Source organism: Anas platyrhynchos, chromosome 3, assembly GCF_047663525.1.
Source record: "Anas platyrhynchos isolate ZD024472 breed Pekin duck chromosome 3, IASCAAS_PekinDuck_T2T, whole genome shotgun sequence".
NCBI lineage: Eukaryota > Metazoa > Chordata > Aves > Anseriformes > Anatidae > Anas > Anas platyrhynchos.
Window position 1 is genome coordinate 33,783,462 of NC_092589.1, and position 72,089 is coordinate 33,855,550.

Sequence of the window (72,089 nt, forward strand, 5' to 3'; positions counted from 1 at the left end):
GCAATGCCATCTGTTTTCCTATGTTCCCAAATACCCCCATGGTAATGGTAGAGGCATGGCATTTCTTTAGGCAAACTTTGTAGGCAGGATTAAAGAGAGAAAAAGATGAGTGTCTGCAAATACAATGTTCTATAAATCCCTGATCTGACCATTACATTTTACCACATATTTATTTACCATAAACTGAAAATTAAATTTTATATGTAAAACACACATTACAATTTATGTCTATCCAAATCTTGACAGGAGAAATTCAGAGCACAGAAAAACAATTGAAAAATAACTAGAGATCAGAACTCTGCCTTTTGGTTGCCAGTATTTTTTTTTTCTTTGCTCTCCCCTCCTTGAAACCTGAACTCTCAAGTCATTTTGAATTCGTTCTTACAAAAGCAGTCAAGCACAACTAAATAGCAAATTAAAGAGAATCACCACATCCCCAAGATGGTGCAAAAAACACACCACCCTCTTTCAATTCTGCACTTGCTGTTGTCAAGTTTAGCCATCCAGCCCCAGGAGCCACTATCAGAGTTTCTCTGCCAGTACTTTGCAAGGCACGATGAGGCCACTAATTTTATCCAGGAACAAATGAAAGCATGGGGGTGAAGTTCACACTTAACCAAAGCTCTACTCAAAGCCCAAAGCCCTTGATGAACATCAGCATGGTTCAAGGACTGTCAGGTTACCTTCCTCTCCCAGACAAGTAAAAGGCTGTCCAAGAGACACACAAGGAGCTTGATCCCTGCCTCCATGACCCCTAGATTTATTACTACTTCTCTTGCTTTTAATGAAACACACTGAAGGTTCACATTGCTGTCAGCTGTTTGCAGCTTTTTTTTTCTTCTTCTTCTTGTTTTCTTGTTTAGCTGCTAATACAGTTAATACAAAACAGGTACAGCCCCCATCCTGCTCCAGAAGCACATCTTGGAAATTAGACAGCTCTGCTAAAGTCATCCCAGATCAAGATTATGAGATGCATATAAAGAGTCACAAGACAAACCGTTCTTAATATGCCACAAAAGCATTGTTTATCCATGTGCACGCACTGAGGCATCTGATGTTGCACTTCCCCATTTACAGGGAAAGCCAGCTCCACACAGGGAGACCACACACTGTGTCACATTTAGCACCTGTTAGGAAAGCTTCAGCATGACTTTAATTATCTCCAAGCTTGGTAAATCCCTTTCTGCCTCCTTGCTGCAGGGGTTTACACCAATTACCGTGATACATCATATAAACCATACAAACCCCTAGAAAGCTGCAGTTTGCATCCCAGTTCGCAAATTCCTTTCTTTTTCACTTTCTGGTTGCAGCACTGGCCATGACAGAACAAAAGACACAATTTCATCCCTGTACTGCAGTCCACAGTCGTTATCAGTTGCTTGCACTGTCTATAGAGCTATCCTGCATCGACAGAGAAACCACGTGACAGCAGCGATGCCAGGCTTCACACCCTTACGTTAACTTGTTGTCTGTGTCTTCGACCACATTACCTACATCTAAATCTGCTGAGAAACATCAGGTTTCACACCCAAAACCAAACAACTTCACTCATCTCAGGGTACCATCTGCTTAAGCTAGAAACAAGAGCCAAGTGTAGCACCAGCACAATAACACTGCCAAGCCCCTGGCCAAAGCTCTGGCTGGGGATGGCTGTAACCACAAAACCTACGTGCATATTTTGAGCTGTGGACCTCACAGCCAGCTTGCCCTTTCCCTAGAGAAACAGCCATGTGTTAAGGAGATGCTCCTAGGAAAGTTTTTTGGCAACCCAACGTTCAGCCCCAGGGAAACACTCACGTCCCTGGACAAGCTTTTCATCTCTGGGCCTGAGTGCCAAAAATGAAGGAGCTAAGAAATAAGTAAACAGAAAATTAAAATCCCAAGGCATTTCGTTGTGGGAGCAACAAAATGTGGGACTCCTGGAACAACAGCTGTGCCCCAGGCACCTCCGCCACTGCTGCCCAACACCACTGAGACTCACCGGCTCCCGGCCATCCGGGTGGGAGGGCAGCTGGGGACCGACAGGGGACAAGGAAGAAATCCTGGCACGCATCCGGGTTTCTCCTTTCTTTCCTTCTTTGATGTCTGTGCTGCTGTCTGTAAGGCAACTAACGACAGCTCCAACAACTGAAACAACACACGGGGCTTCCTCAAAGCAGCCCCTTGTCCGAGGGAGCAGTACGGCTGGCAGCTCTGCAGCTGCTCGGCCCCAGTTTCTGCCCCACATCCCTGTGTGGTTATCGGTGTATCGAGACTGACAGCTGGCCTCTGGTTACAGGAAGAGCTGCCAAAATTTCTGTTTTTATTTAATTGACAGACATGCCTCTTTGCATATCAACAGCAGGAAGGTGTTAAAGCCACTTTCATGAGGAAAAATTTGGATTAATACAAAAAATATGTTTCAAAGGTAACAATATTTAATCCTTTAGTATGATTTTCCTAAGTTCTTTGCTGAATTGTCACTGATAACATTGCAGTGGAAACATACCCTTTTCTTTCCTATGCCACATAATCTGCTGCATTCCCCCAGCCCTGAAGTTTGGGGTCAGTTTAGAAGCTAGGGCTTTTGTAACGTGCAAAACCCACATTTTCACTGGCCAGCTTTATTGCAGGGCATCAATATGCTGTCACTTGGCATCCTTTCAGGACAGCGACAGAAACCCAGAAGACGATTCTGGTTCAGTTTATGACACCCTACTCACTACCACATCTGAGAACAGTCCGCTTAAAAATCAGCTGGCAAGTGCCTGCTGAACCTCAGGGCACCTGGATCCCTCTCCTCCTTCCATCAGGATCAGATTTAGAGACTGGTTTGATGGCTTTGCTGTTTTAATTTTTAAACCTAGAGGGAGAAGGGAAGAACACAAAGGATAAGGAATAGAGAGCAATTTGCATGTGGTGAGCGTCAACTAGGGAAGAAACATCTTAAAAGGCTTATGCAATATTTCTCAAAGTAAAAGAGCAAAGGTAAACAATGTGTCTAAAAAGATTGTTTTGAAGGCTCATAGCACATAAAAGTTGTCACGAAGCACTTTGGATAAAGCAATATTCAGAAGGCTAGCATTTCACATCGGAAGTTTTCCAAAACATTCTGCAAAGTTTAGCAAAGATTTCTGTCTGTGTGTGTCTCTCTAAGGCTCTGTGATGCCAGCAATACCAAGAACTGCTCACCCTGTCTCCGAATATAACAGGCACATCTTTCTGAAATCTGACTGCGAGAACTGGAAAAAAATAAACTTGGTAAACCGGGCTGCTTTGTACCCAAGCTTCCACAGCAGCTGTATTTCACCATAATTATATTGATTGAAATACCACCTGACTGGAAAGTTTCACAGGTCTCCAGTGAAATAATTATTTATTGGTTTATTTTTAGCATTTAGGAAATAAGAGACGTTCAGTGGAGCCTTCAACAAAACCTAAGTCAAAGGAAGGCAACCTCAGCAGGCTTTGGATCAGATTTCTAATGAAGCACACAACCTCCCACTACACAGGAGGTGTTCAGGCAGACTGAAGACAGAAGAAAAAAGACTGTAGGATACAGGGGTGGCTTTTGCTTCTCCCTAGTACTTTCTGCCTGCAGACAGTGATGGAGACCCTGTCCTTCCAACTAGGAATCAAGCTACAAGACCCGGAGGTAAAAGCTTGTGTAAGATATTAAGTCTTGCTATTTACAAATACCTTCATATATTGCCTCTAACTTCTATATCCCAAAGGATGAAAACTTTCTGAAGAGCAACAATTAAAATCTTTTCCTGTCCTACAATTTCTCCTTTATTTTCCTGCTAAGACTGCCAGTTAAAGCACTCTAGCTTAAAAAGTGACAAATCCTAATTAATCAGCACTGCTACACAAGCCAGCTAAATTACACTAATCGAGAAGTTGGATTAAGCAGAAACACAATGTAATTGTGTTCCAACAAACACTATTAAAGGCAAGCCCAGAAAGAAAGTCATCCATGTTCAGCATTGAAAATTAGTTGCCAAAACCCTTGTGAACCGAAGTCAGTCTTTGAGAGGTACATGTCTCTTCCAAGGACTTCATTTTCATGGTCACCTTCCCTTCTGGCCACAGGTTCCCAACTCATAGGTCAAACTGTGGACAGACCTGCAGCTACTGCTGAATGCCCCACCTGGTTGCTGGGCCAAAACAGCACTGGCTCTAAAGCTCACTGGTTTAAGATTTGTTTTTGACTTCCCTTTACCTAGAGTACCACTGAAAACACCACCTGTTTTGGCAAGAAAACTAGAAGAGATTCAGTGTCATAGTGGTGAGCAGACCAACAATTTGAGTCTCAGCAGGAGCCATTCATTTCTATTCAACTCCTGCTGGGCAGGAGGTGCAGACTGCCTTCTGATCAAGGAAACCGTGGCAGTAAATCCCAAAAAAGAACACTGTCAAGCTCAGAGGAAACCTATGTTAGCTCCTGCCTCATGTCTCCCCTCAGCCTCTTGCATGCCTGGGGAGGGAGATGAGGAGGGAGACAGAAAGGCGATGGCTTCACGTGCTAGCTGCACCCGGTGCTGAGAGGCAGGGGGAGGAGGCAGTCCCTGCCACTAGGAAGCATCTGGCCCCAGGTTCTGCACTCCAGGGATTATTTAACTTCTTATTATTTTCTCTTCCCCTCCCACAGGTGATACTTTACTTTTCAGAAACTCTTATTCTAGCAGTTGACTACCAAAGAAGAAAATTCTAGAAGAGCAGCTTCAAGTCCATAGGTTAGTCCTTTTTGCTCTGTGTCTGTCACACTCACTCTTGGTTTATTGATCAGTGAGTATTGACTTGAAGAAACCAAAAAAAATCAAACCAAAGGTGGGTGGCAAGCCTCCTTCAGCATCTCCCTGCACCCCATAATCCTTGCTTCCAAAATGCACCCTCAAGTACAGACAAAACCCCACCTCTGGCTGCATAAGGCTACCTGTCCCTCCCTCCCCTTCAGGCACAGTTTCACTAGAAGCAGGCGTGATATTTTGGAGATGCTGATTACGTGCATCCCTCTAAGAGGCAATATTCATTTCTAGAAGTAGTTTGGTTTCTACTGACTCAGTAAACCCTTCAGAGTTCACAAGATCCTTGTTTCAAAGCAGGGACAACTAGTACATCAGTTTACAGCTTCTTTCACCTTTTTTCTTTTTAATCTGCTGGCCCCAAGTCAGGGGATTCCAACAGCAATGGGTGGCTCTGGTCACGATGAGCCTGCAGGTTCAAGCAGGGCTATCACCCAGCATTTCCTCTGCAGTTTACAAGCAACACACTGCTGAGCTGTGGCAGCTCCCTTTCACAAGGTAGTTTTAACTCAGGTCTTGGAAGTAGGTTTCTGCCTGCACAACCTTTCTTAAATTTTCAATTCACATCTTACGATTTTCAAAATGTTCACAAAGTAACCATGTTGCTTATGATAGCTACAAAATGAAACAATTCATATTTATTATAATTCCCCTATTAAACTTACAGGTACATACATCTACACAAAGATTTTATATGTGTATTTACACAAAAACAGAAACTGTGGTTTCCATTTAATTTCTACATGTGTAATTATGACTCAACATTCAACATAAGAGAGGATGAAGTGCCAAAGCCACAGCATTTGTGCCAAAGTAAATCCAGTGCAACCCCCAGAAACCAGCGTGTTGCAGTGCAGATGAATGCAATCATCTGGTTTGCCTTTATCTGGTATCATTGCAGACACATGAAACATTCACTTCTGCTTCATATAAATAACAAAACCTCCTTCATTCAAATTCTTTCTCTAGTATAAATTTAAAATTCACTTTTAAGAAACCCCTGAACTGTTTAAGAAAAACACAACAAAGCTTATCTTGCATGTAAGGCTGCAAATTACTGAAGGAGATGCCAGCTGCTGGCTGTCAGCATTAACTCCTCCTGCAGACACTCAGGCCACGGAGCTGGGCTCGCTCTGGCCACAGTACTTCATGCAGGCCAGTCAGCAAGGGTCTTAACTAGGCGTTGTGAAGAGTTAGAGAAGAAACCGAACAAAACATTGCGCATGCACAAGCCCTGAGGGGACAGGAGAGGCTGGGGCAGGCCCTCAGAGGAAGGCTCTGGGGCATCCTCACAGGCCTGGCCGCAAGCCCCAGGGGTAGCAAAGCCCTGCATGGAGAGTCTCGTATTTAGCTAATTACAGGCTCAAAACTGAATATGCCTCCTTGTTAGGACTTGCCAAATCCTTTCTACGCTTGGTTAACTTTCCTACAGGCAGCTTCCAGATTTTCTCCTTTAACTGAACCCTGGCAGGTGCCAGGAACAAACACGCTACCTTGTGAAAGACCAACCATTACAAAACCCATCAGGTGCACCAGAGGCTCTCAAACAAAAGCAGCAGAATAAAATTGGACACTCAGCAAGGCGTTTACTCACCCCCTTCTTCACCTCCAGCAGCCAGAGGCTCAGCCTGTCTTCCAGCAGACTCCTGCAGTGGCACAGCTCCAGAGCGACCAACATGCATCCCCCAAAGATAAGAAGCAGCCAGGCCCTCCAGCCTAACGCATTTCTAGAGCTCCCAGAGAAGCTTCAGCCCAACCACATGCACCCAGCTGCTGATCCTCCCCCAGAAGGGCCCACCTGAGCCCCAGCTGCAGGCACTCAGGGCCTGTCCCCCCCAGCCCTCAGCCAGGTGGGCCCATCCCTGCCCCAGGTGTGGGGGCTGATGGCCCAGAGCTGTGGGGAGACCTGGCTCAACCCCACCTGATCCATGGGTCAATCTGTTTTGCTGATTTGCCACTTTCTCCTGAACAACAGACAAGAACATTTCTATCATGCGGGGGCTAAAATTTCATCAGTCATATTGATTTCCTTTATTCAGGAACTAGAAACCTTAGCACAGTTTGTTAGGTTAAAAAGTACCTCCATATTCACACCCATATCCCTACAACATGTTCAGTGTACAATATTCCCAGCCAATACTGTATAACTGTTTTGTTATTGTTATTTTTAATTTTGTCATGTAGGCAATTCAAATCAGCTCAAAATTAATCACAGTAAACAAGATAAATGAAAAGTGGATAGATGGTGTTTGCATGCATGTAACTTGAGCAAGTAACTTGCCCTCATCATGGGTCAGCAGCGCAAGCAAGCACAGGGCTCAGCTTGTTCATATTCAAGTTCACATCGGACATTGCCTCTACAGATGCTTCTAGAATGACCAGCTGTTTATTTTAATGAAATGAAGTAAAATATTTCCTAAAAAAATACTGATGTTTCACATTTGTAGTTCTAGTGCTTCATTTACCAGTGTCACACATGCATGGGCTACACAAACACAGACCAGGACAGAAAAGCTTATTTCCTTTTGTACTGTCAAGACAGTTCAATTTATTTCTTCTCCAAGGAACGTGGGAGAATCTGTAAAAAAGGAAAAGTGCTGGAAAATGAGAATATAACCTTACATACATTGTTGGTCCTGAGTTTGCACTGGATGAATGCTGCAATACAATTTTAACTGTCACATTACTGCAGGATTCTCTCTTTTGGAATAGTTTTAATACATCCATCACCACTACTGTGCCCACTGAAAGAAAACACCACAGAACCATGTTCCCAAGCCTCCAGTAAAAATCTAGAAAATCCATGGACCTTGCTGGACTCCCTAGAGCCCGGCACTTCACAGGGAAGGTGTTCAGGTAGTGATGACTGAAGAAGGATATGCAGGCTCCACATAAACAGGTACGTTCAGGTTGACATGGCTGGATCTCTGGGTAGCCACTTCTTCACTGTTTTATTATTATTATTATTTTTAATTCAGGCTGTCCCTACTATAACAACAGGGTTCTGTTTTGTTTATTTAACTGGACAAAGGAATTGACATTTTCCTTTCTAAATTGTCAGCTACTCACCATTGGACAGTTGGATGGTTTCCTAATTCATTCCAGAAGTCAGTGTATTGATATCGCTACATAAAACTATGTAAATCACCCTGAGACTCCGAAAAAGGAAAGAGCAATTTAAACAAAGTTGTGAGAGTGTATCCTTGTAACTGTTTCCTCAATGAACCAGTGGCCAATTGCTAAAAATAATAATAATAATAAATTAACTTAATCTGTGTTTACCTCTTGTTGCACAGGGCCAATCCCAAAGGGATCAGAATCCACTGACAGAGTCCTTAGCTTCACCACAAGAAAAGAAACACCTCAATTATTCAGGAAGGCAGAACGAGTAATTTTAACTGTAGGAAGCACATGAATGCTACTACTGGATCCAAGCTCCCTGAACTCACCTTCTGCAAACACGCACAAAGACCAACTTCCCCAGGGAATGTCCACTATACATACAGGAGCAGAGACCAAATGAGAGATGCCATAGCAGAAGAACTAAAGGAGGTAGCGGGCATAGCTGCCAGGACATGGAGGCTTCAGACAGCTGGTGGCACCATCCATAGGGCGTAAAGGCCTGCAGGGGTTCATATGGTTAACTTGTAGCTCCTCCAAGGAGACAAAACTACGGAAGTGAACGTCTGCTTGTGGATATTTTAAACAAAAAATAAAACATATGGCCCTCTGGAGCTATGGTTGCTGTTTCTCTAACTGATATGTCACAGAGAACAGATAGCCTAGGCCTAGAATGACGTGGAAAAGTTTTATTCCAAGGAGCAATTAGAGAACAATTCAGGGAACTTTAAAACCTTTTTTTTTTAAAAAAAAAAAAAATAAAAAATCTTCAACTTTAAAAGATCTCAGTTTAGCACAGCAGAAAACACAGAAGATGAGAATACTTGGAATACTTGTGTACAGTACCCAGAAACTATAAAAAAACACAAAATGCCTGATCTGTATAAAGCAGCAGTTTCTTACCTCTGTGAGGAACATATCTGCAAATGATGGAAGACACCTTAGGACAAATAATTAAAACCAGCCTTTTGATTCACAGATGATATTTTGTGATTCTACGCGTAGACCAGTAATGAGTGAAAAATTAGAACAGCAGAATGTGCTTTGTTCAGGAAGCTGCCTAGAAAGATCAGCGATCTATTTTATAAAATCAGAACTTTCATTAAAAAATGTAAGCGCGTGGAATAAAACCACAGGTGCCATAAAGAAATCATTGAGGGCAGTTACCACATAAATCTTCAATTTCACGTCTTGAAACTTGATGGTGAATGTTTCACAGTGTAAGTTCATTAGGTAGTCTGGGGCCAAATTCAGAGCCAGTGTGTGCAGCCGCGATCCCCTTGAGTGCAGAACTGGTGTAGGAGCACCCATGGCTCGCAGGGGGCAAGGCCAGGAGAGATCATAAACAGTCATCCAGACTATGCCCTGCCAGAGGATAAGCTGTGCCTTAAACATCGCCAACGTTTAAAGACTTTTTCAACTTTTTCTTAAAAACTTGTGTAAATGATTTTATAATGTTCTCAGGAAATGCACTGCATGGCTTTGCAAAAGTTGCCGATTACTTCTTGTCTTGTGAACAGGGGATTTGGAGAACAAGTTTTTTTGTTTTTTTTCTTCTTTCCTGTCTTCAATAGCTTTCTTTTTTTCTTTACAAATGTGAGTATTCCTTTGCTCGTTGCTTCTACAGACTAAACAAACCGAATACTTTCATTTTTTAACACACAAAATGATGTTGTCTAGCCCTCTCATCTTACTTGTCTCTCTCCACTGGATTCTTTCCATTTAGCCCCCAGCCTGCTTGAAGTGTGATGCCTGAAATTGGATATAGTTATTCCAGCTCAGAGCTTATTAGGCCTAATTAGAGGAAAAGGTTATTTCATGTGCATTTAATGGGGAACTCTCATTTATTCACTCTATTATGTGAATGTGCTTTCTCACCAAAACATGACATTATCGACCCATGACTAGCCTGCCACTCACTGGAATCTACACATCTTCTTCCTCAGAATGACCTCCAATTCCAGATCTCCCCCATCCTGTTACTTAAGATGGATAATCCAAACTATTTTATTCATCAAATAACAACAAATTATTTAAATAGAAGCCCTACTTACTGCATCCTCCTAGGTGACAGTGAATTGCCAACAACCCTAAGCACCAATCACTCTCATAGATCCATTTAGGATATTCTTCCTGCATTGGGTATAAAAATGTGAAAAACAGCCTTTCCCAAAAGCTCCTTACCAAAATCAAGACATGTCACCTTTGCAGCTTCTCTGTCCACACACCAGTTGTTCTGTCACAGAAGGAGCTATCTAATAGGATTTCACTTACATGTTTCCCTTTTTTTCTGAAATTGTGTGAGAAAAAAGGAGAACTCTGGGACTGAAAAACAGGTATAGGAACTATTTTCCCTCAGAATGAGCAGTAAAAAATAAATAAAATTATTATTTTGATTTGTGAAGATCTTCAGGATAATAAACTATGAAAACGACAGCAACAACTTCAAACCAGTTCTGAACTTTCAGAGTTTGTTCAGTTATGTCACAGTAAGGCTTGCATTTCTGAAAATACATTTTTAACAAAATTGTTTTAAGAAGGACAGTCTTTTTTTTTTATGATAAGCTTGAGAGATCTCTGTACTTTATAAGGCATCATAGATTCAGGTTAAATTTAATACAACTCCACATATGTCTTCCTCTGATCTACTGCAGCTATTGCCTTCTGTTGTTAATAGTTAAAAGCTCACTCTTACTAAGAGATGCTTCAGTCATACATCCGTATGACTTCTTCACATACTCCTTCACACCAGCCCAATTTTTAGATCTTTGCTGAGACCACAATAGCTCCTAGGTGCCTATAAGCTAATATAACTATCCTAAATTAAAGGCCCAATTATTAGTTCAATATATTGGTGCCATATGAGTCCTCCTTACCTTAGCCATAAACTGGTCCATGTTACCTTACACATCAAACAAGCCAAAGGACTGTGCAGTTGTTCTTATCCAATTATACTTCCTCTGTCTCCTTTAAAAGAAATACTTTCTTCTTCCAGATAAACTCCCCACATCTAAGATTAAGACCCTGAATTCAAAAACAATGAAAACAGACCTTTGTTTTTCATTACACTTGGGTGAATTCTGGATCAGTTCAATGGTGAACAAAATCATCTCCCTGCCCACCACATTTTATTGAACACTCCCGTCCCGCATGCTCAGACAGAGCATGTATTTTTATGCGTAGATTACATTATACAAATGATACAAAAGATTAGGGATAGTCACCTGCTGAACTAAGTTCTCATAAAACATATTAACACCATCCCATTAGACAACTGCTTAAACAGAAAGACCCAGGATTCACAAACTTGATGGAGATCTTGTAACAAAACCACTAAACATCACAGCTGTAATATACTCATCCAGATCACTGAATTTCATCAGTCAGATTTTTAATATTGTACTTGTTGATGTTACAAATAAAATACAACTTAAATATTTTATTTATAAATTTTTCATGTTTCCATGTAAAACCAGCAGTAGGTTTAAAGTAAAAAGAGCTTTGTGGAAGCAACAGCTTTTTCTTTAATAAGATTCTAATTTTATAAGAATAATGTGTAAACATACACATACATGATTTCCTTTTGTACACAACTGTGTAGATTAGTTGATACAAATATAATTTATTATAGAAACATTTTTGTTTTTGCTACATGCAGTTCTATGCTGGCATCATGTATTTATTGATTAATCTTTCAAAGAGTAAGATGTGTGCATTTTGCATTCTATCCCCAGTATGTCCATTGCCAGCAGTGGACCTCCTGTTTAGAGAATCGAATTCACAGTGTCAGCAATCTCAAATTAAACTTCAATACAAGATTATAAATAATCAAAAATGAACATGTCATTTTCATGTCATAATTGCCAGATGCTCAAAGGCCAAGATCCAAGCCAACAAAAATCAGTGACAGTTTTCCCATTGACTTAGCTGGAATTCACCTGCAGCCCCCAATCACTACAGACTCTCGTTTTAATTCTTCAGTTTTATCACAACGTGAAGAGTTAAAAAGTGCATCGTATCAGAGCTTCAGTGTGAGAAGTAAAGCCTCTAAGTCTTTCTGGGCCTCTCTGTCCTGAAAGAAACAGACAATCATGCATCAACTTAAATAGGATAAATCCCTTGATTTGCTAATACGTGCCTATCCACATTTCTTTACTAACAACAGACATAACACACAACTGGAATAGCCACAGAGTGTACAAGACGGCATAGAAAGTTAATTTGTCAGTGATTGCAAAAATAAAGCATGAAGTAAAAACAAGAGCCAGATGGCAGCCCTCCTTTTACAGCTCTGTTAAAGCACTTAAAATGTTAGCCCCACATATCCTTCTCAGCAGACAAGTAAGCCTTTCAGCCCGGGCCACAACTTTTATTGGTGTAACTAGTGTAAAGTACCTCCTTGCCTTATACTTTAAGCAAGCTGGTAACCTGACAGTGCAGTTTTTCTACAGGTACTTCTGTGATGTTTGCTAATGATTTAATATCCAATTAACAAGGAAACACCGGAAAAGGCAATTAACAACAAAGGTTAGATAGTGGCTTCAGTGTATAAAGCCATAGCTACCCGTACTCACCACCATGGAGTGACTGCAGCCTCAGTACCATCCAGACTGGTGTTGGTGGGCTCTACCTGATCTACTGGGCTCTCAGAAGAGTGGAGCCAGTCAGTGAGCAAGAGGCAAATAACCTGCTGTGGTCAAAGCCAATACTATAATATATCTCCTATGACAGGAGGGAAAGGCTCCCTTTAGCCTGACAAGTAAATGCACAGTGTGCACGGGGCTGTAAACCAAGCCCAGCTCACAGAACTCTTTCAGAGGTAACCAGTAACATACATTTTGCCTATTCCATATACAACCAGTTAGGAAAGGAGCATGTGCAGTACATAAAACTCCATTATTCTGCTCATTTTTTAAGTGTCCCCTGGGTATAATCTACTTGCTCTACTTGTTGCTGCAAAACTTGCAAAATGCACCTTGGTTTAAGTCCACGTTTCTAAAAACAGCACCTCATACCTCCAGGCTGGTAAGGGTCCAACCACCCAGTATATGCGCCCGTGTGCATTCAGAAGCGCAAAGCCAAAAGCACACGGACATCACAAATTTTGTGCAAGTATTTCTAATGACAGAAACCAGTATTCCTTTCCCAGATAATGCCACAGGCAATTCTGAAAGAAAATACTTCTGACAGACAGTGAAGTAATCACTGAATTTCAGGATCACTTCATTATCCAATCAACCAAAGAGCTGGAACAAAATACTGGACATTTTAAAATACATTTCACGGGTGAAGAAATCCCTGCTTCTCTTTATTTTGGTTAGTTGTCCATAATGTCATGGAGGAACAGAGAAGAATATTGAGATGATAAAAACCATATGCCAGACACGTCAAAATACATTATATTATTGGTCTGGATTAAGGCATTAATACATTAGCTGGATGCTTCTCTTGGAGTCATTGCCTTGCTCCCACTGGCAACAATAGGCTAAACTATCTGCCTAATCATTTATCAGAGGCCTTGGAAGGCACACGCTGCAAAGCCAGTAAGCTCTTGCCAAAATACTCTAACAGAAGGAAACATCACACTGAATTCAGCACCCCTTAAATTCCACATCACTACAGGCTGCCTGGAGCACCAGCCCATGGCTTGCAATAAAACCCAGGAAACTCAAGATCTGTACCAATACATTCATTAATTTAAGGAAAATACATTCTCTTCTGTACTTACCACAGTCAACTTGTGAAAATTATGCCAAACTCCATTAAACAAAAAAGTAAAATGCCAGATACTGTCCCACGTTATTAAGAAAATGGTTTCATTGTATTTGGTCCTATCCTTTTTTGCACTTTTCTAAGCCAAAAATAACGATGATGCAGGTTTTCTCATATCTGAACAGTGTCCAGCATTTCATGGGTTGACAGATTTTACTCATTTTTCATGATACAGCTTTTTAAAATACAGCTCCAAGCAATCACGTGTAATTGCCCAATATAGTCCTTTGCTTCTAAGGAGAGAAACAAGGAGCTCTAGTGAGTTGCAAGGTCCCAAAACCATTGAGCAATCCTTCCTGAATCTTCCTCTGAGCTTAGGACAAAGAATGAAGCAAAACCGTGACTGTTCTAAGAACTAATTGGAGAAGAAACTGCAAACGTGCAAAACTCTCTGCTCTGGGTTGCCAGTTCTAAACAAGACTGGATCAGGAACAAGAAGTATAATCGTTACAAACTATTTAATGGACTGTGTTAATCGAGCCAGTGGCTTCCAGTCAATAATAATAACCCAGATGGTAAAAGCATTTTAAAAGTCTGTAATGGCGTTAAAAGCAAAGCTGAGAATGGCCAGGGAAGGGAACAATATTGTCACACTTGGAGAGGGTCCTTGCAGACCCAGAGTTATGTCACAGCAGAAGGAGAGAGAAGCCCAGACCGCTGTTCATTGAGCCTGTCTCCAGTCTTAAGGATAAAACTTCATTAATGTCAAAGCTTTATTTCAATTAACTGTAAAGGCTTGAAGTCCTATATTTGAACAACATGCTTTCTCTTTGATTTCTGGGTCTGTGGCTTTCTAAAAATGAAAAATTTTTGTTTTAAATTTGTTTATTTTAAATTTGTTGTTGTTTTTTTTGTTTTTCCACGGACAGGGAGGCTTTGATCTCCGTCTAGAGTGCAGCAGGAAGAGGAAGAGGTGCAAGGCACAAGGAATGCAATGTATTTTGCGTCAGTCCCATTTGTTCCCCCTGAGGCTTAGTTCAGCGTTCACTAAATACCCAGCCATTTTCAACCTTGACTTTTTACTGTCAAGGCTTACATTTATTAAACACTTCTCATATAATTTTCAGAGTTGAACACGAGTTCAAATGTTCTGCTAACTGCTACACGAAGGGTATTCGGAGTTACAGGGTCAGTGACTGCATTTTCCCCTTCTCTTCTTTAGTTGCCATTCTTTTCTGTTTCATCATTCACAGGGGATATGCACAGGAAAAAAAAAAAAAAAAAAGTCCTGGGAGGCCAGGGGCTGAAGAAGGGAAGAGAGGGAGTTGAAAACAAGAGCAAGAGAGAAGAGATAGCTGGCAGGAAGAAGGGAATGTTGGCTTAACTGGATGTAGCCCACATTTTTACAGCTAATTTCTGCTAAAAAAATAAAGAATATATCAATAAGCATACACACAGACATAAATGTGCATATAAAACTTAAAAATATAGTGTATAAATGTGCATATAAAACTTAAAAAGCAATTAGAATTGAGACAGAAAGATAACGATTTTACCTTCCATCTCAGCTAATTATTTCCGTATGCACTAAGCACACTCAGCCCAGGCACTACACATGTGTGCACTTGTCGACAAAGTCCCAACTGTCAGCGGAGAACAGATAGACCCCCATGACCACCGACAGAATGGTAACTCCAGCCAACTACAACATAACTGCGCAGCCAGAGCCAAATCCCGAGCTGACATGCATCCTGTAGGGTTTCACTGAAGTCAGTGTGGCTGCTTGGTATGTTAAATGTGAGGGCTGCGAGGGTGGTCCAAAGCTGTGCTCTGATATGTGGTAACAGAAAGGAGGTGCTGAGAGCCACCCCTGCTTTTGGGTACAGCTGTATCATTCCTTCACAGCTCCACGAAAAACCCTGGGCTGTAACAAAAAGGGCTCCGAAACAGGCACAAGGGTTGTTAATTAGAGAGCAATAGCTCTTGTGGACTATATAAATCATATAAAGCTATATGCTATCCATTCCCAATGTCATGGTAGATTTTCACACACGGTGTGACTGTAGTAGGTGTTTGTTAGGTGTTTGTTTGCACACCAAGGCTTTTTTTTTTTTTTCCTTCCCTTAGATACTTCAATAAACCAATGCAATCTTTCACTTGCAACTTTCTGTATGACTGCCGTACATCCCATGTCAGGGCGCTTTATGTTCTTTCATATTTTTAGTATCTTCCTCTGGGGATGAACTATAACTTCTCAAGGCTCCTAGGATCAAGGTAAGCACAGCTTTAAAATATGTAGTTGACAATAATTCAACATGTTCTGATTACACTTTGAGCAGACAGGAAAACACCCTTTCACACCCAGATGTCAAGGACTAAATAGTTCAGCTAGTTCTAGGACTGCTGTTGAACAATTACAAAATGGCAGATTTCCGTTCAGAATAATTGCTAACGGAGCAAAATTTTAATCCACCAGCAGATTCTTTTCTAATTTACAAGACCAGGTTGCACCCATACTCTGGTTTCCTTTAATTATTGTATGGAGCTGTTGGTGTCCAAAAGCAGATGTTCAGAGAGATGCCTGTTGAGGCTCTCCCTCCACCCTGTCTATTGGCCCCAGGACAACATACTTTAAACTCCTGGAAGCCTGACGTCCCTCGACCACTCTTCAAAACCAGGAAAGTAACTGCACACCTCTTCATCCTGCAATGCCTCCGAGAATCCTCCTCTGGAAGTACTCCTCCTGCACCGCCAGCAGGAGACCCGCTCCGTGCTCCAAGGAGCTGCCTGCCGAGCACTCCTGCTGCACAAACAGCTGTGCTAAAACTGTGCTGCCTTCCTCAGGATTTTGCTTCCAGTACTGTGTGATAAACTAGTCAATTAAACCACAAACTATAATTCACTCGGCATTTATCAATGCAGGCTTTCTCCCTATGTATGAAAATACCACACCACAAAAAAATAGCTTTTTTTCCCAGCATTTTGGGAAATGGTTTTTGGAGGGGGATAAAGTATAAGCAGACAATGCAAACAAACCTTTCAGCAAGAAATTCAAGATGACGCAGATTGCAAATCAGCCTGATCACTAAGAGAAAAATAGACTGATAAAATAATTTACAATAAAGGAGGTCTCAACTTCTTTAAGCTGATCTTTTACAAATGTCTCATTTTTAGCAGCATTTTATAGTTTGAAATGTGATCTCTTTGCAATGAGTTTTTAAAAGGACTATTCCCTGAGCTCGAAGCACTCTTATTCAGTGTAAACTGAACCACAATTTAAGGAATAGCTTTTAATAGTTTTTTTTGTTGTTGTTGTTGTTTTAGCAGTTAGTGTAATTTTTGACAAACAGTACATCCACAAGAACTTTTAATTTGGGGTTGGTGGTAGCTGTTAGGAAGTTCTTGTTCAACTTCACAAACAGCATTAGCAGGAAAAGCAATAGTCCAAAATTCAACACGAACACAAATACGAATGCTTCCTTTATTGTGTAAATGAAGCATTATGGACTTCTGCTTTTGGATAGCAACGCACATAAAATCTAAAGGAATTAACATCCTCTGAAGACAATAACATTTTGCACTGAGCAACATGTGTAGTTTGATATATCTTAACAGGGGAAAATCAGGAAGATGAAAAGAAAATTCATAATTTTTACCCTTCTTTTAAAAGCAAATTAAATTTTTCCTCCTTAATTTCTCACTCAGAAGAACTGCAGCAACTTCAAACGAGATCTATTGGAAATATCACAGCAAGGTCTGCTACACAGAACCAGCCAGTGGCGGCTGGAGGAGGCATTTCTTGGTGAACTTGTATTGGAAAACTCAGGATATTCAAAAAGTCTGTTGTGATGGGAACAACTGATAGAAGCTGAAGTTTATAATAATCCACTCTCACTTCAGTCCCGTTTAAACTGCCATTCTTTTATTTACAAACAAAATTCAAAATGTAAAGTAATAACCTGGGAAATTAATTACGAATTGTAAAAAAAAAAAAAAAAAAAAAAAAAAAAGTAAGAAAATCTTACAGGCATTATTTCTTCTCAGCAGCTACACTCTTATTTAAACATTCAGCCACCGTTCTTTCCCATTATTACTTTTACTTCCTTCTCTTCCACACTGATTTCCCCAGATTTCAAATGTCACTGCGGCTGGAGGCAGATTCGTTACCAACCCTTAACGCTCCTGCCATGCTCCAGCTGTAAGAAGTGAATGTCAGAATGATAAAGTTCTCTAATATCTAAATCTCTCTTTCTTGTTACTTTTAACTCTGAATTGCCTTTATTTTTGTTGGGAAGGAGGGAGTGTTTTTTAAATTAATATTTTTAAAGTCACCAATAACTTTAAAATATATTCTTAGCTCCAGGAAACTTTTTATCTGCATTTTAAGTAAGATTTTTCAGTAACTCTCAGTGCAAACATTTATTTTGTAGTTTTAGAAGAGCTGAAAAGAGAAAACCAGGAAGAAGAAATTTATTGTAACGTAACTACTGCTTTTTGGATTTGTTTTTAAAACATGTCGGAGAGACCTGAACTTTGAGCTTTTAATGAATTAATCCACTACATCTTTTTCTCTATTAGGCTGCTAATACCTCTGTGGTGAGCTCACTGGCCCTAAAAGCACATAGGGTCCATTCCCAATCCCCAAGCTCACCTCCAGACAAGAAAAAACAGTAATTTCTTCACATTTATACTTCATAATTCTACATTTACATGTACATTTTGTACAAGTTCCTCCCCTGAAAATGCCAAACGATCTTTTATAAACAAGAAATTGGTGTCATCTACCTAGCTCTGTCAAATCACCTTATTCCACTCACGTGAAAAGCACTGTGTGTTTAATCAAGCACAGACACCCACACACTGATTTTGTCTTTCCGAATATAAGAACATTCATGTTTTCGAATATATATTTTTTTCCAAATTCAAGGAAAGGTATTTTCCCATCACAGTAGTCCACCACATCTGGTTTTGACAGCCCTTTATGTAGCCACACTCAACGAGGCTCTGAGCACATAACAAAATAATGAGTCTCAGTAAGGGTAGTGCAAGTTCGATGAGATAAACAGAGCAGCTGTTACACACTTTGCAATAACTCACAGCAGTGCTAAGCGTTAGGATGTCTATTTTTGAAGGGGTAAATGTTTCCCAGGACCCAGGGGTTATCCACCTGGACAGCAACCAGAGAAAAGCAGGACAATTTCATGTCCCATGCACCTCCAGCTATGTAATACCACCCCACAGTGTGACGGTATTTATGGCCAAGGAAGGACCATATGATTCATCGGGGGTTTCTGTTTAGAGTAGAGATTATGGAGAAAGATCTCTAATATAGTGCTGTAACAGGAGTTTTGTTTCACAGATCTAATTTCTACCAAAAATACCATTTCTCTTGTATTCCTTTTCAAAAGAAAAAAAAAAAGGTTGGCTGAAAATGTGCCAAACTATGAAAAAAAATCACACTAATATTAGGATTTACAGGAGTCGGCCATTCAATCAGAAGTTGTCTCTACCTTGATTACTTCTTTAGTATCCTTTTTCAAGTTTTTTGTTTGGTTGGTTGTTGTTTTTTCTTTTGGTTTGTTTTGCCTTTTTTTTTTTTGTAAGAATTAATTCTGTTTGGAAGCCACTTGAATGAAAAAGATATTCTGTAAGTGGTAGAAAATACACAGGGACAGGCTATTTGGATGTGATACAACATTCAAGACCAAAACCATCTCACTTAGCCTGCAACGTTACATGAAATGAATCCTAGACAAAGTGTCAAAGAAGTACCCTGAGTTAGACCAGCTGAGAATTTGACCTGAGGATTAAAATGAGCTATGGGCTATTTTACTGATGCCGAGTAACTCTAGTTCCCACTGAAGTCAACGGAAACTGTGGATGCTCAGAAGCAAAAAAAAAAAAAATTAAATAAATGAAACCATTATCTACTATTATTTTTCATAGCTATGCTGCAGGGTGATTTGTATCATGAAATAGTACATATTTCCTCACTGTGGCACCATTCCAGCAAGCATGTCTCTCAGTCTACAACTGATTTTATGCCTTTATACATATATATATAAGTTTCTCAGAAAAAAATAACATTTAGAAACAATAAAGGAATTCCCCTGCCTGAAGAAAGAGATGTTTTAAAACAACTCACATGAGAAACTATGATTATACTTAGGAATGATGGGTTTCACATGACTGTGACAGCATCCTATGCTGCTGACAACCTTGAGATCCTGTGCTGTGGCAAACGGAAAGGAATCATCAAACTGCTGCTGAACTCTGTTTTCTATTTCAGACCACAAACCCTGCATTTCACAGGGCTGTAGGCAATTCAGTCTCCAGCCATTACAGTCTCTTCCCTCCCTTAAACTAGCCCGACTAAATGTTATTCCTACATACAGCTCCAAGCTCTGAGTCGTTTCAGTTCCAACACGTTTCCCCCAGAATTAACAGTTTTTCTCTAAACAAGTGAGACATGATATTCTAATTCAACTGGGATTCATGGTAACAGTTAGCATTCAAAGAGTTTGTGTTCCAGATCTTCATTTTATAGTAATTCCCATATGTGAGCTTGGTGTTACCTTGTGCTGACTACTTTAAGAAAAAACAAAACAAAACAAAACACAACACATGGTTGCTCCGATACTGTGTTTTCTTAGACCCTTTTTTTCTAAACTTAAAACAAAACAAGTGAACGAACCAAAGCAGACAAATCTGTGATATCTATAGAATTAGTCAAAACAGAAGAGGACTTTGTCTTGCTGTCATCTTCAGGTGGACAGAAGATTTTGGGTGCTGCTTGCTGCTGCTTCTTTGGTTCACAAACCAATATGATTCTTATTTTATCACCACTCTGCTTGCCAGAATACACACGCACCTCAAATTGCTCCCAAATTCCTGCTCTCACCTCTGGCCTGCTGGCACTTCAGAAATGCGACAGGGTGTTCCTTTTGGCAGGGACTAACCCCTGGCCCCAGGGTGGCCCAGGAAACACTGAACTGAGCTCACATTTAGATTGATGCCTTTGGCCTTCAGAGGTAGGATTCACCTCCCATTAACTATGGAGCCTGGAAGTCAGGTGTCTCAGTCTTCTACTGTCTCATGCATCTTACATGAGTCTTCACGCCTAGTCTCTCTCAGCCACCAGGGAACAGAGTTGGGATGAGGCACCTGGAAGCCTCTTCTCTCTCTCTCCACTGAGCGTATGGGGAGCCTCAGCAACTACCTGTGACTAGACACCAAAATTTTGTCCAGCTGCTGTTACCAAAGATGAATACAACTCTGTGTTATCTCTGTGCTTTTCCAAGGAGTCTGATGAACATGCTGCATGACTTCCAGTTCACTAAACACACACAGCCTTCTGCCCACCAGAAGTTTCTGCGATACATATGTTTGAAATTGTGCTGGATAGCTACAGAGTTCATTTCAATAAGACCTGGCGTGTAGTAGGTTAAATACAGAAAAAAAATAAAATAAGATGCATGAACACAGTCAAAGCAGATATATACAAAACAGGCTGAGTTCAAGCAATTGCAGTTGCATGCACTCTTTCTCAAACTATTTCTCCTATGTTTTATGCAACAAAGGTAGAAAATAACTGATAATTCTGTAAAAACATTCTGTAAAAATGCACAAGCTGAAGGTACGTTTCAACAAAAGGCAAAGAATAAAGAGTTAAGATGTTATTATATCGTATCTACATCAGTACGTATTTAAAGAAACAATGAACTTAAGCAATGATTGCTTAATTTATGATTGGTACATGCTCTCATTTGGACCAAAAATAAATGCCACCCAGGAGCAGCTGCTGGTGAGGCACGCAGTGGTCTTTCTTCTGAGTGGGAACATTTGACATAAACATGTTAGTGCTCCACACACAGCGCTTATTGTCAATCAAAACACAGAGCTATTTAATGGTCTTTTTCCTTAACTTCAAAGAACTCAATGGGATAGGGCCAATTCGTCTCCGGAATCACCTCTCTCTCTCCCTACCACATCTGCTGTGCTCAAAGGGGGTCCCTTAGGCTGACAAAGCTCAGGTTTGAACTTGTCACGCTCTAGGATGGTAACACTTTTTCAGTCATAGGTCGATAATTATGGAACTTGCTTCTACATGAGATGAGACAGCAAGAGGGAACCTTCTTGCCATGACTTGGTTTACATTTGAGAAATTCAATCACTAAAAAACTCACAAATATCTCTAGAAACTTTGCTCCCATATACTAAAATACTCTAAAGGGTCTAAAAGGGAATCTAATAATCTCTTAGAATGAATTATGTTGCAGCAGATATAACAAAGAACTATGCCACTTTAATCACATTGTGGTTGAAGACAAAGCCAAATTTGAACAATTCATCCACTTCTGCTGCAACTACAATCACACACTGCCCACAGGCCTCGACACAGATCACAAAACAGAGGCTTTCAGGAACAGAAGTAGATCTTGTGGGACAAAAATCCCAAGTAATTTCAACTGAGAAAAAGTAGGTCTGAGGCAAAATTTCAGAACAGTAACATGCTCAGCGGCTATGGGTTGAATTACAAAGACTGCAATTCAATTTCTGACAGCCTCTGACACTGACTAGTCCCTGACACAGTCCCTCTCTCAAACAAAGATGATTTTTTTCTTTACAGCTGTAGATACAAACAACTGCAATAATCCAACCTAGAATGGAGGAAAAAGGAAGGTTCTGTGTTCAGAGGAAAAAGTGAAACATTATTACTGACAGTGTAATAATGGGTACCAAAGCAGGACAGTGGTCACAAGAGAACAACTTACCACTCTCAATACCCACCTCATTAGTAACTGAGAGAACTGACAGTGCAGAATCACAGTACTTCAGTGCATTGTTTTTCTGGCCAAGGTCTTTATAGCACTGAGAAGAAAAAACATTTTGTTTCCAATCAGACCACTGTAAGAATACCAGAGTCTACAAGCCATTAGTTTTAAAAGAGCTTGGTTACCTTTGCCAAATACACATAATTGTATTTGGAATATCCTGGATGCATTTCTTCTGCCTAAAGAATAAAAAACAGGAAACAAAACAGACATAAAAATTGCATGAGGAGATTTACGTGGTCCATGTAACATTTTCTGTAATGCAGTAAATTTCCTCAAACATCAGAGTGAATCATCCTTACTGTGCACCACAATGTTTAGCACTTCCAAAAAAAAAAAAATCCCAAGAAAATTAAAAAAACAAACACTAATCCAGGCACACAAGTTGTTGATATTGCACACAAAAGCATTCTGTATTCTTTGGTCTCCTCTCTCTAAATGCTTACATGTAGTAAAGATACTGGAACATTCTATAGAACATTATTGGATTCATCCATTTACACAATGGGCTAAAAGACACTGCTGTCACTAGATTATTAATAATTATTTCCTCATCAAAGAAATTAACAGGCAACCAACTATTCACATGTTGAATAACTGATGCTGAACTGCATTCATCAATGTTTTAATTATTTTTCTGCACAGACCCGTATCGTCTAGCTCTAGCTCTTCACCCTTCTTTTTACATTAATATCTTCTGAAAAATTCAGGTAGTTTGAAAAGCTCAGGATCATCTTCCTTTTAAAACAAATCAAGGATGTAAAACCTTGATTGGTGAGTACAAATATTATCAATTATCTAACTAACCAAGAAGCAGCTTTAAATCAGCAAATAGCTTTGGGGAGAGAAAAATTACATCAGTGAAACTTACTGTAGCTGCAATTCTTGAACCAAAAAAAAAGCTGCTTTCACTCACTGTGTAATACCACACAATTGTCTTTTTGAAGGTAATTCAATTTCTGTTGCAAAGTTGACTTAAAACCACAGCCATTCTGCAGCCCTCCATGAAATACCCTGAAGCTAAAGTATATATTTCAAATTATTTCTACCATCTTTGGATTTTGACCTTACAGATAAAATCTCTACACTGGGAAGATGGCAACGTATTGTATTCTCCAAAATTCGGAAAATCGTGCTATCTTTAAATAGACACAGAAAGAACATTGAAAAATAAACAGTTTTCATAGTGAGGAAAAAAATGTTTGTCCTTGGAGAAACTGACTGAAGGTAATTGTAATGATGGAAGTTTATGCTTTCAATTCAGCAAAGTGAAAAACTTGTATGTAGCAGGCCCAGAGTTTGAAATGACTCATATGAAAGACACTGAAAGGCAGATTCATTTTAGGCACATAGTGTTGTCTTATAACTGTGCACTCAAACAGAACAAGGATTTTTGTGACATTCTTTTCTACTTCACTGTAAAGGTCTTTCCTCTGTGTCATTTCAACCCCACAAACAAGAAAGGCTTCTACTGAAATTCAAAGAAGAGCTCTAGATCAGAAAAGCCTAAGTGTCACAATGTCAAAGTTTTCCTTGCTTATGTTAACACTGTTGCAAAAGTGGACAAATAAGTACACTAACTCGTTTCAATGGCTTATGTAACTAAACCATATATATTTTGCATTAAATTTAGTAACTATTAACATAGCAAGTCATTGAAGATTTCTGTAAAACTAAAGGAAGAGAAGTGCTAGCCACTCATCTCCAAACTATTTTTAAAATAGAGAAGAATAAAATATTTTATTATAGAGCTCTGTGGTGTTTAGGAGAACCCTTGATTTATAGCCACAGAACATAATCTGTTGAGCAGACATCTTGACAACAGTCACACAAAGCAGCTGGTAAACAGTCACACAGGAAAACCCTTGGCTAGGACCTACCTTCAGAAAATTCTGCAGTGCTTCTTCTACTGTTGAAGTTGGTGGAGTCCCAAAGAGAGCAGCAGCTACTTTCTTTTCAAGCCAAGACAACTGAGCTACCTATAATAAAAATACAGAAGCATAAATCAAAAGCCCTTAGGATTGCTTCCCAGCTTTGGAGTGAATACTGTCCTGTGCTGCTGTACTACTTATACAACTTATTTTGCAAACAAGCTTGTAAAGGAATGCTTTATGCTGTTGACTTGCCAACTCAAAGCATAGCATTTTGGATATTAGATTCCATTAACTCAGAAATGTACACTTTAGGAAATACAAAACATCAATATCACTGATATGAGAGTATTCCAATGTATGAATTTTAAAGTACTGTTTAGGTATCACAAGACCATGCTATTTTTTTAAGGCTAGAAACCTGTTAAGGTTTTCATGGCAGACACCTTAGCATGGTAGTCCATGTAGACTGCTTTTCAACATTATGAAAAGTTGCTGCTGCAGTCAAAACGTCAGTGCTTTTGGCCCTCATAAAACAAAGTCACTTACTATGCAGAAGCTGGTCATAATCACTGTAAAGAAAGAGGTTTCCTTTTTTCCTAACAAATAACATTTGCCAAAGGCTTCGTCTCTTTTCAGGAAGACCAGCTGCTATGAAAAGGACTTGAAGGCACTGTCACATTGCCACATAATGTGCATGACTTCTTCCCTCACATATATTGACAGCTGACAGAAATTGCTCTGTTACTGCCACAGAACGCTTGGCTCCATCCCCTAACACAGCAGAACACACCTCACGTCTCTAATGAAGGACAGAGCCAGGAAGGAATGCAGTGCAAGACTGGAGCCTGTTGAAATGGAGAAGCCACACTCATTTGGCCACATCTACTACATCTGTAAAGAAAACTCATAACTTGATTCCTTCGTGTCAGGATTTATTTGAACCACGGCACTGATGGCTCCCGTCACCAAGTATGTCTGAGTTAAAAAATAGTAAAAACGTGAAGGTGCTGTGTTTTACCAGCAACTTCCAGCATTATCTGTGCAACACAGAGAAGGGAGACGTGCAGTCCGAGAGAGAGAGCCTCTCACTGGAGAGACAAGAAGTGAAATAAGAGTCATGACATCTACAGACATCTCTGTTTCAGAGCTAGAGGTAATTCAAATAACACTGTTGAGCATTGAGCTCATGTCTGTCCTACCGCTGTTAAAACCAAAATGGTTTTGGATAGCTTTGGACTATTCCCGCCTCATTCTCTGGCTTCCTAGTCTATCTTTAGGGCAGTTGCTGCTTCCCCCTACCCTCTTGTGCTGAACTCAGCAATAATCTATTAGGTTACAGTTAATTATGGTAAACTATCAGAACCCATTGGCACCATAACACAAAGCTATCCACAGCCATCAGCCAGAACGCTTCTCTTTTGAACAGGCATCAATCTCTACACATTTCTTGTTGCAAACTGCCCTAAAATACCATTGCAAAGAGTACAAATACAGGCCAGCAAGCAACAGAAAAATGCACAGGACCAGGTTTTCTTGCTGGCCTCAATGACTCAAGCTACATAAGAGCAACTCTGCTCGGAGACAGAGGGCATCCCGGCCAAGTTTTGCTGGTTGTTTGCTAGGGTTCAACACCTTACTTGTTAAATGCCATCAGTAAGTCTTTCACGCAAAACCATTAAAAATGATCTTCCAGAGAGAGTAATAAAAAGTGTTCTTCATTCTCTCTCTCATCTCCCACTCTTGAAGCATCTTCTAAGAGAACGAAGTGCAGAATTTTATTTATTTATTTTTGAAAAGCTCTCTGGTAATCTTCAAGTTCTCGTTCATAGAAAGAACGAGATGTTTCCCCTGTCCTGCACTGTTTTAACACTGTTAAAAACTGCAGCGTCCTGGTTAAAACTTCAAATTGGAGGTATGCATACAGCTCTCTCCCACACTTCACTTTCCTAGCTGCTCCCTAGTTTCTAAGACATACGCTGTGAAAGATGTCAAAAGGATTCACGCAAATGTATTGTTTTCTTCTGCTGCAGCATTCTTTATTCTCTTCGAAGACGAAGGGGGTTTCTTTATTTCTAGGTCCATCTCATCATAGAGTAAGCTTACAGGAGAATGATAAGAAGGAAATAATACGGGGAATCCATAGGTTTACACTGTTCTCTGCAAGACCACCCAGCACCCCAAGGGTATATACATACAGCGCACAGATACAATTACCACACACGTGTCTGCTGTTCTGCAATGAGGGAACAAAATTGCAGTTTTTCCATGTAGAGTTATAATTACCTATTGAAAACACAAGTCCTTCCTGGCAGTTGTTTTATTTTCTTGCAAGATTTAATCAGAACTGATTTACTGAGGTTTTAGGCCTTATTTTGTCTGGCTTGGGTGCTGCTTTGCACTATTCAAACTTTTTAAAAGAAAATACACTTGGCCACTTTTATATTACAAACCCAACCAATCTAAAGCAATGCTTAAAAACAGAACACCAGAACACGTATGGACAATAGCAATTCATCTTCAACGCACAGTGGATTCAATCCCATACTTTATGACACAGATAGCCTGATGGTGCTGTAATGCTTCCAGCTTGTATTCCATACTTAAAGTATTCCAACTTGTAATCCACTGGCTTGATGAACTCATTGCAGCTAATTATCGCCAGCTGTAAACGGAGTGCCCACTTTGTACTGCTTGTCCAGGTTCCTTGCACAGTCCACAGGGACAGCAGCATTTTTAGTGGGCCACTGCTCTTATTTCACCTATGACAGTCCTGGATGAACACTCCTCTCTTTCCCTTCTTTTTTCCCCTTAACTACAAAAGGAGCACAGACAATTGTACCTCGTGGATGGTTAAAGACAAGTGAGATGAATCCCATCACAACAGCCTCCCCACACCCCTCCTGCATCAGCCTGCACAACTGAGGTGGGAATAGAGCTGTTTTATGCAAGACACAAAATCGTGTCCTGGAGCAATAATGATGAACAGGAAATGATACCCTGCCCCTAAATATACAAAAGCACTGTTTTTAATTTGAAATAACTTTATTACAGTAAATCTTTTATGCCATGTTTAGTGAAATGGAAACATTATTCCTAGCACACCAACTAACCGTATGAAGTGTTCTCTGCATGTGAACAAGCCCAGGCAGCAGAAACCCTGGTGTCGCATGCTCCAGTGTAGTGAAAATTTAACTTTTACGTTCAAGGTTACCTCAAACAGTGCAAAGCATATTGGAAGGTCCATTGAAAATAAAGTACAAATAGACTGTTTGGGGGTGAGACTGTAAACGTCATCAGCTTGAGCTTCACTTAATGCGTGTCCAGGAGCAGTACAGCACAGCAGAAAGTAATAAGAAAACAGCTAATGCAGCAAGTAAACACTACTATAACTCAAGAAAAACAATATAGAAGGAAGACTGTCCTTGCCCCACAGATGATTTCCAAACCTTAAGTGAGCTCTGTTTTTTTTTTCAGGTTCCCCAAGCATTTTTTCAGGTTTCCTAATGCAAGTCCCTCCCAGCAGCCTGAAAATCCACAAAAGCACTTCAAGAACACTGTTTCCAAAGATCTCCTTTGAATGTACTGGGTCACTCTGAACATGAACACTGCTCCCCAGCTGCCATACTGAGGACAGCTAATCTCACTAGCTCTAGAAGAGGTAAAAAACAAGGAGCTGAGGGACCATCAGCCAACTCCTGAACTTCCCTAGAGTTGCAGCAGTGTGGGTCACCACAACAGCCTGGCTGCTGGCAAGGAGGGGAGGCCACTCTTCAGTGTCCCAAAGCTAATGACATATCTGGCTCGAAAGACCTCTCCTCATGATCTGTCAAAAGGGCAAGTTCTCATCATCTTATCCTACCCAAATCTCTATTAAGACCAGAGAAAAGGAAGTCACCCACAGAGTTAAACTGCAGCTGACTGCAATACTCTCCAACCAGACCACTCTTCCCAGCAAAGATTAAGGCAGAAAATGTGGTTCTCTCCTAAATACTGGGAAAAGAGATACCCTATCATGCATTTCTCCTCCGTAGGCATCAATAAAATTCACGTCGACTAGATCATTTAGCGACTGGAGACTGTTTTCAGTTTTGTCTCCCATTTGGTTTTGATGAAATGCAAACCCTGCCCATTCACAGCTTATCGAACTCCAGGATGTTGGCACCAAGGAAACTAAGCCATCTGGACTGAAAATTGAGCCAGGAGGGACCTGCACCCCTAAAAGATATCCTCCTGCAATGTTTCCTTGCTAATAGCTCTCTGGTGACACATAACACAATTGTCTTCCATAAAGGAGAATGATTTCATTGATCCAGCTTCAATAAAATATTAATGGTACCTACTTCGTTATCCTCAGAGAATTATTATCATCATTTTTTAATTACAACATATTAAATGAGAAATTATTTAATACAATTTTACAACGTTGTGACTTCTGGAAGAGATTAAATAACTAGAGAGCAGTTTTTAAACACTGTCTTCCAACATAAATATTCTCTTTCTTGCCAGCTGACGAACCTACACTCTGCATGGGCATTTAGCCATTTATCTAACTTGAATTCCCTGGGCTTTTCACTTTCCAGTAAGAGAAGCAAACTTAGAGAGCACACAGACAAAGGAACTGGGTCAATTTGTTCCCCGATGTAACCCAAATAGATTAAATTGGGATACACCAGAGATGAATTCAACACATAGCATGTAACCTACAATACTAAAATTCCAAGAAATCTAATTTTTAACACCCCACTAACATTTACCAGAGGCTCTGCTTCAGTTTCACAAGTATACGCTAGCCATCTCATGTCACTCCTATAATGGCAAGTAGCCATTAGTCTTAACTAGATATGGACTCAGTTTTTTAAAAGCTACTCTAAACACTAAAGCAATAAACAAAAACAAACACTAAATTTTTAAGGATCATCAGACAATTGCTCACAAAATTCGGAAGAAAGAAATAATTACTCTACACTATGCACCATAGATCTTTTCCCTTCTAATAAATATTTCTTGCTGATCTCTTAACAACCAAAAGCTGCAATTTAGAAGGCTCTAAACACTACTTATTTTAAGTCACATGCATCTATGCAAGCATGTACTTAGGACATGCAATGTTCCCTAAAAGATATGCAGTCAGCAAAGCTTGGTTATGTCATGGAAGGCTGAGGAGAAGAAGTTTAGCTTACCATCATTAAAGATATTTTAAATGAAAACTATTTTGAGCCAGTTGTTTTTCCTTGCAATACTAGTATCTCTTACGCACACTGAATACTGGTTCAGTTTCCTTAACAGATATTTCAAAGTATTTTAATAACAATTATATGGTATTTAACTTTTCCTACACATTATCAATGAAGATAAACTGGAAAAAAAAACAACACACCACCATTTAGAAGTGTGCATTAGCTCTAGAAAAAGGAATACTTCAGTAACACTTGGTAGGGCTCCACAGTTGCCTATTACTGTGGTGTTCTATTATGTTTGCTCAATGCATAAATAGTTGTTTTTTCCCTTTGTCATAAAAGAATAAAAACCATGCTCTATATGGGAGCTACACATGCCTTCTTGAATACACAGCAGCTCTTACAGATAATACTTTGCCCATAATGACATCTATAAAATGATCTTTCGTAAATCTTGCCTACCTGATCTCGATACCGGAATTAATTCTCTAACAAAGCAGTGATGATGCTCCTATCAAACCAGCATCTACCTCTTTTGTACAGCTCTGCTGGTTTCATAATGGTAAAAGAAATCAGAACCAGAAAAAAAAAAAAAAAAGATTTTTAGACAATATGGCACATGAAAGTCACTAGCTCTGCATCAGCCCACTCAGTGCTGTAAGGCAGTGGCAATCCAGCTCCTTGTCCTGCTGGAAGGCGCTGTGTCACTTTGCACCAGCTTCAGATCTGGCCCAGCAAGAACAGTCACTGTGTAAGAAATGTGACATTGCCACACCACTGCAATGCAGCCCTTTGTGAAGAGCAATGAGAAAGTTAGGCAAGGCCAAATTCTAGCAAAACTAACACAAATCAAATAAACAACACTTATGGAAGAGCAAACATTAAGGCAAATCTTAGCTTGGCCCAAAAGCGAGCTAAAGCTTCAAGTACACACTAACCTTTTTAACTCGGTCAGCCCTTTTTTCCCTTTGTTTTCCTTGCAGTGGGTAACACCGCCTTCCCAGCCTCAACCTCTGCTAGACTAAACAGAAAAAAACAGAGGGTCTAAGAGGAGCATAATCACTCCATCTACAGGTAGCATTACAAAGGAAGTGTAATATACATATTCTTTAAACACCCTATCGTACTTCCCACTCCGAGGAAGTATTTGGAACCAATGCCACAGCTAACAGCCTAATTGAGGGATAATTACCACAGTATGAAACAACACAGTCTGCAGAAAAAGATCACAAGATCTGCTGCATCTTCCACAAGGTCCTAGACTACCTATATTACATGCATGACCAAAACCTCTATTAGTGGATCAGCACAGAAACTCACTCAGTCTGCTAAAACTAATGGGAATATCATGAACTTCACCAGGCTAGGATTAAGACCTAACTTCTGTACTCAAGCAAGGTGTCTAAACCCAAACAATGGTCCTGAATAATCACCTCATCTTGCTACTGAAAGCGTACAAGTGACAAAACAGCTGACCACCCTAAAAGTTAAAACAAAATGTTAGTCCTGTACTTGCATTTATCTGTACTACGCAAGTCTGCGCTTAGCTCTTCAGGCTACTATTTTGTCAAGGCCAGCAACAAAGTCACAGAATGCAAGAACTGAAAATAAGAAAAAAAAAAAAAAAAAAAATAAAATCAATCTCAAGTATCTCAGTGGCTACATCATACGAAGTTTCACTTAATACAATGCAAGTCAGGTCACCCCCTAAGGCAAATCCTAATCTGTTGCTTTATTATTCACCAAGGAAGTTCTGCATAGATGCTGTAAGTGTGGAACATGAATTCATAATGGTACTGTGCAACAAACCACATGTAGTCAGTCAGTAAGTGGTGACTGTCACTAACATGAAATACGATTAAAAGATAGCACAGTATTAACAAAATGAGGTATGCTGAGATTACATGTAAAGCTTCCAAATGCAATAGCTCCAGTGTTAAATAAGCCATGAGAAACATCTGGGAGTGTTTGACAGAAATGGAAGCTGCAGTCAGTTGTTGGACATCATATGAAAGTGCTTAAGGAATCACTGGTGAGAGAGATGCTCTTCAAAAGGCAGGACAGCATGCATGATATAGGACAATCTTTGGCAACTCACTTTTGCATTGCTTATGCTGACATTGAAGAATACACTGTGATGAAAAGCAAAATAAGCTCTTTGAAAAAGTTGGTGTCATTCTTCATTCGGATCCACTGAGAAAAAATGTAGTTGCTGAAAGCTTTTTGAAAGTTATACATATGATCTGAAAGAATTGCTGAAAGATTACCTGGCATTAAGGCTTGTTGCAGATAAAGACAAACAAAGTCAGAGGCTGCAACGTTCTAAATAACACGGCAACTCCTTCTTTCTAGTTTGCAGGCACTTCGTAATGACTAGCACTGGAAGTAGCTGGAGGAAAAAAGCAGGGCTGGAATTCACTGTACATCAGCCTTTACTACTCTGAGAAGCCTCCCAACGATCTTTTACAGCCTAGACTATGCAAGAACATTTTCTTCGGACAAGAGAGTCTTTGTAGCATAAAAGATGAAGTGATAAGGATAGTCATATGAGCCATCAAAGATGTGGGCTTCACAATAGAGCAACTCTCATATGCACAAAGCATCATTTTTGCTAAAAAACAAACAAACAACTGCTAAACTGGCAAACCAATCTATTTATTTTTTTTTATATGAGTACTTATCACTACGTCAGTAATAAAATATTTAAAAGCTCTTGCTGAGTTGGCATAACAAAATTTGTATTTCTTGCAAAACTTTGGTGAACGACAGATTTTATCTCTTTATCTTTGTTGAGACTTTCTCTTGAAATTTACCAAGCCAGTATGGTAGTCCAGTAACATCACACACATGGAAGTTGATTCGGGAAATGTATACGCACTGCTTCATTTAGCTCCAAACATCTACTTTGTGTTAAGTCCCATTACTTCATTTCAAATGTATTATATTTTTTCTGTATATTCAATATGTAAGATACAAAAAAAAATAAGAAAACTTACTGAATAGCACCATCTTCCATTTAGGTAATATAAAAAAGGATCCTGAGGTTTAAGTTCAATTGCTTTGTCTAGGTGTTCCTATTAAAAAGAAAATCAGTGTCACTTTAGATGTTTGCTTGGCAAGCGTGTTTACATTCTAAGAGATTTGCTGCAAATCATATACAAATTCAGAACTTTTCTTCTGCTGCAATTATTTTCTAACATTCTAAATACATTTTAACTAGCAAACCATTTCCTTATTGAGGAAAACCACAAACAAAATTATTTAACAACTTTGCACGCAATGCAACAAGACCACAAATAAACTCCTCAAAACTTCAGTCAAAGAGCTCGAAAACTTTTGCCTGAAAAAGGCAACAACTTCAATTATATTCTTTTTATTTACAGTTAGTGTTAGGGAACTGTCACACACCAGACCAGTGAGAAAGCAACTACTGTCTTTGATAGTTCCTACATGCCAGCACCCATCATTGAAGTCTTTTCCACCCTGTAATATTGCTGCTCCAATGAAATGGTACAGGAGACAACAAATTGTTATTATAACATAAAATTCAGGAAATAAAAGGGTTCTGCTGCAGTGAAACAATAACAGTTAGAAAACATCTAATATGGTGATTCTTCCAAAACCACTGTCATTATAGGTCATAAATATCTTTATTTCTCTCTTTAATTTACTGAAGAAAGCTCTTACTGCTCAACCTGAGTTTAAAGAAAAAGAAATACATTATTTCACCCCTAAGTACTATTTGTCTCAAAATAAATCTCTCTTCTAAGGCTTCATTTTTTTCAGATCTCTCCTTTTCTGACTAAGCCAGTCACTAAAATATCCGAGTTATACAGATATAAGAGCCTATTATTCTATCATTTTGTCCACAAACCGATCACATAGAAGCTATGTTTTCATGCTCTTATTTTCCTCAAAGCATTAGCATTGCCTAATGATTCACTTGGATTTTAGAAATTACTTCTGAAGAGGTAAACCTCACTGAAAAGGCAACTAACACCGTGGTTTCTTTTTAAACCCCATCCTTAAACAACTGCAGCACTCCTCTGGTTGCATTTTTGTCATTTTCTCTTTCTTACCTCGCTAGTTGCAGCAGTTGGGGCTTAGCTAACTTCGCACAGCCTGGATGTAGTTCATGTAACACTCCAAGCCCTACCACGGGCTGGATGTGATGGGGACCTGTCGCATATCTGCTGCCTCTCACTGATACCCAGAATGGGGGGACGCTGGCTCGGAGGGCAGTGGGTGCAAACAGCCAGAGCAATACTGAGGACAAGAGGTAGGGAGCACATGCAACAAAAACTGCTAACTAGAATACACAGTTACCTCTGAAAGGACATTGTTAAAACAAACATAACTTATTAAAGGAGGCATGAAGCATGATTGCAGGACTATGTTAGTTCATCACTTAACAATTTGTATGTTCTGATTTTCTGAACAGAATTGTTTCTCTGTTTTCCTCATCCCTTTCACTACAAACTGTAACAGAAATCTTGATGTTCCTCCCAGCATCCTACATATTTTTTTTTGTTTTTTGAAAGCATATAATCTGTTTGCATACGTAAAAATAACTTCAATTTAACATCGACACCAAAATAAACCTGTGAGGCTGAATTTACCATGTTGGAAAAATTTCTTTGACACTATATAAGGAAATAAGTTAAAGGAATAGCTTAAACAAAGCACCGAAAGCCTACAAAAACATACCTTAAAGAGATAACCATTCCTGATTTTGTTTTGTACACTTTCAAACTGAGACATATAGCCACACATAATTGCAAACCTGAGAGGGGAAAAGAAAAACACACACACATACTTTTTGTGATTTAAATAAACCTTTGAATCAAATTACAAAATATTTCAATACCTAGTTCACAGATTAACAACTGTTTTTCTTCCACCTTGACAGCTGGATAGAAGTTTGGCATGAACTGTACATATTCAGGAGCAGACAACAAAACAATACAGAACAAATAATGGAAACAAGAAGCTTAAATGACACCATCAATGAAGTGAAAAAACAGGGATTTTTCCTCCAAAATTTCCATGCAGCACCAGCATTGACAAAAGCTTAACTGGACACATCGTGCTCCAGACTGTGACACTCTGGGAATGCGAACACCATCAGCCACGGTACCTCACCCAGGAAGGCAAATCCTTGAGGCGGGCTCAGCAGCAAGCCACACAAGCCTCAAAAATCATATAGTCATCTTCTACGCTTCTCAAGCATCTCTGTGCCTTTCTGAGCCTCTAGCATTCTTATGCTTAATATTTCTTAATATTGTTAAAATTATTTAAAAAGCATACAACACGTTTTGCTATTAGAAAATCCCATCTGTCGTGACTAGCTGTATATTGCTAAGGTGTTTTTTTATTTTGTTTTGTTTTTTTAAATCTCAGAAATTGTGTACTGTGACCGGAGATAAAAGAAACGTAAGGTCATTTCCATTAAAAAATGGTCTAATTGTTAGGCAGATAAAACTGAAAATATTTTCAGAGATGCCTCTGTGCAGAAAGTTATTTTCTAAGCAACACTGTTGACTTGTTGATGCTTCATTTCAACTTTTATTGCTTTGTCCTTATTACTTCAATAACTACAGAAGCTCCTGATCATAAGGCAGCTCTCCCATGTATGTCAGTCCCACATTTCTTGGGCCTATTTTCATTGCTATTAAGATAATTTTACATTTCTGTACAACACTAAAAGAACCACCTAAGATATATTTAAGTAGTATAAACCAATACAGATGTTTTCTTTTTTCAGAATTTTACTTTTGTATTAAAAATTTCACAATGTAATATTGAATTAAAACAGAATAATCTTAAAAAAGGGAAAAAGAGTTGAAGTACAGAGAAAAACAGGAGAGTTGTGCAAGAAGCTTGTTAAGTTAATGATGCTAACAGAGCCGCAATCCATATGGTGCACACAGTTTTTAAGCATTACTAAACCTCAGCTTTCTTGAATTTCTTTATATAATGTAATTATTCAAGCTCCAATGAATTCTAATTAAAATATCATTGTTATCACAACTAAATACATAATTGCTTTGCTTACAGTCATACCTAATGGTTTTAATTTAGGAATACCCACACTATAGGTTATTGCATTTTTAGTCTGCAAGTGTTTCCAGGTAAGGCATGAAAGTCAGAATAAGGAGTAGTTGCATTAGTAAGAGCTCTGTACAGCCTGCCAAACACTGCCGAGCAGGATGTAAGCTGTGACCAGCAAGCACAGAGCAAAACCCAGCTAATGGCAGCACTACTTCTGACGATTAAATCTGCAAGGGGAGCGTATTTCCTATGGGAAAGAGCTGGGAGGGAGAGAAAAAGCAAGGGGGGGGTCAGGAAAGTTCAGGTATTTAGAAAGAGGGGGAAGGCACGGAAACCTTTATTAGGCTTCAGTAACTCAGGCAACATTTCCCCTATTCCCTTTACTCATTAAGTGCTAATCTGATAAACTCAGCATACCATAGCTAAACGGATTGCTGCTACAAAAGAAAACAATGAAAAGCGAACAAGCTAATCCAGCACCTTGCAGTATTTCCCTGTCTGTGCGTGACAAGAAAGAGGGCCTTAGTCTAAACCAGTTCAAAGAAAAACTTCTACTTACAGCTAAAATCGCTGGGGAGGGAAATCACAGTGAAATTTTCAATGAATGAAAAAATAAGCTGACCTACTAACTTGAAAGCTTTTTTTTTTCCCCTGCAAGGAAAAAATGAGAATGTCTTTCTGTATTAACTTTCTTTTTGTCTCTATTTTACACTTTTGAACTGGGCTATACAAAAAAAGAAATTGGCATAAATCTGTTGATTTAAAATTTGACGGCATTTCAGATGCTCATTTCTGGGAGAGGAAATAACGTGTTTTTTTGTTTGATTGTTTTTGTTTTGTTTTTAATTTAGGTTTTACCTGGAAAGAATTCTTAGATGTTTGAAATGATTTTAAAGTTTTACAAAAGAAGCATAAGAAAGCAAACTTTATTCTCACTGATCCAGACAGGAGTATTGAGAAAATGATCAGCACAAACTCGGGCGGACCTAGCTAAATACGCTTCCATCTGTTTTCTTTTTAATTCAATCCAGAAATCGTCTTGCCAGGTCCATGGCACAGCTCCTCGCAAGGCAGAGCAGCAGTGCTGCTGCTGCCCAGATCCTCACCCCGCAGCTGAGCTTCTCGGTCTTCTTCAGCGCCCTGCTCCATCTGGTGGCCACACGTGGAAACATCCAGCAACTGAAAGCCCTGGGGGTTTTAACTTTTTTGTTGTTTAATCATTTTGTCCGCTATTATAAAAACTACAGGGAAAAAAATAAATAAAAATCACATAATGCTTACATACCTTAAGAAATTATTGAAACGTAGCTTTTGCAAGCCAGTTTTCCTGTTTTTCCTCACAACCACTGCTTAGTTATGCTCTGTGAAAATCAGGATTAAAATACTACTATGCTGTCTTCTCAGAGAGACATAAAAAGCCATGCAATGCTAGCACTGAAAAGAAGTGATCTAACTGCTAATTCTACCCCTGGATAATGTCAACAAATGGCCACAGAAATTCATCAAAATAAATGTAACGTAGATGGTCATGTAAGTTCATTAATACAGACAAAATATTTCTATGCAGTTTAATCATTCACAATTAAAGCTCAATTATTATTATTTTTTCCCCAGATCAAGGGGAATTCGTGTTATCCCTTCTGGTGTTCCAGAATTTCTATACATATTCCAACAAGATAAGACTGTGAGGGGCATACCTGCTGCAAAAAGAAGAGCAGCAGGTAGATCCAGCAAGTTTTTACATTAAGAATGCTTGCAAGCAACATGATTTTTAAAGCCACAAATTCAGAGAGATGATACCAACAGCTAGGTTCTGGCAACCACAGCTTATCCATCCCATATGAGACGGATATACAGAAAAGATTTAAAGCCTCCAGTCAGACTTAAGCCACGTTAGGACACTCCAAAACCCATTTTACTACTTGGCCTTCAACCCCTCGCACACATATTTCACAGACTGCAATGCAGCCAGACCCCAAAGCTTTCTTTTTAATCTGATGTCAACAAGATATCAATTCCTATTGAATTGTAGGGAGATTTTTGCAACTTATATCGCTGCTTATGACTCCTGTTGCATTACTCTTGGAGATCAGAGTTATCAATTCTTCAAGTTGTATCACCTTGCTACAATGATGCATCATCATAAATGTATAGCTATTAAGATTCAAAGGAAAAATAAAGCATCAGTTTGCTATCACCCCCCTCATGGGGGTGAGGGTACAGAAGTAGCGGCTAAGAATGTGAAAGACTGCCAATGGACAAAGTAAAACGTGCCAAGGTGCAAAGTGAAGTGTTCAGGATTTGGGTTGTTGGGTGTTGACTTTTTTATTTTTTATTTTAAGTTGTTATTGTTTTTACAACTTGGAATGCATTCTACATTGTAGAAATTGGCAGAAAAATAGTTTTCATATTAAAAAATTACCAGAGCACTGAAGCTGAGCTCCAGGAAAACATCACATGTAGCATACACTTGCATAGATGACACTTCCATGAAACCCATAGCCATATTTTGGTAGAAAACAAAAACAAAACAAAACATTAAAGTAAGGTCATCGAAGAATTCTGGCTTAATAAATTCGAACATAATAAATCAAAAGAAGAAAGCATGCTGCTGCTAAGGGACATTCATAGAAGTTCATCAGTAGAAAATGTGTGCCATAGTTGAATTTCTGAGGCGGTGGAACCCACAACCGAATTGTGTTCCAAAAAGTTAAGATTTTATTTTTGTAACAGACATTAGTAGTCCTTAAAGCTGCAAATATGACCTTAAAAAAATTAGCCAGGTATAGTCCTGACAAATCTGGAAACATAGTGAAATGATAGCTTTCACAGATAGCAACACAACAACTGCCCTTGACAGGAAGGTAGTAAGGGACCACTTGGTTGCCAGTATTATTTTCCCTGTGACCATTCTGGCAAAAAGCTTCTAGTAAGTAGATGTTTTCACAATTCAAACCTACCTCCTTTGAACTTGCTGCATTGCTGTTTCAAGAACCAGGGGACGCATCACAGCAGGACTATCTGAAGCTCTCTGTGAAGTGCTCCTGTCATGCAAGTGTCAACATCTGCTATCTTCCCTCCACAAAGAGGAAAATCCACACCACAAAAAATAAAAACATGAGTAGACAAAGAACTTGGGAGGAAGGACCAAAAACATCCTGAGGCACTGCAACATTTCTGAACAGAAACATCGCAGTGACTTGTTCTATGGAAAGGGAAAAAAAAAAATCCTCACTAGATTGTGGGTTCTTTTATTTTGCTCAAAAAATGACTTACCTAAGTAATGACTTATGACTATCCCCTGCAACCACATAGTCCTTACAGGTGACCTTCCACTATTATCTCACTTAAGTGCTCTTTAACCAGAGATGCACATCTCTCTGATCCACTTACTATAGAACAAGTTACACATTTGCAGGAATGGCTTCTAAATTTGCCTTCTGTCTTTGATTATTTTTTTCTGAAATAATAAGTGGTTTAAGGATAATTGATTAAGATTAAGCATAATTAAGAACAAAGATTGCTGTAAAACTAGTTTTTGGTCTTCTCATAAAGCTAATACAAGACAAATAACTACTAACCTGAAACTTTGTTACAGGAAGTTTGACTGAGAGCAGTATTTCTGGTCCAGGTATCAACTCCTGAAATGTAAGACTGTATAATAGAAACAGACGCTTATAGCTTGTAATTTATCTGTCTCTGCCACAGTTCAAAAGTCACTTTACATAAGGGATAACTCAGGAGAGAAGGTTACAAGTGTTTAGTTAGATACCTGGTATAGATTTCATTTTAAGTCAGTAGTATGACAATAACCTACAAAATGTTCTTTTACGAGTTTTATTTCACTTGAAAACTACTTTTCTGTCATTGAGCCCTACAGATTATCTGTTATAATTCTATTACTAATAGTACATGGCATGAAAGGTCTTGGGGGCAATTGTGGTTCAGGAGGAGTCTTCACTTAAAATTACTCGGTTTTCGCTTGAGAATTTCATTCTGGTCTAAATGAAACACATGTGCTATACAGCTCCTATCAGCAGGTAAGATCTACAGAGTAACCTGAACTTAACTGTAGTGCTAAGTTCATTTGTGGCAAACAAACCAAAACGTAGTGCACCGAATGGTTTTTCTAAGTGAATGGCATGAAAACTGTCTGCATCTAGGAACCTCTCTGTTCTTTGCAAAAACCGTAACAATGCCTCTTGAGCAAAAAAAAAAAAAAAAAAAAAAAAAAAAAAAAGGTGCAGGGCCCTAGGCAACAGCAGAGAAGCTTTCTGGACCAAAATCTCGAACAAAACAAACACACAAACAAACAACTCACAAACATTTGTTTTGTAAAAGAACTTAAAGTTTGTGTACTATTAACATGTGTCTATATTTTGTGCTTCGTGTAATTGTAAAACCGTAAAGCACTGCCATCTGAAGAAACTACAGTACTGAATCATCCTTGTTGTACTTCCAGTTAAAAACGTGAGTGTAACGATGGTCCATGGTCCAAAATGAACTGTGAGGGTTCACAGTTACCATTTGGGAATCACTGACCCACTTTTCTTGAGACTTGGGGAAAACACCATGACCTGCAACTGGCCTATGGCAACTTTTGCACACAGGTTCTTTCACAACTCATAATGATCAATGCAGGCTGCACAAATCAGCAAGCCATGCACAGTAGTTATTCCCCATCTCTTCAGGGGTGATCAAACAAATAATAAAAGGTTACGGCTATGGTTTTATTTTCCAGTGTTTCTATTTATTAAAGTTTTTTAGAATTGACCATTCAAAACAGGTTTAATGATCTGACTGGCAACTGCAGCATGAAGTGTGATTGCGTTGCGTGTAAGACACAAGAACTGAACTCGAGGCCTACATGAGCAAGAGTCTGCTGACAAAATCATTCCACAAAGTCCTAGTGCTGCAGATAAAAATTACATTTTACTTCCCAGACAGCTCCTAGCAGTTGCATAGCACAAGAAAAACCCTGCTCTGGAAAAGAGATGTTTTTGCCAGTATAACTCTCATCTGCACTAGGGCTTTACTAAACAGTTATGTCAGTCAGGGTGTGACCAAAACATATTTTATTTATGCTGTAAACAGAGCTTTCAAGCAACAGGGATAAGCTTCCAAAAGAAACTTTGAGAGGCCTATTGCCCTGCTCTTTGCTAAACTGTAAAAAGAGTGCCAGATTATATAAAGTTCCATCAAAGTGTTATTGTGAAAAAATATTCTACGGTGCAGCTGCAAATGACCTTTTCTGATGCAGAGGAAAGGCAAGAAGCAGTTGTAAAGACTAATTCAGTTCCAGTGAAATGTTCTCCATTGAAAATCAAAAAGGAATTGGCCCTAAAATTAGAAATACACACACATCTAAGTTAGTATTACCCTTATTGGTTGGGTATTAAAGAATAACAAACAAACAACTGAAGATCTACATCAGAAATCCTCAGTACAAACTGAATTGCAACTTGCAAGAGAAATATGAAGTAATAAGAAGAGGTTCTATAAATATAGCAGAAGGAAAAGGACCACAAAGGAAAGTATTTAACAATTCAAAACCAGAAAACAAAATAAAAATGAGAGATGAAACCAACATGGTTGAAATCAATTTCCTCCTCTTGGCTTATATCGCTCTTCCCCAGGTTAACCGTAAGTAGAGAGCTGGGAATATGACCAGGAAAAGAACAGGCCTATCCTTTAATCCTTACTCATTTATTAAACAGATTAAGAAAACATTAGAAGTAATGCATGAGTGAACAATGTAGATAGCAGCTATACCAAACATGCGTTAAAACCTCAGCTGTGTTGATAGGAAATACCAAAACCCCTCAGGAAAGATAAAGTGCAGATTAGTAAGAAATCAACCAGATCTTTCTGTAGACAAGGTCAGAAAGCCAGCTTCATCACCAGCAGCTAACACCAAAACAGGTAATCTTAGATAAAAAGTGAAAAAAAACTGTCTGACAAATTGATGGACTTACCTTACACAAGCTAAGGTTATTTAGTAGGTTCTTCCATTACCTTATATAACTTCACAAACTTTTACAACGGCAGTGAGATGAAAAGGAAGAACTTTGGTCTGAGACAGTGCTGTTTTTACTCATGCTCATCTGCAGCCAGCCCAAGTTCTCGCCGTGTATCTGATCTCCAATTATAGTTGATAGAGCCCCTGTTCAATTTACAGAATCCCTGCCTGGACTGCTCTGCCTACTGCTGCTGGAGATGCCGTAGGGTGTCCCATCACTCCCAGCTGCCGGCCCAGAAGGGTACAGGGCCCAAAAAATCGCATGTGATGTATGTCGTGTCATACATACACAAATATCCTGGCATTGTCAAATACCAAGTGGTCTATCAGATAACTCTCCATCCTCCCAAAGGGTAGGAGAAGTCCTTTACTCAAACGTAAGCATGCATAAGGAATACAGTTACACACCAACCTGGAACTGGGTAGTGCACTTCAACTGTGAACTTGGGTAAAACTGGTACACACTTCTTCCCTAAGTGACCGCCTGTTAGCAATCCTAATATTTTATATATTTTTCATTATGCTTTTCTCTTATCATTTTTAATTACAGATTTCGTATTACTCTCATATCTTATTTCTTCATGCCTTAATTGTATTTTGCTTTTCTGTTCACACACTATCTTGGCTATTTATGATTTTAAGCAAAATTCTGTTTGCATACAACTTTGAGAGCCCAGTTTATACAGGAAGGACTCCTTGAACTCTTCTTTCCTCTTCATGGCAATTAACATGTAAAATACTGTTAAGATAAACTGCATAAATTTGCAAATGCCAGACCCAACCAAAGCAGATCTGACATACAGCTGACAACCAAGTTCTTCCGGGTAATGAGGAAGGTCCCAGAAGAAAGGAAAAGGGAAGAACAGTTGCTATTTTGAAAGTGAAAGAGAAAGACAGGACAGAGGTTACAGACAAGCCAGCCTAATCTGAAAACATTCTTGGATGTTTCTTTTCCTTAAGTGTAAAGGTACACAAAGTAGTTAACACAAGTTTGTCCTGAACACACATTATCAAAGAAAACCACCTTGTTTTTTTCCTGAGAAGATAAACCAGCTCAGTATACTAAAGGAAAGCAATGCAGGGAATATAGACCTCACTAAACCCACTGAGTTTGTCCCATATGACATCTCTCAACCTAATTATGGAAATACTGTTTAGATTAAATCACCTGCAGACAACTGCAGAACAAGGTTCATGTGAACCTGAGCATTGTTAAAGGTGTTCCATAGAGTCTCATCCTGGCTGAATTATCTTCCAGTAATTTCATTAATGAAATCAATGCTTTATAAAAAATAGGAAAAAAAATCCTTCAAAAATAAGACTGCAAATTGGACACAAGTATTTGCATCCCAAATGGCAGATCATCCTCAATAAACCAGAGAAATGATCTATAATCAACATGAAATCTATGCAGCTTGTGGAAAGTACTACACCAAGGAAGAAAAAAATAAATGCACAGTTACAAAACAAGCCCACTGCTGGTTAGGTAGCAGCACAGCAGAAGAGGATATACAGGGACCCCAGCCTAAGAGTTGCCAGGCTAGAAAGCAACATTCGACTGTCTTTCTGGATCGTATCAATAGGGAAGTTCACTACATTCAGTGCTTCAGCTGGAGCAGTATGGTGCACTATACTTATTATGCATCAAGTCAGAAAGACTTCAGAAAAGAAAAATAAACAGATAAAATAATGTGGAAAAATATAATTATACCAAGCTATTCAAATCTGTTATGTCCATCTACATCTCTAGAAAGCCACCAGTTCAGTAAGTGATAAAACCCTCGCATTTATTTGCAACCCACATACAAGAAGTATGGCAACTACAAACCCTACAAAAATCCATTGCTTGTAACAAGAAGCAGTAGCTTATAAAACATGAAATTCTCTACTTAAAACTCTCAAATCGGCTTTCTCAGCTAACTCCTCGACCACATCTCCTTACACTCATAACTCCTCCCTTGCTAGATGCGCCTGCCAGTACAGGATCTCGCATCCAAAGTCCAGCAGACCACCTACATCTGCCCAAATAGCGTGCAAGCTTTTGTCAGCATAGTTTCTGCCACTAGAATTTACACTACAAGATTCTGTCGGTTTCACAGGCTAGTGGGGGGAATGGGCAGTCGTGCATGCGTGTGATTTGTGATTGTTTATAGGCCCAGCTTTAGCTGAGAGGGGTACACCAGCATTATCCGAAGAAGTGGCTATGACTGTGATCAGGCAAACAGCAGACATGGCTGCAAATTGCTTTCAGCAGGTGTTCTAGCTACAGAGGCTTCAAATCACCTTGAATTGAGGAGTGATGCTCAGATGATCCTATTTTCTGTTAATTTTGCCACCAGAGTAGCAACCTCCAGCTGATTGGCATTAAGAGGCAGGTGGGTAAGGCCAAAAGCAACAGTTTTTTACCTTAAACTGCCACATTACGAACACCTGGGGCCTAGGTTTCACCTCCAGACAGGCGTCACCATTACTTCCAAGAGACTGGAAAAAGTAAATGCAAATTTCTGTGACGGTGAAGCTTAGCCAAGATTCCCACAGCACACCACTTCCAGCACCCCATTATTACAAAGTGGGTGTTTTGATCGCTAATTGCTATAAACTAAAAGGGAAACAAAAATCATAGAAATATGGCAACGCTCACAGGAACACAGACGGGAAGAATAACATAGCCATCTTTGAAGATCCGGAGGAGCGAGAGACCAAACCGGAGAGTCACCTAATTAAATGAAATCATCTGTATCTAATCACATATCTAAACTTGAGCTAGCCGACATGTGCTCCCTTTATTGGCAATGGAGAAGTAGTCAACTGAGCCTGAGGAAAAATTAATCTCACCCTAACTCAGATGGGTAAAATGAACTCAGATGGACTGAGCTTCAGAAGTGGCTACTTCTTTTTAGACAGCAAAGGAAGCCTGGGATAGGGTTTAGATATCTGAAAGATAAGCAAGTTCCCAACCTATAAGCGCAATGATAAAATTAATTAAGAACATAGAAATCAAACTGGAAAGGAAAAGCTAAAAGCATTAGAAAAGAAGTCAGAAGTTCAATAAAATTGACTAGCAAAAGAGCAACGTGAGGAATTACTGGTTAGAACTCAGCAGAATTACCTTCTACCTGATAACATTGACTGGATAAAAAAAAAATATTCAATTTGCAAAAAGATTGTTAATTTCTGGCAAGGTCTATGAAATTAGTCCAAGTGCAAGGCTTAGAGAAAGATGACATGATAGAACAAAAACTGACAAGTTATTTCAAACTTCCACAATGCTGTCACTTTTTTAATTATTGGAGTTTAGATTATCAAAATTTTGGGAGGGTGCTTACTTTTTGTAAATGTGAAGACAATATGAGACTGAAGGACGTTATTTTGAAAACTGTTGAGAAAGGAAAATTAATAGAAAGCTATGGTTTCTCTGAGCAGTCATACGCTGATTTAAGCAAAATATTTACACCTTGATTTCATGGTACTTAGTAAAGTATGGCTGGTAAGCTGTTTAACATGCTGTAACAACTGCTTCACAAAATACTTAATGTAATTTTTTAGCTACAACTGATAGTAATTGACTTCCATAAAACTATTAATGAATATTTTATCAAATTGGTGTCCAACTCCAGCGCAATAAATATAACTTGCTGTGGGCACTATTTATAGCCAAAAGACAGCTGTCTTTTTGCTCAATTTGAAAATATATATATAACTACCAAAAAAAAAATCACTGTCTCAAACTTACCACTGGTGACTCTCAGCACTGTTGGCATCCAGCTGGACAGCCTTTTCAGCTTTATCCTTTCCTGTAAAAGGAACACAATATGATGTTAAAGGATTCATTGTACTCTTCCACATCTTAGGCAACTCTTACAACCAAGAAATCAGACATACTCTAGCTGCAAATAAATTGCTTCTTCCTCTTACAAACATATAGATTGACAATCATGGCTTTACATCATTTACATACATATATATGTGTTCTCCCCCCATCTTATTTATATATATATATAAAATTGTTGCTGTTTTGTATTTTCTCTTAGTTCATTTCATTAATTCTGATGCAACTAAATCAGGGAAGGATTAGACAAGACTGTTGAAGGTGGCTGCATTTGTAAGATAGAATTCCCTTAAAAGCAGGCTAGAGAAGCACCTGTCAGAGAGAAGAAAAAAAAAAAAAAAAAAAGAACATCAGAGCTGTTTTCTGCCTTGGGTACAGAATGAACTAGTTAAATTTCATTTCCAGTACAAAGACCTTCATTAGGTTCCACTTTTAACTGAATAAAGATGACAGTAGGTGGCTTGATCAAACCCACACACCCAGTAAGAAGTTCAGAGGAGATGCTTACAGTTTGCAAGACATCAGCTGCAACAAATTAAACCACACTGACATTTCTGTATTACTAGTTAACTGCATAAAAACAAAGAGCAGCATACACAATCCTCCAACCTAGTGGAATGAAGAAAAACACAAAACTACTGCCAGCTCCCCCGCAGCCTCAATCCCTCTGCACTACTTCCAAAAACAGAGAAAAAAGGCTGCCGCCACCCAGCACTTTGTGAGAATGAGACAGACAAGGCTGATTACTCAACACCTAAGTCCAAACATCATTCCTTCTCTCCCTGTCTTTTGCTATGCCATTATCTTCCTGCAACAGAGGTGACATCTAGTTACTGGGAAAGGCAAAGGATGCAACAACAGAGTTCACTGTTGTAACATAGTTTGTGTCATAATCTTCACAGCAATATGCAACTTACATACAAAGAAGCTAAGCTGCTACTAAAGCAAAAAGAGTATCAATTAAGTAGTTAAGATAGCACAAGTCTTCATGAGCATTTAGATGATAAAAGGATAGGGATGGGGAAATTGGACAAGCTAAGGTTAGTTATAGAATATGTAATGACAGCCCACAAGCATGACACTGCCTTCAAGGATGACAAAGGGCAGTCAAAATTGCTTTTTCAGTGATGGTGTCACTGTTGACAGGAAAAATAAATAAATAATTAAATACGTGAAAATAGTCACAAAAGATAAAACAACCTGAATGTTGTGAATATACTTACATAACCTTAATTTGCTGCAGCAAAAAAAGGGAGAGGAAATGCATAAATAAAGGAGAGAGAGAGACATTCTCAGATACAGGCAAAAAGGATTACCATAAGAACAATGTGTCAAACAGACCTGAGTAGGGTGACACAGGTAGAAAAGCAGTAGGCTTTATTGCAATCAAGGGAAGGTTCAAAATAAAAAGGGAAATGTAAACTGTGAACTTTTTACTGTAAATGTAAAATACAACTAGACAGGAAAAAAAGGGGGGGGGGGGGAAGACGCTTTTAAAAGCAACAACAGGAAAAAAAAAAAGACCTATGAAGAAGAAAATCAGAACCCTTGACAAGGCTAAGTTCTCAAAAAGGATAGATGGGGAGAGAAGACTGGAAGCAACATCTTCAGTTGTCACACCTGACTTATGTTTCTTGTGGACGGTGTTTCCAGGTTCACTGTTTTACCCCTACCACCACCACAAAAGAGGCTGCTAGTTTGTAGGTGTGCTCCTTTGCCTCAGAAAAGCAGAAAAACAAACCTTCCTTTAAAGAAGACAGATGTTGTCAACACATTCTCTTTCCATCTGATTCTTATCAAAATAAAGTATTTTAAGGCACCATCCAGAGCCAACAGCCTTCAGTCGTGTCCAGCAATACTTCTACACCAATTTCAGATCTTTGCGATGAGGAAAGACTGGACTGAAGCTAGGTAAGGTTGCATTTTTTTGTGCAAAACATTTTTACTGCAGTAAAAACGCTCACATTTACTGGATTGGAAAAATGTACTGAAGCTCAAATAATGTTTCACCACATTCACATGACATTATACACAAACATTTTTTATGTATTTACCATCAGAAACATATTTCTTCTTCTCCTCAGTATCAGCAGTCATCTCAAACATATCTCCATAAGCACGTGCAACTCTCCAAAGAAAGTCCACACAGTTTTCATACTGAAAGTAGAGGACAGCTGAGTAATTAAACTGATCAGAATGGGATTTACACAGCTTTCTTTAATAATACTTAGAGTAGGTTAGAGGAGCATGGCATAAACCATTGGACAGTTTGTATCCTTCTATAGAACTTCTAATTTCCATATGAAACAGATACCAATTTTCAATTGCCAAAGGAGAAGACAGCTTTTGGAAATACCCTAGACAGTCTAAATAATTTTATTTCAAAAAAATGGTTTTAAAGTTGTTTTTTAATTAAAAATATAAAGGTAACCCAGTAAAGCACAACAGCTCCCTGAATGGTGTGATGCATATTTTATTTAGGAATGAAATGTGCACAACATTCACTTTCAAGTAGTACCTCATCTACTTGCTTGGGTATTTCAATATGTAAATAAAAATATAATCAGAACTACTTATGTCTGTCAAATCAGAAGAAAATGATACATTGAAAAAAGCAATAACCATAAAACATTTTGAAATTTTATCAAGAGTTACACAAGTACATAGTAAAGTCATCAAAGGAAAAATTCACACGAAGATTACCATAAAGGTATAAGCAGATTACAGGCTCATAATGTCATTTCTTCAGGACACTTTGTCAGGATACTATCTTATTCCACAAGACTTTCTCCTATGGGCAATTCTAAAGCCAGCAAAGAAAGTTTAACTTATCTAGAAGAAAAGCCCATGATATATTTCTTTGTTGCATGTAAGAATACACATACCAAACAAAGCCTCCAAATTACTGAGCCTGGGTGGTATATAAAATAACGCAACTTCCATGCCCACCCAACATGAATATTGGTACCATCTTGAAATATTTATTTTTCATCATATTTTTAAAGTGAGAATGAAATTTCATCTTCTGTTCCTGTGTGTATTTTTATGCTTACATTAAGGAAGTTCTCAGAGGTAGAGCTAACCATAAGCTAATAGCAACATAATATTAAGTTTACCCTTTAATACCTTGTCATCTTTCTCAAGCAGCAGCCTGAAGCCCTCCTTTTTATCATCTTCTGAACCCTTGTGCAAACTGTCCACCTGCCGTAGAAGAGTAAGTAGCTCTTCTTCTTCTGACTGCACAGTGACATCAGATGGTTTCTTACACCCCTTTTCTTCCTCAGAGTCTCCTTCAGTATCGGTATGAGCTGTGAGGTAACTAAAAAACACAGAAAATAAATAACCATCTTTTCTACAAATATTGGTAAATTACTATGAAATTAAAATGAAAAAAAAAAAAAAAAAAACAAAAAAAAAAAAACAGAGCGTAATTTATTCAGTTTGTCCTGAAAATAATTTTAAATAATTTTTTAATACATGGAATCAAGCTTATTGTTGTTACAGGACCTTTATCTTCAAAAGGATAACCATAATTCCAAACACAACAGGCAAGTAATTATATTGTCCTGCCTAATACTACATTGAAAAAATTTAGATACATATTAGAAACACATGTGTCCTTGTGTTTCTAACACAGAACACTTTAAATCATTAATGTGTATTATGACATGCTTTGCAACCCTGAATAGGCCTCTTGAACTCTTGGCCTCAATTTCTGTATTTTTTGAAATGGGCACGGGCTTACTAACCAAACCACAAGTGCTATAAGAATCACTCACACAATGTTCTGTTAAACACTTCAAAGATCTAAATATAAGTGATAATATCATTGTTATCAATTTATTTCCCTAGCTTTTGTACATTCTGAAGGTCAGAATATCTGAAATTGGGAAAGAGCTTATATTAATTCATTACGCTCAGCGCAGAAGTACTCAGCACAAGGCAGGCAAGGACAAAGAAATGTTGCAAAAGCCATAAATACCTCACAGAGATAAGTAGGTGGCCTTACTGTCCAAAGGACTGAGCATATATTAGTGCCCTCACATAAAGCAGCTGAACAGCATTTACTTTTAAAAAGTAACCATTTGCTTATGTCCTAATATGGGCAGAAAAGCCTGATCTTTTGCATTTAACTTTTGATAATCTTGTTCTAATGAAAAATAATAATTTAGAAGTATTAGCTGCTAAGCTGAGAGATTTTTAAACGGTAACTACTAGCAGAAAAAGCTTGCAACACACTAGATACATCAAGTAACTCAATAATCAGGACAGTCAAAATATATAAAAACTGATTTTTGCATCTATGTAACCAGTACAGAATGTTAGCAATATGAATGGAGGTTAATTATTATGGTTTTCAAATATTCTATTTAAGAAGTTGCTTTAGGAAGTGACCAGACCTAAAACATCGGCAGATCCACTTGCAGCTTGTAAATGACCATTTACAGCTACTTACGAAGCAAGATGTGGCATGACGATTTCTCTGCCAAATTAACAAAGTAATATGGGAAAGACGAGTCTAAAAAGTTTTGTATTTACTAAAAAATACATTTAAAATGTACATACATGTTCAAACAAATAACCCTCCCTCTCCCCCCCAAAAAAAATAATAAAAAAAGCCACACAACATAAAGCGGAGCAGAGATGAGAAACCTCACAGATTCCTATAGATTTGCTTTCTATAACAGCAAATCTTGATAATGCTGAAGTTGATAATAAAACCTATATTACATCCTCAGAGTCTGTACTCATAAGTCAGTGAATGTTTATTTTGCTTTTCTGAAACATCTTTAAAACCAGAGCATATTATTCTTCCATACTTGCACTGAAGTGGACGCAGAATCCCATCATATTCAAGCTGAATTTGTAGGAGCACTAACTAAGGAGCTAACCATGGAAGAATGAGGTCCTCGGATCAGACCATCCCGCATCAGCCCTTCTCATTCCACCTCTCCTAGAGAAACATGACCTCTGGGCCATGGCTGTGCTGAGAAACCGCAGAGGGAACAATTTGAATTCGCATTTCATTTGCGTGTTTCAATGGTGGCAAACCAATACCTATCAAACAACCTCTGGGGAATGAAAAACACAACAGTAAATATTTTTATTTTCAGTGTAAGATAATGCCAGTAATTTCTGGGAACTGCAACAGACTGTACTACCCTGTGCCTGCTCACATCAGTCAGACACTGAGCTAAGCTAAGGCACTGGAGCTTCTATGTTGCTGTTCTGAGCAAAGTTTATTTCCATTTGCAAATGAAAGAATCAAAATGTTTAAAATCCTCTTTAGCTTGGTTTGAAGTGAACAGAGTTTTTCAAGAGAAGGACAGAAATTAATTGTCCTGATACCAAAATGTTCAAGGGAGTATAAATAACATCACGTGGTTAAGCTTGGGCATGCTAGTTACCACCTGAGATGCATCAGCATTCCTCTAAGTTTCTCCCCTAATTTCTAAGAAAAATAAAAATAGTGCTTTCAGAAGGCCCTTCCTCCTTCGTCTCTACCCCTACAGCTCCAGAGCTGACACTGCTGCCTCCTGGCATTTCTCCCAGGGAGACCACAAAGGTGACAGCCCTGGCCTCCGTAACTTATTCGTGCTGAGTTCCCACCTCACGAGCCAGGCAACCCAGGCAAACTCCCACATTGCTCAGGAGTCACGGGGGTAAAATAACAGCAAGGTGATTTAATCGAGTATCAAATATTAAATACCATTTCAACCATTTTGGCAAATGAGGCACAAAGAACTTCTTTTCTGGTTTGTTTCTGATGACGTACATTTTCTTACTAGCTCTCCGTTCAGTCCATATCGTGGTTGAAACTTTTTAAGCATGAAAACATAACATGCTACGAAGGCAACACAGCCTTTTAAAAAATAAAGAGCTAGGATTTTTCCTAACAATGGGGTAAGCCATACTTTACCAGTTTGAACTGAAGCAAGTTTTATTTCAAGACAGGGAGTATTTCCAAACACTTATGGACAAAATAAGAGCATAACAGATATTAACGATATAAAGCTACAATTCAAGGAGCTTGATAATTCATTTCAACAAACCTGCTAGCAGGCTTATTCATCTGCTCATTGTAGAACTGCAAACTACATGTTACAAAGAGCTATAAAATTATATAGAGAGAGATATCAGTACTAAACTAAAGCAAATTAATGCATGTGTTTCAACAGTCCAAAAACTGCTAGTCTAATGGATGACCAAAGTAATCCAAACTGGAAATCAACAAAAAAGGATGAAGTGTCATTACATAAAACATTTGTAAAGCAAGGCATAATAACACTGATATCTACTATTTCACTTGGTGTTTTCCTGCAAGAAGTTTAATGAGATGATAAATAGAAAATGTTTGAATGTAATTGGATCAAGAGCAGCCCTGAGGAGAAGGACCTGGGTGTGACGGTTGGGAGAAACTCAACATGATTTGGCAAGGTGTGATTGCAGCCCAGACAGCCAACCTTACGCTGGGCTGCATCAACAGCAGAGTAGCCAGCAGGGCAAGGGAGGGGATTTGTAAGACTCCACCTGGAGTACTGCATTCAGTTCTGGGGCCCCAGCACAGGAAGGGCATGGACCTATTAGAACGAGTCCAGAGGGGCACCTCTCCTGTGAAGACAGGCTGAGGGAGTTGGGGTTATTCAGCCTGGAGAAAAGAAGGCTCCAGGAAGACCCTACAGCAGCTTTCCAGTACCTAAAGGGAGCCTACAGGGAGTGTAGTGATAGGACAAGGGGGAATGGCTTTAAACTAAAAGAAGGTAGGTTTAAATTGGATATAAGAAAGAAATCCTTCACTATGAGGGTGGTGAGGCACAGGTTGCCCAGAGAAGCTGTGGCTGCCCCATCCCTGGAGGTACTCAAGGCCAGGCTGGATGGGGCTTTGGGCAGCCTGGTCTGGTGGGAGGTGTCCCTGCCCATGGCAGGGGGTTGGAATCAGGTGGTCTTTCAGGGCCATTCCAACCCAACCCATTCTACGATTCTATGGTTGCACAATCTTGAAGGTCATTTCCAACCTAGATTCTATGAAAAGTGAATATTTATATGTGACAAACCAATACCTGAGAAATTCAAAGAACTTGAAAACTGTCTACAATCAGTGTGAACTGTTTTCACCTTTATTACCAATAGATTTTATTTAAAAGAGGAAACAGTGATAAGAACGTGAGGAGCGATGATCAACCACAGGACTCTGTTGGATCACTAAGGACTGTTCAAAGTCCAAAGAGCAAATGGAAACCATGTTAGTGACTCACCACACTGCGCCTAAGCTGTTCCAAAATCCAGACAGGTAGTACTGCATTAAAAACAAAAACAAACAAACAAACGAACAAAAAAAACCACACAACATACAAACACACACAAAACAACTGAGCTACCTGGTATAAAACACTGCTGGGGTGTAAACTTGCTCTGCTGGTTCAGAAATTGTTGGCCTGCCTTTTAACTGGCACAGGGCCTAACCAGGTATTGGCCGTTCACAACACCCTAACTTTGAGACGGATCAAACATCATCTGTTGTTTTCCCGGCAACTTAAAAAGTCGTAAGCTGACACAAACCCTGTCTCATCCGCTCCAGCTAATTCAGTAGAAAGGTGATTATATGTCACAGACTGAGCTGGATCAGATTGGCATGGATGACCCAGTAGAGCACACACACCCGACAGTGCTGATAAACAGCCTTTGAGGAAAAGTTTGCCAAACCAGAGTCAGGTCAGCCGAAGATTGCACTGAAAACAAATGGGCAGCAAAAATAAACAAAGAAATGGTTAAGCGAAGAAATTCTTAGAAGCAGGGAAGGGAAATGTTAAGAGAAAAATTATAAATAAAACATCGGAAGGAAAACTATTTACTGCTGTGAACCTTTCCGGTGACTGATGCCAAAAGCATTTTGAAAAGCCTGGGTGAAGCAAAGCCTTGCTGAAGACTGAGGCCAAACATGACACTGGTGTCAACGGTTCATCAGTGCTGCACCAGGGAGGAAGCGGCTTTAAAGTGACAAGTAGGGCAGAATTAGGTGAAACTCTGCAAGCTGGGTGATCATCCAGACACAATCTATTCTATTTGTAAATGAAAGTGTGATTGTTACAAATCCTCAAATCTTAAAGACTGAGTGAATAAATGATGGAAACCAGAACTCTTCAGCATTCAGTCAGTGTCTCATGCATCCAGCACACATTCCTACAGGATAGCTTTTATTATGTAAAGATATATCTAAATCTATTTTTAAAAGGGGGAGGAGGGATATTTTTCCACTTAGAATTCCCACATAACTTTTGGAAGGCAAAATATAAAGCTTCTCTCTCCAAGGTGTTAAATACCAACAGTAACATTGGGAATATGACCAAAACAGATCAAAGCAGTGAGGGTCATAACAAGGACTGCCAGAATCAAATAGTTTATAAAATAAAATATAAATAAATTTAAAAAAAAAAGGTAGTATTAAAAGCTGGGAGAATTCTTCAAATCTGAAATTGATGTAGTTATTTAGCACAAGTGCATAAGACTCTTATGATTACTTCATTTGCCAATTCCCAGCACCTACCTGTGTGTCATTTAAAACCAGAATTGCTTAACACAAATAAAATCCTGTCTTCTGGATCATGAAAATATTGCTGGGGCAGTGAAACACCTTGCAGGTACTTTATCTCAGATAGAGTACAAAAAATGAAAAAAAAAAATCACAAAAAAATATTAAGTGGATTCACCACTGAACAAAAAGCAAGGCACATGGTGTTTATACTTAGAATACATGAATTTCTGATGCGTGTTAACCAGAAAAAAATCTGTGTTGTTATAACCTCTCACAGAATAAGCACAACTGCCACTGACGTTACATATGACCTCAAAATAACCTATATAAAATTGAACTGTATGCACGCTAGGCAGTAGGCTTAATACCCTACGTCCGTTTATAAGGGGAAGAAAAAATACAAAAAGAAAATCACATAAATGAAATCAAACTATCTTAAAAAGAGAAGATATGCAAAACAAACACATCAAGTACAAGGTGTTATGAAAAAAACACACACAAAAAAAACTCTTTTCAAAGGAGATTAAAAAATAGCACTGATAAAGCACATAGTATTAGTCACTTGTGTATCTATAACCTTGGATTCTCTTCCTTCCTTCCAATTCTACGCAAATATTCGTCAGAGAAGGCCTCTCTTAAGGACACATTCAAAGCTCTTGCACGCTCTAATCACTTGTGTCAGATCATCTCATCAGTTTCTTCATCACAGAGAAAAACCTGAACAGACAAGTTTCTTTGGTTAGTTCTCAAACAGCAATGCATCTGTCCTGATGAGAAAATGTGGCGATCCCAATTGCTAGGTGTGGGATAACAACTATCCAGTGTTTGGGAACCTGATTATTTGTAAACCCATGCTTTAGCCTTACCTACATCTCCAACTATTTTATGCTCAGTGCAGAGGCCTCTGCAAACCTACCCCCCAAAAATAAACAATTTGAGGAACTACAGAACTGAAACAATTGAATGCCACATGAAGGGGAAATGTTTCTGATGACCCTTGTCAATATTTAAAGTAAAGAAAAAATGAAGAACTAATTTGTAATATAATTGTGGAATCTCAAAATATGGTCTCAAAATAAAAGACTCACAAAGCATGCGAGCTGGGATATAACACAAGAAGAAATTCTGCCCACAGGAACTTAAAATGAATATGAAGAAACTCTTCAAAAGTAGAATTTCATTAATTATTATGTGCAGTATTCTGTTCTCTTCAGAATATTATAGTTGATTAAAGCCTCCTTAAAGAAAAGAAAAAAAGTGACTTACAATGGACAATTTACATACTAGTGTAGGCAGCATTATGTCTGTATACCACACCAAGGAGGTGGTACCAAAAAAAAAACCACATTTACTATAAACACGCCCTGATTAAACTGCATGCAAGTATCTAATCTGATTATATCAAAACGAAGATGTAATTACTGGAAAGTAATGTCATCACCATTTTCACATTACTACTGTAGGGTCTATTAGGCAACATATGACAGTAGGAAAATATAGCCCCTCTCCTGAACTCCTGGTACGTTCTCCTGAACTCCTTCAGCACGCTCCTCAACTGAAGCCCCCATTAACCACAATGGGACTAAACGCCATGATCAAAACCAGGAACTTTATACCTTAGTCAGTACCTGAAATCCCTCACGCTTAATTTTAAGCCAGCAGGAAACATACGCAATAGCAAATGCATATAAACAAACTGCCACTTGTACATGCTTTGCATTCAGACATAACTTCCATGGTGTGTAATAACTTTTGGCAGAACACTGTAAGAACTCATCTGTAAGGCCCAAGGGAGACAATTACCATGAAAAGCACAAGAGCACTCCTACAGTTTGAACAAGTTCTATCAGAGACCTGAGACAAGACTACTGTCTTACTGGAAGCACTCTTAAAATCACAGCATTATCATGAACTTTGCCTCTCATTACATAGCTATGTAGTAATACTGCATCAGATGGTTGCCAAACAGGCTGGTAGAAATCTGTAATGTGCTTCGTATTAAACCAGCTTCACGTGTCGTGCAGACTTACAGATGGTCATCCAGAGTTCTCTCTGATTTAAAAACATCTGATTTTTTTCCTGATTGGAGAGAACTTTAAAATATACGTAGAACTTTTGAAGGGCCACTGTTTCCAATACAAAGTTTCACACGCGTATTGATGCAAATTGCAATGCATAAACAAAATATTATCGACTCACCCTCCTTCACTTTCTGCCTCCTCAGAGCTGGTAGCTTCTTTTGCAGGAGTTGTCTCAGCTTTTCTCCGCCTTGCTGCTCTGTGTGATGGGCTAACTCTCTGAGCATCTCCCTTCCCTTGGAGCTCGTCTCGAACAAGCTCTTCAAGCTTTGGAATAGCTTCTTTCAGAAACTTCACCTCCCTCTTCAGTTCATCCACGCTTATTAGCAAGTCATTCAATTTTTCTAGTATCTGCAGTTGCCTCCTGTGTAAAACCATTACTGCCCCTTGCTCGTTATGAGTTTCATGTTGCATGCCTACAGAATTAAGCTTGTTACCTACATCTGCAAAGTCAGGTATACGCACAGCTGCACCAGGTTTTCGGACCTTGCGGTACCAGATCAGGACCAGGCTTATTCCAGCAGTCCCTGCCATGATGCCCAGTATCAGTCCTTTATTTTCAAAGCGAGACATTTCTGCGCTCTCCTACAATTGGGAGACAACAGTCACAGAGTTAAAGACGCTCTCCCCCTCTACCCAAACGACTGACTGCGCTTTTAAATCGCCAAAGCTTGAGGCTGGGATAACCGGTGCAGATAGGAAGCCAGAGTGCAACTCCAGCAGCTTCTGCAACAGCAGCCTGTGTGCAATGACAGCAAAACCGAGCCGGCAGCGACTTGTTTTGCCGGAGGGAGGGCAGGGGGGCAGCACGCTGCCCTACCCGCACAGCACCGCAGCCTTCACTTCTGACCTCCCGGCTGCTTTAAGCTGACATTTTTCCTTTTTTTTTAACGCCCAAACCCGCTGTCCTCGGCTTGCCGCAGCGCTCAGCTGTCGGGCCGCAGCCCAGCAGGGGGGGTCCCCGCGGCCGCCTCCCCACAGGGCGCCCACCCCGCGCCCGCCGCCGCCTCCCCCCCGCTACCTACCGGGCCCGGCCCGGGGCCCGCCGCGCCTCACGGCCCCGCTGCGGCGCTGGGGGCGGCGAGACCCGGATCCAGGGGGCCGGGCCTGCGAGGGAGGCAGCGGCCGGGCCTCGGGGCACGGCTACCGGGGCCCGCCCTACGGCAGCCCCGGGCCGGCTGCGGGTCCTCGGGTCCCCGGGAGCCGCGCCTGCTGCAGGGGGTGCGCGGTTTGGCCGTTCAGGGGCGGCTTGTGCTGTTATGGCTCTGCCTGAGGGCTGCTGGTTTCTGCGAGCTTCACCTTTGCTGCTACTTCCAGGAGACAGAGGGGGGGTGTGCGCTGCAGCGGAGGAGGCCTGGTGCTGCACAAGCACCAAAAAGCCCTGAGCGGCTGCATGAAGGCTTAATAGTACCTCAGCCACCTGCCAGCCTCAAACTGAGTGTGTTTCTCCAGTCTCTTGCACTCTGCCCAAAGTCAAGGAGTAATTTGAGTGTGACAGGGTGTGGGATGCATTGTGCCTACAGCCCCAAACTCGTACCCGTGGCACAAGACCATTCTTCAGTATTTCCTCCTGTTGCTGGCTTGGTAGAAAGGACCATTGGAGACAACTCGCTGTGCCCAGCCTTGTCCTGAAGGCTCCTGGAGGGTGCCTGTGCACAACGTGCCCTGCCAGAACTGCGAAACAAACTCAGGTTCTTCTGCGAGGGCCCACACAAAAGGCATTTACTGAAATTATTACGACTGCAGGACAAGAGATTGATCTTCAACAGTTGGAGCTTTCCCCAGTCATATCGCTCAGGAACAAAGAAGTTATTAAAAACAAACAAACAACAACAACAACAAAAAACACCTTAAACAGGTACCAGGAACATAAATTGTGTTCCCAAACAGAATTTCAGTCTTAATGCAAATTAGCAAATGTAAATCTATCTTTTAGTCTCATAGTCTAATATCTCTTTATCTTTGAACACAGATTTCCTTTATAATAACAGTAACAGCTAACTAGTTCTCCACTGAGATCCTGAAGATGATATGAGCCTTGTGGGAGGCCAAATTACAACCTGAGAGGAAGGTTCGTCTATTAAGATGGAAAAATTAATCCTGTTTCAATATTCTACAATTTTCCCAGTTAATAATAATAAGAATAAAGTATGGCCTGTTCATATGTTCATAATTTGAAATTTGTAAGCTCTTCAATTTTATAGAAACTTCACTAATTTCCAGAGAACAATTTTCACTATGATAGAAATAATTATTTTAAATTACATAATCCATTAGTGTTTAAAAACAAAACTAGATTATATGAATCCTCATGCTGATCGTATTTCAAATGTTTAGGAGTGGTAATAAATTTCTGTTGGATAACCTTTATTTGTATTTTCTCTTTTCAACACCATTTGCCAAAAATCTTTCTATAAGCCAAACAAAACAGGAAAGGTTATTAAAAAGATAATTAATCTGAGGACAAACATAGCTGAAACAGGCCTGCGGCCTTAGACTAGGCAACTTGCTTTCAGATATAATAGTCTGTGAGAACTGCTTTCTAAATCTGCCATTAGTTTCTCTGAATGCATTGCAACTCTGAAAATCAGGTCACAGGTCTGGATCCAATGTCCTAAATTGCTTTGCACCTGCAGCCACCTTACCCAGGCATTGCAATGCTGAAGTGTAGGAGTCATTGCGTGCGTGTCACCTGCCAGAGGACAACAGCTCCCCATGCTGGGACCTAAACACTGATTTACCTAGACTTGGCACATTAAAATGGCCTAAATCTGATAACTATTCTAAGCAAACTGCAAAGAAATGTTTTTAGAAAAGTGCTGTTATTCTGCATGTGTATTTTTTTTCTAGTTCAAACCAGACTTTGTACCTGAAGTCCTAATAAACATCCAAGTCCAGACCACTGTCTGTTAGACAACGTCAGGCTCATTGCTAAACAGTGTACTTTTAGCTCTACTTCATAAGGAGACAGAGCTTACGCTCCCACCTTGTCAGTGCACTGTCCTGCTGTCCCCTAATACCATGACACTTTCTTCACCCAGTAGCTCCTTCATCTGTAAATTAACTTCAGAAAATTTTGACAGAAAAAGAAAGAAGTCAATATACTGAGATTCCTGCAAGTTTCATGACGGTCAGCAGCTCTGATGTGATGAGACCCTGTTAACATTCTGCCTTCCTCCCCACCCGCCCCAGGCAGATGTTGCCAGATGAGCTCAGCACACCCGAGCTGCACTGCAGACACACCTGCCTGCTCACAACACTGTTCGTGTAACACCAGGCCACGTCGTTTAACTGGTCTATTGGGACATTTTGCGCTTGGACGGTAGCTTTGTGTCAGACTAGAAAAGTTAGCTTATTATTGAGCAATTGAGTTCAAAGGGTGAAAGCACCATTGCATTATAAGTAACCAATGTATGCTGTTTCCAGCCAAGATGTATATTAATAACGTACTGGTCTTCTAATTTCTGCATGAAAGCCATTTTACAATCGACATAAAATTCTTTAGCTATAATTTTTATTATTTTTTTTCTTTCTTTTTTTACTTTCTGGAAATGGCCCCCACCTAGATATTAACCTGCTGCTTGTAACAAATACAGAAACTTTTTCATCTCTTAGTAACACTTCATACTTATTATTTCAGCAGTTGTAAGCATATAATCAAGCCCTGTTAATAAATCACCAAATATTGCAAAAGTTTAAATACCTTTGACCAGACTTGCTACCGGCCTGTCAGAAATCCTACTGTTTTGTCAAGTTTTATTGAATTCTCCCTAGTCATATGGAGACTAGACTCTAAAATAAAATAAAATAAAATAAAATAAAATAAAATAAAATAAAATAAAATTCTAACTTACCTCAAAAGGAAGGAAAGCATTCACTGTCAGACTTGCATAAATATATCTTGATAAATCTTGTCAATATTCTCTGTTGCTCTTGCCCTGGACAATTGCCCTTAATGAAAAATTAATAAATTGGAGTCATAGGGGATCAATAATAGTGCACTGATATTTATTTATTTTTTTTTCAAATAAAGATACACTGTTTAGCATAATTCTCAGAGGAGATGAATTGCTATAACTGCACTGATTTTATGCCTCTGTGTGTGCACATGTAACTGTACCTCTGCATCCTCTCCAGTACTTTTGAATCTCTCAGTGATCACAGTTAGATTTAACAGAGAAATTAAGTAATGAAAAGTTTCTTTGAATTACTTGGTGTTTTAAAGGGGAAAACTCTGAACTTGTTCCCCAACTATGAGGAATATTGCTCACTCCTTGTAACACAACTGAGAATTCGCACAGGAGAAATGCATTTCGCAGGGGGAACTGAAATACCAAATATAACCTGATAGGAAACTTGGCTTCATTAGTTCAATGAATCAGTTCAACAGAACAATCTGTTCATTTATTTATTGTGTTGATGTGATCCAGTGCTGCAATTTCAGCTAAGCAAAAATGGTTACTAATGCCATGGTGCTAAAAAAAAAAAAAAAAGGAAAAAAGTGCTGCTCCTGCTTCTTTGTGTTTGTCTTCATCTCACTAGAAAGCTCAAGGACATTATCAAGATGTATTTATGCAAGCTATGTTAATTTTTTAGGCCAAGGTACATTATTCAACTTCCTTGGTACAATAAATGAGAGTTGGCAGCCCAAAATAATCTGTGTATGTTGTGGAGACAACAATAGGAATACATATGCAAGGTTACATTAGCCCTAACTCCACAGGGCTGCCTGATGTCTTCACAAAGAGAAGTTGTCATGGGAATGCCAGCGTATACATCAAAGAGAAAAAAGATATGAATAGTCATGAAAACATAAGAAGAGTGTGTGTACAAACATGTATTTTGTATCTACAAGTATATGATCCTCAGAAGAACATCAAAACTTTACAAACACACATGAGTATGTGTAGGTGTATGCCACATCACCCAATCCATTTTCTTCTATTTAATAAGAAACGTCCTTTTTTTTTTTTCTGCTTCCCTATACTATTTCAGAGCATTTAAAAGTATTTTAAAGAGTTGTACAGTTTCTACCTGCAAATGGCAGTGCCCCTTTCTGAACTCCACAGACCTATCCCTCCAGTATGGCTAATATATGTCCCTACGATGTCTGCAATTTCACATAAAAACACTAACCTTGTTCAGGGAATATGGTGTGTTCCTCCATTGTTTCTGCCTCATTTTTATACCAGCCTTTCTGAGTTTGTCAAAAATTTTCCTTCTGATTTCAAGTTTTCATCTAGGCCAGTACAGCTACGTGTACATCATCAAGTGGTGGGGACCGACAGGCATGCATTTGGAGGCAAAGCAGCTGTGCTGAGGCCATGACATCCCTGCCATGCCCCAGGTTAATTTTTGATGAGCTGTGGCCTGTTCTCAGGAACTCCGTGCATACCTAATGCTTCTGCAATGGATCTTCGCAAAGTGTGGTTCCAGTGTCCCAGGCCTGTTCCATGGGGTGAAGCAAAGCTTGCCAAGTTGGGACAACTGGGAGATTTGCCTCAGCAGTGCACACCTAACCCAACCCAAATCATTGCTCTGTAAATACACATTTACACTGGCAAGCATAACTGCATCTCCCATAAGCCCTCGAATTAGCTGTGGCTTGTAGCATAAAAGGAAGACATCATAACACTCCGACAAGACAAAACAAACCCATGAAGTCAAGTCCCTGCCTAACTAAAGCCACTCAGTGAACATTTTTCTTTATCTCTAAAGAATAAGTCATTTACGTATCAAAGTTTTCAGCTGATACCATTGCAAAGACTAGAATAGAATCACAGAATCATTAAGGTTGGAAAAGACCTTCAAGATCATCTGGTCCAACCATCACCCTGCTACCAATGTCACCCACTAAACCATGTCCCTAAGCACCACGTCCAACTTTTGACTACTTTTGAATATTTTAAAAATAAATGACACACTTCTCTTCCCAAACATCCCTTCAATGAAATGAAGTTTAAAATAGTGAATATTTTACTACTAATCACTTGAGTGAACATGAAGCTTGTCAACATTCACCACTCTTTGACAGCCTTCTGTGTTGCTGATGAGAGACTGGTAACACAGAGCTTACTACCTTTACCTAGCTCTGTTGCAGACATGTATGTGTCCCTCAGTAAATCATTTCACCACTTAGCATTTGCATTTCCCTTTCAGCAATACCATGAAATGTTAAAGTTATAGCTATACGAGTACTTGTATATATAAAAATTATGCTATACACAACATGAAGACAGGATTTCTGCTACAGTCAATGCACGCACATATTTACATTTGCAAGTACATAGACACACACACAGAGCATGCGACGTTGCAGATTGTTTCAAGTCCCTTGTTTTGCTTTTCCAGCAGGTCTGTTAAAATACAACGTAAGTGCAGAATGTGTTTTAATTGCTGTTTGCACCTGGTCGTGGCGTTTGAGGAGCTTTTTGTCTCTGGATCCGAGCTAGAGCCCCCTGGAGGCCGAACAGCAGGTAACTGGGGCAGCCTCCTCATTCGCCGTTCTCCTGCTGCCACCTTTTGGGGGAAAAAAAATGTGCAAAGAGAGCATCAAAACCAGCTGTCAAGAACGGGAGCGCTGTGTCCGCGTGTTTCCATCGCTATAGCTGCTCCAAATTCAAAAATATTGCAGCCAAGACGTACGACTGGGACTAAACCAGCGGGTCACGCAGGGAACCGGTCTCCAGCGTGGCGCAGAGAGCTGCTCTCTCTGACCACGGAGGATTTTGCAGCATCTTTTTTTACCAGAAGCAACGCTCACCGCCCCCTGGCCCGCCCTGCCATGGCGCCGTGACGGGGCCGCGCGGGGGAGCCCGAGGGCCGCCGCCCGATGGCTCCGTCGCGGCCCTGAGGCCTGGACGCTGCCTGGAGGCTTTCGCCGGCTCCCGACTGACGGTGTAAGACTGCTGTGGGGTTTCCAGCCCGGCAATAAACGGGAAACCTCGTGCCTGAGTGCCTCTGTGGGAAATCCTCGGGGAAAGGGAACTGGGCCGGGATGGCGGGCTGCGAAGTCTCTCCACGCAGAAGCATCCTGCTAAGGGTGGGTGCTGCTAGCTGGGCGCCTCACCAAGGTCGGTCTCAAGAGGTTCAGGTGGTGTGGCGAGGCACTGAACAAACAGAGGTGTTAGTCTTTGGTTTTCACTAGTTTTATCTTTGGTGAAGAGATAAAACTCTAGGTAAGAGATAAGAGGTAAGGCAAGAGGAGATAGGGGATCTCAGGTGTGGAAAAGAGGAAAAAAAGGATGCAGGTGGGAAGAAGAATGGTGGTAAACAAAGCTGCGTGGACAACAGCTTGCTTCTACGCCAAGCAGGAGTCGAGTTTTTGCACTCATTTCCCACTTTTCCCTGCCCTGAAATCAGTGTTCACTGGGGCTCTGAACTCACCAACTTATCTGAAAACCATTTTTTTTGCTGAGTTACTTTTCTGACAGGTTGGTGGTGAAAGCAGGAGCAGACGACCAAGGGCTAAAAGAAAAAATGAGCAGTTGGATTGACTTGACCCATCTCATGGAAGTGCACCTTGAGGATACATGGCTGATTGGGACTGTTGTAGTGGGAAAAGGGTACCAGACACATGGACAAAGGAACAACAGCACTAAACTGCTCGTATCCAGAAAACACCTGCACCAGGAGAGTACCTGGTATCTCATACACTAGTTAAAAGAGCAGCAGAGCTCTCTGTGGTGTTTGCTCTTGTTTCAAGCACAGATCTGCAACGAGTTAATTCTCATGGTGTGGCTCTGTGTAGCCTGACCCTGGACAAAGATTCAGCTTTGAGTATTTTGTCCCCTGAGTCTTAGAAAAAATATCAAAGAGAAAGGGAAACAGTAGAAAAGAAGCACCAAATAAAAGCAGAATGATCAAAAGTAAAAACCTAAGGTAAAACCAAAGAAGCAAGAAATAAAGGAAGGTAGAAAAAAGTCTGTAAAATTTTAAAGGCTTAGAGAGCTTGTCTCTGCATCAAAGGTGACCGTGACCTGGATTCCTTCCTCCTGAATTTAAGTGTGTTACCAGGGTGCATAGGTATGGGCTTTCTCTAACTTCTGTGTAGAGAAAGGCACCTTCAAAGGGCAACAGCTCCTTAAGTAGGACAGCAGCATCCATCTGCCTCTGGCTGTAGGTGACCCTGATGCTTGCTCTTATATGCCTAGGGTATGCTGACCTCTGCCTGTTGCAAGACAATCCTTGTCATGGAAATTAATGGAGAAAGATATTTGGATTGTAATATATTTGAGGTCAGCCCATGTGACCATTATTTTCTCTTTGGTCTTAAAAAAAACGTGACTTTAGTTTCAACCTTTGGCAAGATGTCCTGCAATCTATTTTGAACTGAAACAGGAGGATGAGCAGAAAATCACAACGCTGTGACAGCTTCCCTGCTTATCTTGGCTGCCTTCTCCCAAAAAGTTGTGCTGAACAGCAGTCTGGTGCAACAATGAAACTTGACCATTATTTCTAAACAAACATGGATTTCTCTGTGCATTTTTTCTTATCTGTATCTCTTTTTATGCTTTAATCCCTTTGAGGCAATGGCAGTCTTTATCTGTGGTGGCACTAAAACCATAATCAGTGTTCAACAGTAAAGCATAGAAGTTAGCTCAATCCAAGCTGCAAAACAGCATGGTTTTAGACACTTACATTTGAAAAGTCAAGTTGCTACTTAGGTTCTGGTTGGTATTCTGTATTCTTTGTAATATCTACTTCTAAGTACCACGAGGAGATGAAAAACATGCACTAAGCACAAGCTTCCTATTTCCATTGTGTTTTACTTTCTAATACATGGAAAAGAGTAGTACATGGAGGGTTGCCATGTAAAGAAATAGTATGATAATTGATTTGTTAAGAAAGCAAAGTCACAGTTACAGTTTAACAATACTACTTATCAGGAACAACATCCTGATTGATTTCAAAAGCTCAGCTTCAGTGCTAGTACTCCTGGGCCCAGTAATTTTGGTAGCTTTGCATACTTCAGATAGATGCCATTATTCATATAAGCTATAAATGCGTCTCAGTCAGATGAGGCAACAAGCGTGAGTTATTAAACAACTGGATGTTTAATAAAAGAAGCGTATACTTCTTCCTGGGAAAAAAATACCAGGAGAATTTACTTTCCTTTTCAGTTCAAAGAACATTGACCAATTCTAGGATTCTAATAAAAAGCAGAACTTTCTATCAGATGATTACAGTGTTGCATAAAAGCCATTATTTAAAGTTCTGGGCAAGGCACCTGCATTGTTTTGGCGGTCACACATGAGTGAATAGACATACTTAATTCTGGAGGGAATATCTGACATTTCAGAAATGTATTCGTGGCTGGGTTGCGGAAGCCAGCATTACAGACCAGTTGTAATGCTAGGTCTCCCAGGGCCCTGTGCCTTCACTCTGCAAGGCTCTCTGTCTTTTTTGCCATTTTCATCTGGAAAGACAATGGCAAAACAGGGCAGAACTCGCTGGAAATTTCTGACAGCACATTTCTCCACTGGGGAAAAAAACAAAAACAAATTGTAATTGACAGATTTCTGAGTAGTGCATTGGCTCTGACAGAAGCCAGGCAGGATCCCAAGCTGCCTGCTTCCCCTGCAGGCATACTTGGCTTCCTATGTCAGCAGCTTGCATGCTTTCTGGGCTCCTTCACAGTGCTATAAGGAAGCTACCATTGGTCAAGGAGCCTGCAAACCTGCGGGGTGGAACCAGGATCAAGCCCACATTTTCAGGATGATCCAACTTTGGACAGATAGTCTTTTCCAGAAATGTGGAGGATAAAATCTGGTTCTCCAGCACTCTGATGACCAAGCAGATGGTCTCCTTTCCCAGAGCACCGGAGGCAATGCCAACAGCAGAAGGAGCAACCATCCTCCTCTAGCCCAGAAGTAGCAGCAGAGGTAAGGTGATCCAAGGAAAAAGAGGTATCCCCTCTTCCCTTTTCGAGATACAGAGGTGGAAGGAACCCATCAGCACCATGGGGCTGTGGCTGCTGGGCTTTTCTGTTCCTGGCACATACCATCTTCCGTGGAGATACAGTTGATGGATACTTAGCACAGATCAGTGAGCAAGGGCAGTAAACACAGGGTAATTAGTAGTTCTCAACTCCTGTTTTCAGACTGATAAAGGCACTAGCACACCCTGCTACATCAGTGATGCTCGGATCTTGTTTGAAACTCTCCTTCACTGGGCATCTACAGTTTTTAAGCAAGTAGTGAAAAGCTAAGCAACTGTTCAACCTGAATATTTTTAGGCTTTCTACCTGTAAACAGCTGTTCTTCAATACAGCTCTGAGCATGTGTATTTCCTTTGCAGTAAACACAACATAATTGTGATTACCCAGGCAACACATGGCAATTCTGCTTCTCTTCCCTGTAGAGGAGAAACTGCTGTACAGTGAATTTAACTCAAGCCCAGAACACTCTGTGTCACGTAGACTTCAGAACAGCGCAGATCCTGAAGTCTTTATTCAGGCCCTGTTTAAACAAGCTGCACAAGCATAAGTCTAACTAACATCATGGCTCACTGAATTTAGGTCCCAAGGCTAACTCAAGCAAAGTATTCAAGGAAGTTAAACCCAGGCTGCAGCTTTTGATCTGTCATTCATATCAGAAGCCTTACACCTGTGAATAAGGCCTATTATTACTTTCTCTTTTCATAACTTTTAGTTCTCGTTAGGCTTTCACAGTCACCTGTAATGTATTTTCCCAGCTAGAGATATTTGTAGAAGCAAATAGAGCAGGACAGCCTTGTAAGACATCTGGTCAAGAGGCAGCATTGAACTTGTCACAACTAAGTGATTTGCCATAAAACAGTGGAAAAAAAAAAACACATTAATCTTTCACTGGTTCCGTTCTAGGTTGTGAGAAGAGAGGTGAATTTTATTTTTTTTTTAAAGTGTTTTCTATACACAATACCAGAAAGTTAAACATGCATTTTCTTCTTTGTAAGCAAGTCCAAGCTTCTGGCTACAGTCCAACAGACGTTTTTCTTTGTCCATTAAGGCAATCTCCTACACAGTTTACCAGGGGAGGATGAAATTCCTCACGCTGTGTTATAAACATTCATCATTGAAATCACGCTCCTAATAGCAAGAACAGCAGGCAAAATTTAAGACAGCTCTGTGCTGCGTGTGCTTTCCATAGAGAGACTCCAGAATCAGGACTGAACCTGTAAAGCTAAAGACCAAACAAGCCACTGGGAAAAGCTTAAACATGACAGATTTCTATCACTAAGAATTTGGACATTCAGTGAAAATAGGAAAAACCTCATTCTGTCACTCCAAACATAAGCTGAAGTAATACTTAGATGTCAAAGGAAAGAGTTCTGGCCAGGGAGATCTCACTTACCAGCTCACCTCCCCGTCTTCCCTTTCAGCTGCAATTTACTCCCTTCTCTGCCAGTCTCCCTAATTAGTTCAGGGGATATGTTTTTGTATAGCCCTAATAAAGAGGAATCACCTTAGATATAGCGCTTCCCCAGGCGCTGACCTTTTGCTCTGCATCCGTGTCCTGTGCCAGCTCCTGGGAGGGAGGGCTAGGCAAGGATTTCCTATGTGCTGCCATTGCCAGCAACGGGGAAGTTGGACTTCCCTCCCTCCTTTAGGCCTGTGCTACCACCATTAATGAATTATTTCCTTTATGAAAGCATTTTTGCAAAACTGAGTAGGGAAAAAGCCAAGAGAGCTATCAAAAACTGAACAAGTTACTACAGAATTTCTCAAGCATTTTCAAAGATTAAAACTTTCTGCAGTCCATGTTTCTAGAACAAAATTCATGAACCTCCATGAAGGGCATATTTTTATTGAACAGATTAATTTGTAAGGGACTTCCAAATGGTCTGTTAACATGCAAACGGCAAGAGGCTGCTGGGGTGGGATTTTCTGGGCATACTGTGAGCACGTGAACACCAGCCTTCTGCCACTGCACCTGGTTTTCAGAGTTAGGTTTTAGCAGTGTAGCTGGCAGGTTTTTAGTGTGTGGACCTGGCGAGTCTGGGAGCCCCATTGGACTGTAACTTACATAGAAGGCTGTGCTGAGTCCTGGCAAGCCTAGTCATCCAGAATTTAATGGTGCATTAGAAGGAAACATGCCAAAATATCTACCTGAACTGTTCCCTCAACACATTCCTTTGTGGTGTTTCTTGGCTAGTTGCTCAATCCCTTAGATCTGAAAACTGAAAAAACAAAACAAAACAAAACAAAAACACACACACAAAACAAACAAACAAACAAACAAACAACAACAACAAAAAGAACCACCACCAAAAAAAAAAAAAAAAAAAAAAAAAAACAGTTCTAGAACTGAAAGTAAATAAATAAATAAATGAATGAATAGTTGGTGCTTGGAATTATATTCTTCACAATTCTTCACATATCATATGTGGCAAAAATACCCCAGAATATTATAAAACTTCAATTTTCTGAAAAGAAAGGCAACACCTGAGAAATAATTGTATGTTCCTAATACATACTATTAGGGTAGCATACTTTTAGTTAATACTCTAAAGTAGCAAAAGAGTGCTTGTGAATTTACATGCAGATATATGAAAGTCAGAAGTGCTCTGTAGACATTTAGTTTTTCAAATTTTGAGTGAGATATTGCAAAATTGAGACTTTGAATAGATTGCCTTTTAAAGCAATCTTAGTCAGAAAAGGTTCTTTAGACTAACACTACACTCTACAAACACAAACATATCCTGTTACATCATAACCTCTCTCAGTTTGTTCTCTGTGAATGGCTTGGTCAAAATCCCATCAATTGCAGTGCTCCCCTCTTCCTTTCCCCAGTGGATCTCTATTTAGGTAGCACTTTAAAGCAGGCACACAAAAAGCGTGAAATTGTGGTCCTAGGGAAAGAGGAGAGCTTAGCACAGGAAAAGATCCAATGTACAACTAGCAAAGGATTATGGAGGTTATTTAATTTGTGTTTTCACAATTCACATATGTGGATGATTACAACGTCTGCTGCAGAAAGTGGAGAGGATTCTGTGCTTGCCTGTGTTGCTGCGCCACGAGAAAACAGTCTGGGTTAGCTGGGTCGTGACAGTCAGTCGTGTCAATCAACAGGAAAATGCAGGGCAGATTTCCTGGAAATGATGGAACTGGTATTTTTGTAAATTGTGGAGTATTTCGCATTCGGGCTGTATGAAATTGTGGTGTATTTATAATTCTTTTTGTAACCATAGTAAACACTGGAAGTTGTTTCTTGCAGAAGTAATGCTTAGTGCGAATGGTCCTTGGCTGTCTGCTAGCTACAAACCGAGCAGTGAGTTCCACCAGAGCAGCAGTCACAGCACAATGGTTTGTATGCACAACATGCTACTGTACCTACTGCACATGCTGTGTAAACATCAGCTCAGCAAGCAATGACAGGAATTTGGAAGTAATTTTGCATTGTATATTTGTGGTTTCTTTCCATTTCCTTGACCAGACAAAATAAAGCAAGGAATCCTCTTAGTGCTCAGCTAATGATTGCCACGGGTAACTTCTACTGCAAAAACAGTCTCACATATATAAAATTCCAGCTCTCTTCTCCATAAAGAAGAAATTCCTTCCAAATGTCCTGTCCCCAGATGACCATGATATGTCATAACATTTCAGCCACAATTCCCTGTACATCATGGTGTTATTGGGGGTAACAGAGTCCTTAGTCTCCTGTTGGAGCGAGGGAATCCTTTCACTGTCTTCAACAAGCTTTGGATCACTCTCCGTCTTGCTTAGCCCATTTCGGGGAGAAGCCAGTGACTCTCCTAGACTTCACCCTCTCTTCCTTTTGGGACACCTATTCATTTACAGGCTTTTTGAATCTTAACTATTGTCTTAGGAGAGGTTTGTGATTTTTTGTTTGTTTGTTTTAAACCCTGGCATTGGACTGTGAGTTGCTTATAGACTAAGAAGAGCCTTGTGTTTATAAGCATCTTGAGAAAACTGAATCACAAGTATTCAATAAAATATAACCAGCAGTTAAATTACTCACAGATACAAGAGTTTAACTAAACACAGAAAATACCCTGGTGTTCCACCCCACAGGGTCTTATCGCGGTCAGCTTGGCTTCTATACTACAAAAACATCCTCAGCTCTTCAAATATGCCAATAAACTTCCCCTGCGAGGCAGACTTCAGCAAATAAAGCCATCCACTCACGCTACATTGCCAGTGTTTGCTTGTTAGACTGAGAATAAAAGAGCCAAAAATGTCTCCACTGAACCAACAAGCTGCTGAAGGGGTTCGGAAAAGCATGGGAAAGCAGAAGAGTTGACGCCATAGAGATAGGATTCGGGACAAGGTGATGTCAGTGCCTAGCATGCAGCATTTTTAGCACGCAGACAGCAAAACATACAGACTCCAGAATCCTTCCAGCAGCCAAGCAGTTCTGCCGAAACACGGATGTCACAGGGGAGGTGTTTAACAGACTTGCTGTACAGAGCCAGACTGAGGTCTTCAGAGAGAGAAATGAAAGGCGCACATCTGGGAACTAAACCAAACCAATACTGGTACTGTAATTGCACGAGGCTTTCACTTGCTATCACATATAAAGGAGGTTGTACGTTTGAACAATTCTTTTTTAAAGTTCACATTGATTCTCCACTCTATTGTCTTATAAATGGAGATATGCAGAATAAAAAGCTTCGTTGATGGATATCAGACTATACTATCAATAACCAGAATAAAAGAGAGTTGGTCCCCAAAGTAATATATTATTTTTCTATGAATAAGAACGTTAGAGAAAGCAGCGATAAAAAGGGAATAGCGCAACTCTCCAAAGACTGAATGCATCCACAGCGTAATGATGTTCAGGCAGCATGCTGGGAAACAGAATTGGTCAGGAATGAGCAATTAGTTCAAGGAAAGGAAACATAAAAATGAGGTTAGAAACATAGGGAACTTCTAAAAAAAAAAAAAAAAATTATATATAAAACAGAATTACCTTGAGAAAAAAGGTTTTCATTTTTAAAGCAATTTATTTGGCACGGATTAACAAAGCAATAGTTCAGTCTAAGGACAGCAACTATTCGCTTTCCAAGAAGAAGCAAATGGATATCCTCTATTAGATGCTAAGAAAAATAAGTGTATGACAACAACAACAAAGCAATGTTTGTGGGGAAGGAGAACTTAAGGGCCCCAGAAGACTCAGAGAACTCCTGAGGCAGAGATATCCTGTGCCCAGTGCTGTCTCTTTGCTACTTGCACCCTGGCCTGGGCATAGCACCAGAAAAAAGCCATTGTTTTCACCTTTGGTATAGAGATGATGGTCTGGGGGTTAGTGAGCATATGGTCTACAGCATTTGGGCTTCAAATGGGAATCCTTTTATTCAAAGTCGGAGTAGATGGTCTTTGAAGGTCCCTTCCAATCTAATCTATAATTCCACAAAAATTTCTAGTTACAAATAACATTTGTGGAATATCTGTATCAGCAGCCATTACATTTACAAGGCTGCTGAATTAAGGAAAGCCTCAACGTTTGCATTATTCTGTTTGTTAGCAAGGCATGTGCCGTGTGTCCCTGGACTTGCTGAGTCTGTTTGGACCCAAGACCAGGCATTGCACCTTCGTGCAGTCTCCTGACTGCCTCAGCCTCAGGCTGACCTGATCCTCTGGAGCATGTTGTACCCCAGGCCACCAGCAAGGCCACCAGCAATCTCCTGTAGTCCCAGATTGTTCCAGCCACTGGGCAAACCTGTGTCCCTCGTGTGCCATGCAAAAATATTTGCTCCACATAATTTATTGGTAACTTACTTAGAAGCAGGTTTAGATGGTCATTCAGGGGAGTTCTTTCTGGCTGGGTGCTCGTGTTGGCAGAAGGAGAAAAACAAACATAAACAGAAGGAAGGACCTAATGCACGGTTTCTTCTGATGCGAGGTTTGACGAACCAGAGCCGCAAACTGCCCCAGTGATGGGAAAACTGGAGCAGGAAAACACATCTAGAGCTGTGCATTTTGGGGCTGATTGAGGTCTGAATGTGCTGCACGCTGCTCTCTGAGCACTGGGGAGCTCAGGCACAGGCGAGTGCAGCAGCAGAAGTGCGTACAGCTGCCTCTGAGGGCTGAACCAGGAGATGCTACCTGGGCTTGTGACTGTGCTTTGTGGAACTC

At 39.8% G+C, this 72,089-nt stretch overlaps 1 protein-coding gene and 1 long non-coding RNA gene across 4 annotated transcripts in view; one reads left to right on the forward strand and one right to left on the reverse strand.

The window, feature by feature from the left end:
• Positions 1-8,656: 8,656 nt before the first annotated feature.
• On the reverse strand, positions 8,657-57,427 carry RMDN2 (regulator of microtubule dynamics 2). 3 transcript variants are annotated; one of them, XM_038176803.2, is made up of 11 exons: positions 57,311-57,427; positions 56,133-56,596; positions 48,527-48,719; positions 47,455-47,557; positions 45,305-45,365; positions 34,209-34,284; positions 32,498-32,575; positions 24,331-24,429; positions 22,576-22,629; positions 22,407-22,487; positions 8,657-11,976 (listed from the first exon to the last, which is right to left on the reverse strand). In XM_038176803.2, exons 1-11 carry the CDS (start codon positions 57,404-57,406, stop codon positions 11,923-11,925), a joined length of 1,359 nt encoding a protein of 452 aa, XP_038032731.2. In that variant the 5' UTR covers positions 57,407-57,427; the 3' UTR covers positions 8,657-11,922. The 3 variants fall into 3 exon arrangements, with proteins under 3 accessions (XP_038032731.2, XP_027309714.3, XP_071891758.1); XM_027453913.3 differs by lacking the exon at positions 57,311-57,427 and adding an exon at positions 57,037-57,158; XM_072035657.1 differs by lacking the exons at positions 8,657-11,976; positions 22,407-22,487; positions 22,576-22,629; positions 24,331-24,429 and adding an exon at positions 31,792-31,890.
• A 3,191-nt stretch (positions 57,428-60,618) lies between these two features.
• Positions 60,619-72,089, forward strand: part of LOC119716277 (uncharacterized) — a 16,072-nt gene continuing 4,601 nt past the window's right edge. Inside the window, exon 1 of the long non-coding RNA XR_005264069.2 lies at positions 60,619-65,895. This is a non-coding gene — a long non-coding RNA (uncharacterized lncRNA). The remainder of the gene's footprint in view (positions 65,896-72,089) is intronic.

Coding starts and splice junctions, on each gene's coding strand:
- RMDN2 (XM_038176803.2), bottom strand. CDS start 57,406: ATGCAGCCGCTCAGGGCTTTTTGGTGCTTGTGCAGCACCAGGCCTCCT. Junction 45,366..47,454: donor GAAGAAATATGTTTCTGATG/GTAAATACATAA, acceptor TTCCTTTTACAG/GAAAGGATAAAGCTGAAAAG. Junction 22,488..22,575: donor ATTATGTGTATTTGGCAAAG/GTAACCAAGCTC, acceptor TTTTCTTCTCAG/TGCTATAAAGACCTTGGCCA.